Source organism: Panulirus ornatus, chromosome 14 (genome assembly GCF_036320965.1).
Source record: "Panulirus ornatus isolate Po-2019 chromosome 14, ASM3632096v1, whole genome shotgun sequence".
Classification (NCBI taxonomy): Eukaryota; Metazoa; Arthropoda; class Malacostraca; order Decapoda; family Palinuridae; genus Panulirus; species Panulirus ornatus.
The window spans coordinates 51952234-52013181 of record NC_092237.1 but is presented as its reverse complement, the minus strand read 5'-3'; the positions used below and the strand labels follow the sequence as shown (position 1 = coordinate 52013181).

General features: G+C 39.3%; 3 protein-coding genes across 7 annotated transcripts; 2 read left to right on the top strand and 1 right to left on the bottom strand.

Moving 5' to 3' along the window:
• Positions 1-6586: 6586 nt before the first annotated feature.
• LOC139753416 (transmembrane protein 248-like) lies at positions 6587-18994 on the bottom strand. 2 transcript variants are annotated; one of them, XM_071669891.1, is made up of 7 exons: positions 18869-18994; positions 15843-16014; positions 13520-13778; positions 11634-11773; positions 9371-9502; positions 8653-8790; positions 6587-6826 (listed from the first exon to the last, which is right to left on the bottom strand). In XM_071669891.1, the coding sequence occupies exons 2-7, from the start codon at positions 15993-15995 to the stop codon at positions 6809-6811; spliced, it is 840 nt and encodes a 279-aa protein (XP_071525992.1). In that variant the 5' UTR covers positions 15996-16014; positions 18869-18994; the 3' UTR covers positions 6587-6808. The 2 variants fall into 2 exon arrangements, with proteins under 2 accessions (XP_071525992.1, XP_071525993.1); XM_071669892.1 differs by lacking the exon at positions 18869-18994 and adding an exon at positions 18632-18656.
• A 1835-nt stretch (positions 18995-20829) lies between these two features.
• Positions 20830-34021, top strand: LOC139753414 (AP-4 complex subunit beta-1-like). Of its 3 annotated transcripts, none has more exons than XM_071669887.1 (5): positions 20830-20947; positions 25549-25649; positions 30066-30240; positions 31132-31397; positions 32475-34021. In XM_071669887.1, the coding sequence occupies exons 1-5, from the start codon at positions 20936-20938 to the stop codon at positions 33607-33609; spliced, it is 1689 nt and encodes a 562-aa protein (XP_071525988.1). In that variant the 5' UTR covers positions 20830-20935; the 3' UTR covers positions 33610-34021. The 3 variants fall into 3 exon arrangements, with proteins under 3 accessions (XP_071525988.1, XP_071525989.1, XP_071525987.1); XM_071669888.1 differs by lacking the exon at positions 20830-20947 and adding an exon at positions 21502-21649; XM_071669886.1 differs by lacking the exon at positions 20830-20947 and adding an exon at positions 22373-22599.
• A 1312-nt stretch (positions 34022-35333) lies between these two features.
• On the top strand, positions 35334-41604 carry LOC139753412 (uncharacterized). Of its 2 annotated transcripts, XM_071669884.1 has the most exons (3): positions 35334-35492; positions 38495-38714; positions 39878-41604. In XM_071669884.1, exons 2-3 carry the CDS (start codon positions 38496-38498, stop codon positions 41330-41332), a joined length of 1674 nt encoding a protein of 557 aa, XP_071525985.1. In that variant the 5' UTR covers positions 35334-35492; position 38495; the 3' UTR covers positions 41333-41604. The 2 variants fall into 2 exon arrangements, with proteins under 2 accessions (XP_071525985.1, XP_071525986.1); XM_071669885.1 differs by lacking the exon at positions 38495-38714 and having other exon boundaries at positions 35362-35492.
• The last annotated feature ends 19344 nt before the right edge of the window (positions 41605-60948 follow it).

The following is a 60948-nucleotide window of genomic DNA, read 5'->3' as shown; positions in this document are numbered from 1 at the left end:
ATAAGACACAAATGATTAGGAATGTTGCAGTTGCCACCTGGGCAAGTACGTAAACAGAATATTAAAGACTCTAAGTCAGAGTACAACATTACTTGTTCTAGTTTCATCAACTCAATGACTATTAGAGAAAGGATATCATGCTGCAGATATTTTAAACTTAAGACGTTTTAAGTCATCTTTTGAATCACAGTTTTATACATATACATAGTTTGAACCATCATACTATGCTAAAATGAGTCTTAGGCATGAAGAGTACATGTTTTTTGTTGGTAACTTACAAGATCTAAAAAATAAATCTGACCGTTGACAGAACAAATATTTCTGCACTGAACATGATGCTCATAACAGCTGTTTCCACATAATGTTATTAGCTAAAACATAAAACTGCTTAAATAAAATCATGGAAAATGCATTGTCTTGTAACTTTTGCCTCTTTAATGGTCTGGTTTCTGATGTAAGCAAAGAAGGCCATTTTTTGTTTGCTCCTGATGCCACCTCACTATGCTGGAAAAGGCATTTAGGTATACACGCACACCACAGTAAAAGGATTAATACTACATTTAAAAGATATAGAAATACATGTAACAAAAGAAGTAATTTTATAGTTGTATGAATATATGAACACAATGTACATATCAATATTTCCTTCTGGGCACCAAAATACAAAAGACCCATGTTTATACCCAACTAGAATTTCATACTCATATACAGTATGCAATTAACAATTCAATCATATCTTATACAGAACATGAATTGTGAATGACAGAAATCAAGTATCATGGTGGATTTATCCTATATCCAACATGCCATCTCCAATCATCCAGTAGTAGTGCTTGCAGTCTCCTCCATGCACCTCTATCAGTTTAAAATACCAGACATTCATGATGGTACTGACCTCAGCCATACCCGCTATGCTGTCTCCTACTCAGTATCAGAGTGGTGTACTCAGTTCCCACAATGCATTTCCATGTGCACAATACCAAATATTCATGTCAACCACATTTTAATATGATGTCTCTTTCATCCATCACCTTAACCATATCCTTCTGCTTTATCATCTCATTTTTGTTCTCCCCCATCTTCAGCTTTCTCAAAGTCACTGTAACTCATTGTACCTAATCCATTTTCACTTGCTCAAACCTTTCAGCACATAATTCCTCATTTCAACAACTATTCCATTTCATATTCCAAACCTTATATTAACGTCATAGTCTCTCACTTTATTCAATCTTATTCCACTTCCCTATCCATGGAAATCCATATCCACAGATTTCTTAACATGTCTTTCTATTTTAGCTAACTTAGATTTCATACATACAGAAGTTGAACTATTTCTTTTGATCAGTTCCACTATGCTTACAAACATCTCCATTCCTAAACTTTCCTTAGGCTAATAGTGGCTTACCTGCCTTCCAATACTCTCATATATCTTTGTATCTATTCCCTTATTTTTGCTAAAACATTCCTTTGACCAAAAACTATATTCTCTACATTGTAAAAAAAAAAAGTTATAAATCCCATTTACTCATTATGCCGCCATTACTATTACTCCTTCCAGCCAAAGAACTACTTTTACTATATCAACCTTTGCAATTATGCCATAGACTACAACAGAACCCTTTCTGCACCTACTACAACAGAACCTTTTCTCATCAAGTCATACACTTTTGCCAAATTACCACCACAATTTGTCTTAGTTCCTGTTATCTGCTCCCTATGCACACCTCATTATTTGCTAACCCCTAACTGCTTCTATCATCAGTTTATTATACAATAATAAAAATATTCTTATGCTTACCTTTCACACAAAAAGTACATAATCCTTTTCTCTATCCAAACTCATCTCACCATTACTCTTCATTCTTCCTCTCATCCTTTCTCTTACATTTAAATAATTCATGTCCCACGAATTCAAATTCAACTTAATCACAAATACATGTTTCTCTCTGTGTATAGTAATGGTAGAAGGATAACAGTAGGTTTAAGCTATGTTACATTGCAACTGTAAGGGGATTACGACTGTCAATATTGATACCCTAATCTAGGCTATTCACATCAAAATGTAATGAAGGGGAAGAAACCCTTCATTATTAAAATCCTAAAAAAAGTGGCTTTCATGCCCACAGCAACTGTGTCCTTGATATGCCCAAATTCCTACAGAGAAGTTAAGCTTCTATAGAAGTAAATGTGCAAGAACCTTATTCATGCATGTGATGAATTTACAAGTGGAGTTGTTGAACTAATGAAGAATTGCAGAGGGAAATGGCCTTTAAATGTCATAAACAGATTACAGTGAAAAATACTCCTTTTAGAACTGTAACATACATAAAGTATTTCCATGAAAAAGTCATATCAATTGATAGTACAGAACTATTGTAATTCTTCACCTAAATGTCAAAAAGCAATAATAAACATTAGTTTTTCTGTATTGTGTTTTTCTTCTAAGGGAATGTATCCTGTTATTGGTTGCTTCTTTTATCATCTACACAATTGTCATTGGGAAATTTAAAGTGTCAACATTAGTGAAAAATAATAGAGGGTATTCTGCTTCAGGCATTAATGTCATCTCAGTTAAAGATGATGCATGTTATAGCCATCCTGTATTACATGACATTCTCTTAAAATTTTCAGAATGCACTGATTGGAGTTAAGAATGATGGTAATGGTTAAGGCAGAGAGAGATAACTTATCTAGAGAAATTGTGAATATTATGTCTGTATCCCACTATGAGCACGAAACATTTGATCAAAAATTAATAAAGAATCTCTCAAACACAGTGCAGATATGTTAGGTATGGTGATGAAGCAAATACTGAAAGGGTTAGAAAGTATGTATTAATTAGTCAACCTTCCCTTAAGATTTACAAATGTATTAGAGAAAATAGCTGAGGCATGTGGTTGATAAGTAAATGGAGAGTTAAATTTAATTATGCTCATGCATTTTACAAATATAATTCTAGCATACTACTGATGATGTATTCAGTACAAACAGTCAATCAATATTTGCAATACACCAGATGGTCACTTGCACAAAAATCTCTTCAACTGTATAGGCCCCATAAAGACAAAGAGCAACCGGACATTATGACAACACTGCTTAAAACTGTCAATTACTGAGCAGCTAGGTATGATGAAAAATGAGAGGGTAAAAAGCAATGTGTAAACTGCTCCCAATCCCATAAAATTTAAAAGTGAATATACTTGAGGTGTGAGGTTAAGTGGAGAGTAAAGATTGTACCATGCTTAGATGTTTTAGTTTCTATTCTAATACTTTATGGATGGCATTTTAATGAAATTTATATCTCCTATCTTTTACTACGTAGCAGTCTAGCCCAAATAGAATCTCCTCCAACCAGACTATTCCCTTAACATCCAATATGAAATACTGTATGACATGAAACTGCACTAAAGTGAAAAGTGAACATGTTTGATGATGAATAGAGTTGAATACTGTGAACTAGCTGAACAGTCATGGGAAAAATTAAATATACAAGAAGTAAGACAACCTGAAATTTCTGTGCCTTAATCAGGATACTGCTTCCATGACTAACTGTTTCATAGCCATAAATTGTATTCATAAGTAAGAAGAAGCTATGCTGTGACTGGCAAAATTTAGGAGACTGGCTGGCCTCAGTTAGCCAAGGAAGCAGAGAAAACACTAAAGTTTGCAACCAAATATACTTTCATAGTAAACCACCACACATTCATATTTTCTCCAACATGACTTGCTACCCTGAATGTATTTTCTCATTCTGCATTTTGATGATAGTATTAGGGAAGTAGGGTTATCAAATGTACTTAAAAGGTTGCAATTCCTTTTTTTTTTCTTTTTTTTTCTTTTTTTTTAATTTTCCAAAAGAAGTAACAGAGAAGAGGTCCAGGTGAGGATATTCCCTCAAAGGCCCAGTCCTCTGTTCTTAACGCTACCTCGCTATCGCGGGAAATAGCGAATAGTATGAAAAAAAAAATATATATATATATATATATATATATATATATATATATATTTTTTTTTTTTTTTTTCAAACTTTTCGCCATTTCCCGCGTTAGCGAGGTAGCGTTAAGAACAGAGGACTGGGCCTTTTTTGGAATATCCTCACCTGGCCCCCTCTGTTCCTTCTTTTGGAAAATTAAAAAAAAAAAAACGAGAGGGGAGGATTTCCAGCCCCCCGCTCCCTCCCCTTTTAGTCGCCTTCTACGACACGCAGGGAATACGTGGGAAGTATTCTTAATCCCCTATCCCCAGGGATAATATATATATATATATATATATATATATATATATATATATATATATATATATATATATTTTTCTTTTTTTTTCCTAAAGAAGGAACAGAGAAGGGGGTCAGGCGAGGATATTCCATCTAAGGCCCAGTTCTCTGTTCTTAACGCTACCTCGCTAATGCGGGAAATGGCAAATAGTATAAGAAAAAAAAAAAAAAACTTTACCAATGAAGAACAAGAGGGCCAAGTGATCAGCCAATCCCATGAAAACAGATCAAGGAATTTCTAACCTACAGAAACTTCAAGGTAGTTGCAATTGGAAACATATGAAGATGTATTTTCCACTGTTCCAAAAGGAACAATATTAGCTTCAGTACTCTTTATCATATTTGTCATAGATAAAAGAATAAATTATAGTCAAGAGCTTTGCTGATGATACAAGAGTAAGTAAAGCAATGAAGAATGAGAAAGATAAAGAAAAAACACAATGTGATATGGACAATATAAACAAATGGGCATGAAAAACTTGAGGAACAAATCATACATGGGCCCTACACTATTTTATAGTTTTTTAGGTATGTTTCATATTTCTGGGAGTGTATATGAGTAAGGAAGGCTACCATGGGACCTTAGTCTTGCTGGTTTGTTTGTCTGTAGATGGAACATAAACAACTGCACTATTGCCACCCCCTTACCATCATCTGAGTCGAGTCTATAACTGTTTCTTTTACATACAGATTAATTATATTGTTCAATTTGTTTCTTTACAGATAAGGGGTATCCTATATATTTTTAGTAAAATTTGGACTCGGATAGGGGTGGTGGTACCCAATACTGTATGGAATAGGTTAACCAACAAGAAATAACATATATAAACTCTGCTTGCCCTATCCTACAAAAAAGCTCAGGTACCTTCCACATTTTACTGACAAACCAATCCACCTGCAGTACAAATTCTGAAACAATTTCTTTCAAACTAATACAAAGCACATTTTCACCATATAGAGTACAGAGAAGAAAATGCTCAGTCTGTTGATACAATGTCAATCTGTTAAAACAACAGCAAAAAGAGAATACAAATGCAAATATCCCTTTAAACTGAAACTTTGGTTCTTTAATACTGTAATATCTCATCTCCAATATTCTGTTTCCCACACACACACATACACACACACACACACTAGTAATCATGATTTTACAAGGTCAAATTTCCTGTGTAGAAGGGAATTATCAAGTTTCTGAGATGATAAAGCAATCAGCTTTGTGCATTCCATGAACACTATCAAATTTCCAAAGTGCTCACAATCATAATGAAAGATTCCTGGTTAAATTAGTCCTGGGATCAAGAAATTGCAATAATAGTGGAGAAAATATGATAACTTCAAAAAGCTTACTGAGGTACTTTGAAATCTGACCAATGGGTGTTAGCCTGTAAACCAGAAATTATATTTGTAATTTGAATAAAAAAAAAAATCCTAAAAAATCTGTTTTCTTCAAGAACTACTTAAAGCTATTAAATGAATATACAAGAAAAACTTCTGAATACATTCTGTTCAATAACAAAGATAACTAATGTATGACTCCCCCTTTCAATTGAAAAAAATAAATGGAAAGTGGAATTAGCTAATTTAGGCTTCAACTACTAGTGAATGCAAGATCACTTAACTATTTGCACAAGTACAGTGAAGGTTGATCCAAGAGGTGCTATTCCCTGTCCTAAAGACATACAGAGATTAAAATTAGCAACTGGGGGGAAAGAAAGTACTTCATGGTGAGGAGTACACAAAAGAGAACTCCTGAACATAAGCCACTCGATAACAAAAGATATCTCACATCTGACAATTCCTTTTCATCATGAGCAATGCAAGTCAAAGCTTGCTAAACCAGACTTTAATGTGACAACAACCAGCACAGAAAAACAGACAGCACCCCTAAATTTTGCTCAGCTTTGGGTTTACATCTAGAACTTTTATATGTAAGACTGATTCCACTATAGTATGATGTATCATAACAAAACTATGGATATAATCTACACACAATGGCAGCAAGCAGAAGTCTACTTCCTTCAGTGAATACTCAACCGGTGCTTTCTTGCTGTAAACTGATCAATATGAACAGAACAGTCACAAATTATTTCAAAACTTTTCCCCTTTTCTGTCAATATATTATCTGCTGCCTGAAGATCCAGTCATGATCTAGCCCAGTCCAGTCATTGTAATAAATTAAGAATATGATGCATTTAATACACAGAAAGCAAAAAGTAATTAATTTGACAATTTTCTTGCCATTCACGAATTTTTTCACATTCTTACATTTATTGCATTTACGGTATCAAATCATTTGCATGCTTTTCATTCTGCTTTTAATAAATTTGTCTTTTCCTATAGTTATGTAGCACTTCTCTCAACTTTCAACTCACCTGTATTCTTGACTACGTCATCTTAAATTTCCTATTCCTCAGCTACAATTGTATTAACATCAAATAATAAAGATGCATAGGATTCTTTTACTAACATTTCAATTAAACTCACATTTGATGATACCAAACATCCACTACAGTCCTCTGAGAACTGATGATGCAGCTAAGGATGAAGAGGTACCTATATGAAAAAGATAATATCTATTAAGACATCTCCTTTAAGATTATGAAACAAAAAAAACCATTGGTTTCACTGCATCTGTAACCTACTGAGCTAACTCTGGCAGCCCATTTCTTTTATAAACACAAAATGGCTTTTCTCACCTTATCAAGGCAGCCTCAGTAAAAATGAATAAAGGCCTTAATTGCACATGTTAACTTTCTTACCATCTTATAAAACTATTTTGTATGAGCATTCTACCCATTTTCATCTACGCATCAATCTATTACAGAAAACATCTAATGTATATATAAAAGCATGCAACATTGTTGTAAAGCTCAGCTCCTGAAACTTTTATGAAAGCAAATAATATGAGTTTGTTGTTGGCCAGATTAATATAAAGAGGTATTGTTATGGTGAGAAAATGAATGTGTTATGAAATTAACTATAGATAATGAAGTATTATCCATTACTAAGAAGGGAAATACCATCAGCAGTGAAATCAACTTGAAAGGTTATAGAGAATAAGTCACATTCACAAAATGAAAATGTTATGAAATGTTGGAGTAAATTCATTAGCATTACCTACCACATAAATTTCTCTGTACATGCACTAGTATTTATCTTCAATCAATCTAAATGTACAGGCAAGTTACATTTTTGCCAGAATACTAAAGGTTCTTGATGCATACAAGTCTCATGGTCCTGATGAAATTTCACCATATGTGCTGAAGATATTTGCATATACAGTAGACAGACCTCTTGAAGTACTGTTCAAGATATCACTGCAAAAAGGCAAAGAGCCAAGGGACTGGAAAAGGGCAAACATCATAACCTTATTGTACAGAAAAAAGAAGCCAGGAAGTCACTGAACTGCAGATCTGTCTCCCTGACAAGTGTGGTCTGTGGTTGCTTTCTGAATAACATCTCCCTGACAAGTGTGGTCTGGAAACGTTATTCAGAAAGCAAATCAATGTATTCAAAATTAAATGTTTAAGGGCAATATGTGGTAAAAGGAGAGCTGATTGAATAAGAAATGATAGGGTAAGAGAGATATGTGGTACGAAGGGGGATATGTATGTATGTATGTGAGAGCTGAAGAAGACGTGCTGAAATTGTTTGGAAAGAGGGGAGTGTGAGTGGAGAAAGGAAGACTACTTGGGTATACATGTTAGAAGTGGAGGGAATAAGGAAAAGGGGGGATACTAATGAGGAGGTAGAAGTATAAAGTGAAAGGCGCTTTGAAGATTTAGGGCCTGAACATGCAGGAAGGTGCAAAGTGAGCAAGGGATAGAGCAAACTGGAGCAATGTGGTTTACAGAGGACGACATGCTGCTAAAAGGCTGAATCAGAGAACGTAGTGGTCAGGGAAAACCACAGAAAAGTCAGTGGGGCCTGATTAAGGATAGATGGCTCTGGGGTTCTGGTGCTTTATATATGACAGCTAGAGATTGGATGTGAGAAAATGAGGCCAGTTCTTCATCTATTCCTGGTGCTACCTCAGTGACACAGGAAATGGCAATTTTTTTCATACATATTTGCCATTTCCCACTTAAGTGAGGTAGTCTCAAGAACAGGGATCTGAGCCTTTGAGGGAAAAATCCTCACTTAGCCCCTTCTCTGTTTCTTATTTTGGAAAAGTAGAAACTGAAGGGGAGGATTTCCAGGCTCTTACTCCCTACCCTTTTAGTCGCTTTCTACATCACAGAAGGCAACTAAAAGGGTTGGGAGCAGTGGGGCTAAAAATCCTCCCCTTCAGTTCTTACTTTTCCAAAAGCTGGAACAGAGAAGGGGGCCACATATATATTACGTTGACTCAATACAAGAGAATTCACCTGATAACTTACTTTGTCTGAAGTTTGCACAATCTTTCCTCTTGAAGTAGAACGTTTTCCACAAACAAAATAAAAAAGAAGGACGATCATCATAACACACAAGAGGCATGTGGTGTACAAAATATGCACTTGGATGAGAGTCACATCTCCCTGAAAAATAAACAAGGTGCATTTGTGATATGATGCTCACAATTATAAAGTAAATTTGGTGGATTTCATTAAATGCTGACCTACTATCAAATTACAGTACATGAATATGCAGTTGAGATATCAATCTATTCCTTAAACAATTGAGTTCAGCAAGACCCAGACTGGCTGATCATAGCCATCTCTAAAGGCAATAATATAAGCGAGATTAAAATGACAGAAAGAAAATTAATTCTAAGACCAAGAAAGAGATGGCACTAGTAATTAATTCAAGCACATATGGAAAAAGAAGTATCCTGATGTCCCTATTACAGCTAAATTTAGCACACAAGATTCTCTGACATATATTCTACTAGTGACTACATAAAAAAATATTTAGCCAGGATACTGATACAGATAAAGTACATCAAAATCCAGGGAACTACAAAATATGGAAAAACTTTATACACAGAAACACAAGAATACATGACTTCAATCTCTCACTCTCTGCATACCACAGATAAGGTCATCTTTAAAAACCTAAATAAAGAACATTTTCTATACACTGCCTTTGGTTATATTAGAAATAAAACAAAATCCTTACCTCAGACAAATACACATTCAGCTCATGTTGAGCAGCCACCATTAGGCTGCCCAACCTACCAGCACTGCACCATTCTTTTAGTTCTTGTACCAACCATGGTTGAGCCATCATTACTTCCACTGGTTTAGTGTCCTGCAAAATAATACCAGCACATACAGAAGGTTACTAAGCTGAATTGAAATAATAAAGTACAAACTTGGCTGAATGCAACTCTTTCATGGAGACCTGCAAAGTGAGACACAGAAAAGTTGAATAAAGGTATCATTAGTTGTGGGTTCTCCAAGATATGTAAGGCTATGTTATTTGCACGTAACATGGATCCACAGTCCCACAGTTCCAAATTCAGTTACATGGACTTTCATGTAGGAAAAGGCTGAACTAACTGTGCATGGTTCCCACAACCCAGTGATTCACTATCCATGAAAAAAATAAATTGAAAACAAATACACAAGAAAAACTGAAAAAGTTTCAAAAACTACAAACAGCAATTATGGGTGGTTGCTCAAGCAAGTGATCACTCACCAGTCAGTATAGGAATAAGCAGAGCTACTTGCACCTGGTCCCCATTACCCAGTGACCTACTATCCATGAAAAAAATAATCAAACAACATACACTAAAAAAAGTTGAAAAAAATTCAAAAGCCATACACAGCAATAGTAGGTGGTCAATCTACCAAGTGATTACTTGCCAATCATTTACCAGCATGTGGCGATGCCACCAACCCTAATACTGCAGATTACTATGTATGTTAACAACGTTACCAACAAAGAAACAAATGAAACATGAGTAAAACACACTAAAAAGTTAAATTTTCAAAAAGAAAATTAGTTTGACAAGTGACTGCTCATTACCAAGCAGTAGCCAGTCTAATATCTGTGAGTTATGGTGGACATACAACCGGCATTTTTTGCATTACAGTATAATGTTAGAACCTTATGTACCTACAACATTCAACAGGTGGAAAGTACCTAATGAGTCTTATGCTTCTCTCATGCATGTAAACACTGCTTCCCTATATACCTTCCATTCCTCAACCACTCCTTAACTTTAGTGACTCCTGTTATTTATCTCTTCACAAAAGCCTTTTTTCTAAGATCATTCACTTTCCCCACCATCTTCCCACCCATATCATTTCCTTTTCTTTAAATTTCTATGAATCTTCATCATTAACTCTACCAAGTTATGATCATATATCCCTCTCAGCCTATTCATATCCAAGAGTCTCCCTTTTGCACACCTATCAATTAGTACACAATCCAATAATGCCCACTTTCTGTCACCCCTACTCCCCCATGTCTCTTTAAGTATGTCCGTCTTTTTTATCACCAGTCCATTTCCAGCATACAACTCCACAAGTTGTTCACCATTTTCATTCATAACACTCGGTATCCCATTCTCCCAAATTAAACCATCAATTTCCACACGGCCTATTTCCATACTCAAATCAACCCATCAGTCCCTTACAGCAAAACTGCTAAAAAATTCACTCAGCTCATTCTAAAACACTTATCTTCCTACTTAGCTCTTTCATTTCAAGGTGGATAAGCACTTACAATCATTCACCTCTCATGATCCACTATCATTCTGTGTGTGTGTACTTATATTTGTTTTTGAATACCCAAGGACCAATTTCTATCAAAGAACCCTGATGTTACACAGAACCTCTTTCTAAAATAGATGATAACATTTCACCTATGAGTGTGGATGATTTGAGACCAGTCGACTGTGTGGCAGGCCAATACACTACCCATTGGACCAAAAGGCAGCAAAAGCTTTCCATCTCAAATCCACCAATGGTCCAAGTGATCCCCATCACATCTTGTGACATGAGAGACTATGGAAAGCCTGTGTCTGCATGGTTTGTAGGTAGCATTAAATCAATCCTCCAATATCACAGTCAGTTTATATATCTTTAACATGTACTGAATACATGTAATAAATGATGATACTTCACCTGTGGGAGAGAAAGATATGAACCCAGTCCAACCTTGCAACAGGCCAGTACACTATCCCATGGACCATGAGGTGACAAAAGCTTTCCATTTCAGACCAACCAATGGTCCATGAGATCCCCAATCATATCTTGTGACCTGAAAGCCTATGGGAAGCCCACACCCACATGGGATTGTAGGATTAGCACATTGCAAGTAAGTAAAATAAATAAGCGTAAGTGAATACAGCAGAAGAAGGATGGGGGAAAGTGATGGGAGAGGGAAAATGGGAAAAGAATTGCTGATCTTTGAAGACTGGCCAGGGTAATACCTTAGATATGGTGCAGTTGGCAGGTGTCAATGGAGAGTCAGGGAGCAGGTGTGCTGGTCCTGAGAACATCATACAAGCCGTCCAGTTTTTTGCTATCCTAGGGGCTAATTCAATTGTCACTTCTAAAGAACTGAGATCCCCTGTCAAATAATATAGAAAATATAGTGCTCTTTTTATTTCATATGAATAAAAAGTTGTAGTGTTCATCAAAACTATCAACTAAAGGTTAAGGACCAAATGAAATCTAAATGTTCACCAAAAAAATTTCATGTTTTCCTAAATCTATTATACAGTTAGGTATATGACTTCAATGGAACAAATGTATATATAAAATCAAATGATCTAATCAATTCTTTTCTATAACAATCACCTACTCTCATTAACTTCATTCCCACTTACAAAGGATGGATCCAGTCCAGAGGGGCATTCATCCTTTGTGGGAAGACCAGGGTTAATATGGGTAAATCTTGATACTATAACTATCACTACAATTATAGCTGTTTTCATTTACCTTTTTGAAAATAAAAATGTAGACTTATGTGATTTACAAATCTTACATGCTAGGGCATGGTAAAAACAACAGACTTGATCAATTTCCAAGGAAAAATATGTAAAAATCACTGTAAAATAAGATCTCTTTTAATTATGGTAATTTCTGCCTGTGCATCAATATATTCATATAGCAAGCCCACTCTCACTGCTTGGGTGTACAGAATCATCTTCAAACACCATCATCAACTACCAAAGGATTCCCTACCCTAAAAAATACATTGCTAATCACTGATAATCATCTCTATATCCAAAAAACTCATCACTCTCGTATTCATCCTCATGATGACTGTTTTGAATGGATGAATTGTCACTCCATATACACTATATCAGTAATAATTCCACTGCATTAAATACATATATTAAGAATATATCAAATATTGATATGAGAACTTGAATGTTATATGAGGTTGCCTGCAATTCAGACTAATACAAACACTATAATCACTCTAGAACTGATCTTTAGTGTATCAAAAGTAGAGTGGCTTTTGGAAGTCATTTTTAGAGGAGAAAAAATCCCAAAATATGATGACTGATATCTGACTCTGAGATTCATATATTTTTTTACATTCTGTTAATATACATTCCACAGTAATATTGTAATTACAGGTGTCAAATACTGGGGCAGGTCCCTTTACCATTAAGTGACCCTGAGTCAATGTAGTACTGTATGAACAATCATCTGTTGGAAAAAAAAACTCAAAATGGTAATACTAGTTTAAGGATGAATGCCATACTTCAACATCTTCAACATCCGTACTTCATACTTATTTTGGGCATCTAAGTACCATTTACCTTCCCATTTACATTCAAAATATTTTTTCATTCTCCTCATAAAAGCCTTGTGAGGTATAACTATTGCACACAGACTTCTAGACATGACAGCTTTAGCTTCAGCATCTGCTATTTCATTTCTGCTGATTCTGGCAAGTCCAGGACACAAGCAAAATTCTACACCTTTATGCTCTGAACAGATTTTTACAATCCAGTCTCAAGACATTTCAAACCATGGAATGGGACTGGAGCAGACTACAAATTTCTTTTTAAGAGATTGCTCAATAACTTAAGTACTGCCTGAATATCATGTAGTTCTGCAGCAAATATGGAAGATTCTCCTGGTACCTTTCCTATATGAGAAAACCTACTAGAATTGAATTATCTCTTTACACTTAGAAACAAAAAATCTATCCAGCATCAAAGTATGGCTTCTCAATATGTGGTTCACTTCAAACAGGACCCATGTGTAGCAGCAAGATGAAAAGGGAAGAGAAAAATCATTCCCTTAATTCCCAAATATGCTCACATATACATGTGTTGTGTGCTATTCTGTCACTTACGTTTAAAACCAAGATGTCTGGCTAAAATATAGGAGTGGAGTGTCATTCCTTCCATAGCACGGCCACCTTTCTCAACATTAACATCTGCTAATATACTCATTGTAATATTTGCTTCAGTTTCATTAACAGGAATCTCAGGAACCAATGTTGCTGTGGCAGGTAATTCACGTCTAGATCTTATCTTAGTAATTTCTGAAGTCCAACTCTCAGGAAAGCAAACCTCCACATCAGACAGAGTTCTGTAGAAACTGTTCCAGTCCTGCCAAACAAAGACACTTGATTTGTGTATACAATATTTCATATTTTTTGGCTAGTTTGTCAGAATATCTACAAATAATTATTCTAACTAATCAGGAATGTCTACATTGATCTGCAAACATTCTGAAAGCTGAGACAGTCAGTTTGCATGGTGAAGAAATAAATGTATGAGTTTAAGTATAAGCATGTATAGTTTAGTAAGGATGGTAGGGGTTGAGCTGAAGTTAAAAGGAGAGTCATACAAGGGAGAAAACTGGGGATGTTCTGGAGGTCTGATGAACTGAAAAAATTTAAGTGTAGAGTGAGCAAAACATTTGCGTGAAGGAGCAATTCTACCAGTGCTCATGTATGGTTGCAAATCCCAAGTGTGTATAGGTTACGATTGGTCAAGATTAAAAATACAAGAGGATAATCAACATAATATAGTTGGAATCAGGAGGGTAGACAGAATGAAGAACAATGAGAAAAGGCAATGTGAATGTGAGTCAACGTCACCAGAAAGGAACACGGATGTCTTTTCAGATGGTGTATGTACACCACAGATGAGACTGACAGCTTTAATAGTGAGAAAAATAATTAGGGATAAGGATGTTTCAGGTGAAGATGTTATAAGGGTGACTGAGGATTAGAGGCAATGGAAGAATTCTAAAAGTGGAAGTGGCATGAAGCAAAGACTCTAAGTTCACAAGATGAATCAACTTATTATACATGAAACATGATGCTCTCTTGGTGAAGTCTTTCAAGGATGGATAACAAGGTATTCCAAAATATCAGTTTCATTCTTAGCCAAAAATATAGGGTTCAGATTTATCTTAGATTACAACAGATTGTCTTCAAAGGTAAGAAGTATCATGTGTAAGAACAGAGTGTAATTCACTAACCCTCCTCCTTGAGTCCAAGGTTATATGGAAGAAGTCGCACAAAAATTTGTGTCACTAAAGTGACAGAAGAACTGTTAGACTGTAAACGGTCTAAACCTTTTGAAAGCTCCCACTTCCTCTCTTTGGCAGCCCCACCCTCCCTTTTTTTTGCATGATCTGACCTTGAAAAGGACTTGTGTCTATGAAAGGATCTTGACAAAAAATAATTGTGCATTCTCCTTCCTCACCTTGGGTAACTCAACAGCTCACAGAAGAACTACAAGAAAGGGAAGGTTACATTGCTGCACCAAACCTTTGGTATACGCACAAAGGGAAAGTTGCATATACCTGATCCCTTACTTACGACCTATGAGACTTACGACCATTAGTACGTACACCTCAGAAAAAATATGAATTAAAAAGTAAAAAGGAAGAAATGTGAAGAAAAGAATCTTAAACTAAACATAAAAAGAAACTAAAGAATCACATAATAAAGCTAGCTAATAAAAAATGTGACAATCATGATAGAAACTGAGTAGGATAAAAGAATGCTGTACAGTATATGAATTCTACATGCCAAGCTGACATGCGTCCGACTTACATCCATTTTGTGATCTGACCAGATGGTCAAAATGGAACTCAGATGTATATCGTGGAGGTGATGTAATCACTTGTGGGTCATACTAAAAGATCCATAATAATCCTGTTTTACATTTACCAATGCCATGATTTATTTTGTTAAAATGAAAGTATTTTACAAGATTGAACTATTTTCCTTTGACTACTAACTGCATGTGTTGCACAAAAAGTCCTTAAAGGCAAGAAGATCATTTCCTTTGTCTGGGCAGAAAAAGTATTCCTAATAATGCCCAGCTCTGGAAAGCATGCTGAATCACTTAATGTATCACAAAATGATCAGTAAAATGCTATAATCTACCAATAAATGATCATGAAGTTACAGTGCAGCGACACAATTCAGACACTGAAAACTCTTAAAACAGGTGTAAGACTATTATTGTGGACTGCAAAAATATGTTAAGAATAATCATAAGATAGTTTTATCATTCAGAGAAATTTCTGTGAAATGGATAGCTTTATTAGAAAGAAGACTTTGAACATTAAAGAGCACATAAAACTGCAATATACAACAAGGTTTCAAACCTCAGCACAAACAATACTCATGTAATCAATATTCAAAAACTCACCTTTATGTCTGGGTTTAGAATTTCAGTCTTGTGACCTTGTAGGTATAAAGAGACACCAACCAGAACAACAGCAAATGCCGCAATACTAGTAGCAAACACTGCCAGTGGTGGCTTGCTACCTACATACTCTCTCAGGCTGCTGCACACTGCCATTTGCACAGCTTGTTGGTACCTTAAATAGTAAATTTCATTAGTTTGAAATGATATCATCAAGAAAAATTTAACTTGTATATTTCACATAATTCTTCAACACAATTCTCTTCAATAGCGTCTTATCTAATGTGGGATTTATTAACCATTCACATATTCAAAAGACTTTTGGAAAGAGGGGCAAGTATGAAGTCTGTTGGGGATGAGAGAGCTTGGGAAGTGAGTCAGTTTTTGTTCGCTGATGATACAGCGTTGGTGGCTGATTCATGTGAGAAACTGCAGAAGCTGGTGACTGAGTTTGGTAAAGTGTGTGAAAGAAGAAAGTTAAGAGTAAATGTGAATAAGAGCAAGGTTATTAGGTACAGTAGGGTTGAGGGTCAAGTCAATTGGGAGGTAAGTTTGAATGGAGAAAAACTGGAGGAAGTAAAGTGTTTTAGATATCTGGGAGTGGATCTGGCAGCAGATGGAACCATGGAAGTGGAAGTGAATCATAGGGTGGGGGAGGGTGCAAAAATCCAAAGGAGCCTTGAAGAATGTGTGGAAGTCGAGAACATTATCTCCGAAAGCAAAAATGGCTATGTTTGAAGGAATAGTGGTTCCAACAATGTTGTATGGTTGCGAGGCGTGGGCTATGGATAGAGTAGTGCACAGAAGGGTGGATGTGCTGGAAATGAGATGTTTGAGGACAATGTGTGGTGTGAGGTGGTTTGATCGAGTAAGTAATGTAAGGGTAAGAGAGATGTGTGGAAATAAAAAGAGCGTTGTTGAGAGAGCAGAAGAGGGTGTTTTGAAATGGTTTGGGCACATGGAGAGAATGAGTGAGGAAAGATTGACCAAGAGGATATATGTGTCGGAGGTGGAGGGAACGAGGAGAAGTGGGAGACCAAATTCGAGGTGGAAAGATGGAGTGAAAAAGATTTTGAGTGACTGGGGCCTGAACATGCAGGAGGGTGAAAGGCGGGCAAGGAATAGAGTGAGTTGGATCGATGTGGTGTACCGGGGTTGATGTGCTGTCAATGGATTGAATCAGGGCACGTGAAGCGTCTGGGGTGAACCATGGAAAGTTCTGTGGGGCCTGGATGTGGAAAGGGAGCTGTGGTTTCGGGCATTATTGCATGACAGCTAGAGACTGAGTGTGAACGAATGGGGCCTTTGTAGTCTTTTCCTAGTGCTACCTCGCACACATGAGGGGTGAGGGGGATGTTATTCCATGTTTGGCGAGGCGGCGATGGGAACGAATAAAGGCAGACAGTGCGAATTGTGTGCATGTGTATATATGTATGTGTCTGTGTGTGTATATATATGTGTACATTGAGATGTATGGGTATGTATATTGCGTGTGTGGACGTGTATGTATATACATGTGTATGGGGGTGGGTTGGGCCATTTCTTTCGTCTGTTTCCTTGCGCTACCTCGCAAACGCGGGAGACAGCGGCAAAGCAAAATAAAAAAAATAAAAAATAATATTCAAAATGTGTATGCAAATGGTCACCTTCAGTTTAAAATATTCAATCTATTTCTCATATTATTCCCAAACCAAATCTCATCAGCAGGTTCTTAACTATTATAAGAATCAATACCTGTTTAAATCTTTAGGAAAATAAAGATGAAAATCATACCTGCAACTTGAGTCACCATGATCACATTAAGTTCAAAATATTCAGCTTGTTATCCATAAATAATACGGTAAATAGAATTTTTCTAAATACTTCCTCTACATGATTCTCTTCAGCAGATTCCGACCTAATGTATAAATAATGTTTACGTACATATTCATTGAAAATACAAGAGAAAATAGCTGAAAGAGATGGAACTCTTACCATGCACTTTCAACTGTACCCACCAGATTAAAGTGCACCTGTCCACCTAACCACACAAGTGTTACGTGCAATTTTTTCAATAATGGGGTTAATTCCTCGAGCTGTAATTTATGAAACCTGTAGAAAAAGCAAAAAAGAAAAAAAGAATATACAACTGCAACAATATTGTATAAGTATTTGTACAATTGTTTGTAAACAATTATGCTCTGAAACAATCCTGCAACTTTCATCGAGCTGAGGTATAAACTTTTAGGGGCAGATTCGGATTACTTTCTGCCAATAACATCTTAACGTCAACTGAATTTGTGAGAATAATGTAAGGTTTGATAATTTACTACTTCATATGCATTCTTCCATTCATTTGTAGTATGCATTAAAATTCATCACTTCAAAATTTGTACTTCTCATTAAAAAAAATCTAAATGATTTGTCTAAGTGTGAAAATGCTCAATTTCGCAAGGTGCCACCATCCCTTAAATAATATCCTTCATTATAATACATTGTTGCAAATCATACTGTGCATGAATTTCTGTCATCACAATAGACTAAACTGTATAGAGTACCTCAAACTTACGTAGACATTTTCCAAAGCAAATTCTGATGAGGACCTATGCTGCTTAATTACATTTCATAAACTTTATTACTTTTACAAACCCACATTTCCCCTAAGCTTCCTTACCCTCCTAACCATTATCTAAAATGGAGGGCAAATAAAAATTATCCCAACCACGCTCCGTCCCTGTCTAAATTTATCACCCACACTTTATACAACTAATCTACAAAAATATTTCTTAATATCTCGTTTAAGTATAACGTACCGTCACGCTTTGAACGTAAGTTTTATAGTGACCCTCGATTGGAGTTCTGTTGCTCTGTTCTAAGCAAATCAGGGTTAATCCTTAACTTCCTACAGTATATATCTCTCTCAACTAAGTGGTATTATTGGTATTATCAAATTCATCATAGCTTGTCAAAATTCACTGGAAATAATAGAAGCACCTTTTTATGATACACACATACGTTACTAGTCCTCTAACAACTACAGCAAAACTTACTTTAAAAACTCCTGTATGTGCTGTTCTTAGTTTCTTGTAAAAAAAAAAAAGTATCAACAGAAAATCTCTGAGCAGATATGATGACAACAAAGTAGCGACGTGTACAATGTTTATCTTAACTTTTTCCTCGGCCACAGCAAGAGACTATATGACGTCATAAGAGGACGTCATCAACATAGACTATGCATAAGTAATACAAAATCCATTCAAAAGAAACATAAAACATCATACGAATATCAAGACAAGGAATTATCATAACAACGTATATCGCAAATTAACTTTATAAAGATAGATTAATTTCAGGCGTTTACTGAAATTTTCCCACTACAGATTCGTCTGAACTCTAAGAACCACATTGGAAATGTGTTTTTTTATACATTGTATATGTTGTCTTCTGCCAAATATTCATCACTGCACAACCGTATACATATGAAATTTAACTCAGTCACTTAAATCAATCAACTGCCCATTACAACTAGTTTTATAACCATAGAAATAAGGAGAACTGACAGCCAAATATGACATGATACAGACGAATTTCATTATTGACAGATTACTGACGAATGTAGCTAGTGATAACCTTTTATTGATGATATTCTGATTTGAGAAACGTCTTGGCGACTAATGTGGCTCCCAGCCAATCTTTTTACCAACCCATTTTGTTCTAGGTAGATGTTACTCATCGTTAGTGCTCCGGTTCTCGCAAGAACTGTTGAATAAGTTAATCAAAATTTGATATTTCTGGCACCATATGATAACGGCCGATACGAAATGCAATTGTCAGATGTTATGAATACATCCACTAACACCTCGCACACGCTCGAAACAGTATCACACTTCGTTTGAGCCATATTTGTTGTAATGATGAAACTTACTTCATATCAATTACCATTAAATTGTGATTAAACTGGTAAAGCATTTCGATTATGCTCTTTCTAAACTGATGAAAGTTTTAGGATATGATATTTTCGTAATCATTGATATTCGAAGGGACTGGATGAAATTTACCATTCTGCTGCTCGAAACATATTTAGTGTGTTCGAACAAAAAAGACCTTATCAAAGGCCTTTGAAAAAACACCGTAGAACAGCACGGGCTGCTAAAGGTATAAACTAGTCCCTTTTGGTTTCCTCAAAGCTTCCGAGCTCTTAAGAGTCTCCAGCTCTCCATTGATGTAAATATTAAACATTGTTTGACTTTAGTGAATTTCCTTGCAAAAACTGAATGACACACACACACACACACACACACACACACACACACACATCAATTACAGAAAATCGCCTAAATGCTAAGAAAGGAAAAAGAAAGTCACACCTCAATCTTAATTTCCATTTCAGACTGTCCCTTCCCCTGTCCCACCTCGTCTTCCTATATCATAATAGAGAGAGAAAGAGTATAACCTCCAAGAGAAAAGGTTATGCGTTATATTACCCCATATATATGATGAAAGGAATGCAGTATTTCAATGAAACTGAGCTTATCGCTATATGCAACTCGATGACGCAAGTTATCATGACGTCATTCATATCTAGCTCTGGCAAAGGAAAAAAAATCAATCACAATGTTTACGCTACATATCCCGTGTACGAATCCATTTCACTGGCGCCGACTTTATAATAATTTCAACGCGTTTTATAGATCAATCATGCGTTTAATGGTATGATACTTAATCTAGACGTCTAGATACCAAGCACTGCATATGATAAATATAATACTTTCCGTACACAATATAAGTATTAAGTTTTTAACGGAGCAAAGTAAGTTGCACGGATTTAATAATCTGATACATTTGATATATAAGTAGTTTATCCAAATATGATGGAAAGAACCCAATATGCGAATATACTTGCCATTACCCACGTGACCGATACAGCGTCAAGAACAGATGACACAGCATTAGAGGGAAACTTCCTCACTAGGCTCCTTGCTCTGTTCCCACTTCTGAAAAGTAATGCAGGAAGGGAGGATTCCCAGCCACCGGCTCTCTCCCCTCTTAGTCGCCTTCTGCTACGACACGCAGGGAATACGTGGCCAGTATTCTTTCTCAACACATGACATCTAGGGATGAGTGTGAAAGTATGTGGACTTTTTTGTCTGTTTTCCCAGGCGCTACCTCGCCGAAGCGGGGAGTAGCGATGCTGTTGTTTGGGTGGAGAGGTGGACAGTGTGGACGGTGCTTGTTGAGGTGGTCCGAATAACCATTGAATTAAGTAGACGTGTCTATGTACCTTTTCTAAATCCTCATATTCCTTATGACATGACACTTACCTATACCATACAAAGCGCAACGAAAGCATATTTCATCGCCTGCGACCAAGATATACTTGCTTTTAGAAAATTTGCTTAGAGGTCCCGGAGGGTGTTCGCGTTTCCCAGCTGAACAGTTACAGCAACAATACTTTAGCGAGGGTCCTAAGACTAGATTAGTTTGGAAAGGTTTACCAGTTTCATTTGTAGGGATGCTGTCAAACACCCAGTCCTTCAAAACCCTCTGGTCACTGTATGGACTTCCCCTCCACAAGTTAGAGGAGGTGGTTGCCCGTTTTTCACACGTGGGTTTTTTTTTCTTTTTTTAGGTTTCACATCGATACAGGATAGATCTGCTAAAAAGTTTAGAGTCCGCCTCAGAACCATCCCTGAAATTAGAAGAAAGGAAATCGGGTTCGGCCTAGGATACTCCCTGTTTTCCCCTATTCTTCGATTTGCAAATTTCAGGATATTCGGCAATCGATAAGATTCCGACATCTTCACCGTAGAACAGAGTGACACCGGCTTACAGTAAGCAGTAAACCTTTGTTCATATAACAATTATTAGTTATCCATATTTCTGCACCCTACTCTCGCTCCTAATATTCCTAAAGAGATGGCACACCCGCAATTTCATCGTTGCATTATGTTAAGTGGTTTCAGAATGCTGTCTCAATAATGGCAGTCCCGTGAACCAGTTTAAGAAAGGAGGCTTACCATATGAAAATTTTTTGTTTACCTCCACATCGAAATGCATTATGAAAATCATATGAACTTAATGACACGTTCCATGTCGTCGAGTGTGGTAGATTACTTTAATTAATTATATCTACACAGATAGAAAAATAAGTTCATAAAGCTTTCCGTTATACCTCTACAGTAGAATGACATGCATGCTAGGAATTGTACCCTTTAGAAGGCAAAAAAAAAAAGGGGTCTTGGGTGCTTTTCCAACCACATTCCAGATTACGATGAGAGAGACACCCGAAGAACAATCTATGCTTTGATCATAAATATACCATTGTGTAGCTCTTGCCACTCTTTTTTTTCTAATCTAGTCTATTGTAAGGAAAATAACTGTCCCTGAAGGTTATCTCATTTGTGTGAATATCTGGTTTGCTGTATTAGAGTGGTATCCTGTAACTCCGAGTACCACGAAGTGGCAGTTCAGATACCCTCAATTTTTTTGTTCTTATCAATGGTATTTAAATGATAAGATGGAATGATGAATGATGACCTGATGATGTTGAAGGTCTTGCACACTATATAGTTATGCTAACCAGTCTGAACATAATCATTCCATCTGTGTTTAGGTTCTTGTTCGTATTGCGCCCGTGATGGACATGGTACAAGATTACTTATTACTCTTTACTTTGTGTCCCCACTAGAACCACCAAATGTAGAATTATAGTTAATGGAACACATGTATCATATTCATCATGGCATCTACCAGTCCTGAAAAGAAATCAATGTTAGAAAAGGTAGGTTATAACCCTGTAATCTGACGTAGTAGTTAGTACGTGAGGTTTCCTAGCCACTTCAAGTTGAACAACATTTAAGCACATAGCAAAGATTTATGATTTTATTGCTCAAATATATAGAGATTCTTATTTGTATTAGAAATACAAGGGTTATATGATCATCTATTGAAACTGCATAGTCTGAGCACTATATATATATGATCAGAATAAAGACCTTTTTATGTTTTCAGTCATCTATTCATTGGAATATGCTGAGAGGTGCAGTTATAATAGCATTTGAATTTAAAGTTTTCATGAATCTTTAGATTTTGTCTAATTTCATTATGCATCACCAATACCACTTGTCAAGGCCTTAGCTTGGTTAACATTCTCATGAAAGTACAGCTTGGTTCAGATTCATTTTATTGTCTTCACTAAAGAAGCTTAATTCAGTAGTCATTGTTCTGTAAAAACATATGAAAATTCTTGTTTAGACTTTTCAAGTTTAGGTTAGGTTAGGGTAAAAGTTTACTTTAGGGTCATCACAGAAATAACATAAGGATATGGAAGAAATTTCGTACAGTTTATTTAGACTGGCATTGTACCATTCAGAGCACCCATCTTTTAATCATACAATGATATCCAAGTGAGGTTGGAGGGATGTGGAGATTTGTGATAGTGTGGGGTTAAATGACTTGAGTTTGTGTCACTTGCTAAGATCAACAGAATCCATGAAAGCCTAAAATGACTTACCTTACCAAACAGCTAGGATTTATCATGAATTTCAACATTTGAACCGAAATATATTACAAATATGTGATTGAGAATTATACATATTGCTTACAAACGTGAATGAGCTGTTGTTTGACCGGGCGACTTTTAGCTTTACCCAGGTTCCCCATCAGGTGCCAGTTCACATGGTAATGATGAATATGTCATGAATCTTGGATTCCAGGGTAGGCTTGCAGAGATTTTGTAAATTCTATAGATTTCTATGAATTGCACCTGTTTTTCCATTAATTAACCCCATATATTCACATATCTTCCTAGCCCTCCCCATCTTGTGCCGTAATTGTTGGTTGAGAAATAAGGTAATTGTCAAGTTTAGCTGCATCCTTATAAGTTTTTCGTAATTCTACAAAATCTAACAGAAATTACCTAATATAACCTAATATAGTAAATTCTGTATTACCTCTTAGCTTCCCTTTGACACTCCTGCAGGGTGCAAATGGAAATGGAATTTGCTCCATCAGTGCTTGCTGCAATAATGGAAGAACTGGAAAGGAACAGGGAAACCAAGGAGGGGAATTTAGAAAGCAAAGACTTATGCTACACCCTGTAACTTACTTTGGAAATTTAAGGGCCACAATAAAAGTTTCAGTAAAATTCTTAGGAGAGGGGGACCAAAATCTGATGCTCTGTTCATACCGCCTCCCTCTCTATCACCCCTTTTCGATATGCCTTACCATGTACACACAACAAACTTATGCATCTGTGATTTTGACATTCACTTTTTCCCCCTTGCCTCTCTACATTGACACGAAACAGGCATTTTGCCAATCCGTAGGCATATCACCTTGACCCACACATACAATGAAAATCCTAAGAAGCCAAGCACCAACACAACATAACTGCAGTCCCATCCAGTCTAGTCATTTTGATGCAGTCTTCTTATATGTCTTTCACCAACTCTTCTCTTTCCACCAAGCCACTAATTATGCTATATCCAGACTTCAGAATCTCTGTGATGGCAGCCTGTTATGGGTTAAGATAGACCCAGATTTTTTGCTAAGAATGGAACTTTCATTTAGAAATAATTCTGTTATCATCAACTCTTTGGAAGACATTGTCAGAAGAGCTTCATGTCTTATACATAGTTGAATCTCATAGAAATGTTTTTGAAACTACTTTTGGCAAGTATAAAGTCTCTACTTGGATTAAGAATCTCATTTCATTGGTTCAGTTTGGGGTAGACCTCTCATTAGCTTTCATGAGAAACCTTTCTTTGGAGGTTCATGAGAAATCTTTCTTTGGAGAAATCAACAAATTGGATCTTTGGCACCTGTCCACCACCTTTGTCAGTTAATAGCTTGGAGGTTATTTATGTACCCTTTGTAGTTTTAGGATTACTCTCTCAGGATAGGTTCTATTGTACTTCTGAATCACTTTTGAAGGTAATTATTTCTACCTTTGGTTTTAGTTGTCTGTTGTAATTGTCCTTTTTGCTAAACCGCCCTTTTTCATGTGGGTAAGCTCTCATATTTGTAGGAGAGACCTTAGTGGAGAAAAATGTAAGTGCTCATGATGAAAAACCATTTTCTTTCTTAGGCAGTGTCCCTTGAGCATTTTCTCTTGGATTCCTTGTCATACTTCGCATTCCCCTCTCTTTTTTGAATAACCTTTCTTTACACCAACTGTGACTGCTTTTAGGGTCATGTCTGTGACCTGTGGATTCTGAGTTACCTGATGATCAGAAGTAAGTAGGTTGATGATGTCATCTCTGTAACAGTCTCTGATTGGCTGAAGGCATGTCTGAGACAAGCAAGCTGCCATTACCTAAGTGGGAGGGTAGGAAAGTCAGTTTCCCCAACAGAAAGATAGAGGGGTAGAAGATCCTTCCCTTAATATTCTCAGAGTATTTTCTATTTATGTACATACATGTGTATGTGGGTGGGTGGGGTCATTCTTTTGTATGTTTCCTTGCACTACCTCACTAATGCGGGAGACAGCAACCAAGTATATTAAAAAGAATAATAAATGTTCTATGGAATCTGCTATGCTTGAGCAACATTATCTTGGAGGGAAAGATATATCAGTTTTCAAAACCTGTATTTTTTCTTAAAGATACATATTATACCTTCACTTATATATTGAAATCATACCATATTGAATACAATAAGCCTTTGCCATATTTGTAAAGAACACCGTATAGTTTTCTGTGATTTTTTAATTGAGATTCTTAAATTTCAGATGGTTGGAGGGGAAAACTTGCCAACCAGTGATGTTGTGCAGCTTTTGGCATCACATGACACTTTGGCCAAAAAACTCACATGCTACCATATTGCTAATAAGTAGGTGCACATGATATCAAAGTTACATAATTCTCCTGTTTGTATTTTACAAATGCTTTTCGTATAATTCAAAAAGAGATTGTGAAAGCTGACTATACGGAAGTTTAAAAAGTTGTGTTGTAGTAGTAGATCCAGGTTAGCAATAGTAACTCAAAGGTGATATCTTGATAGGTATTGGAAGAATGATTGTATAAAAATGTTGATTGTATAACCTTTTCTAACTTGCTGAGCCTACCTCAGGTGATGAAAGTTGAATTATGGATGGCATGTATTATTTTAATATTTTATTTAGTCAAGGACATGAACATCTATATGTCTGTCTATCAATCTATGTTTCTGACACTTGTTCCCACCTGGAGCTCCTTCAAGGGGGTGGTCATGAAAATAGTCTCCATAACTAGTGAACTCCTGTGCAGCTTCTTACCCCTTTGTGCATTACCCTTAACAGGCCACTAGCATAGGGCAACTTTAGTGCAGTGTTTGCAAAGGCTGTTACTTAATGTTCCCACTGACTACTATCTAATGCTCCTGCCAGAAGTTCTTACCTACAACTGGACATAAAAATGAACATGAACAAGAACATGTTTGCCTCTGTAGATATATTTTCCTCAGAAATTGCAATATCAAATGGGATTAGGTGTTACTTATAGGTATTACATACTTGTTGCAGTTTTCATACTGATGACAGATTTGACAGAAATCACTGATATGTTTGAGTGATCCTATAAGTGACTCTACTCAAAAGGTTTCAAGATTCTTAAACTGTAAATACTTATTTCTCTTGTTGCTTACTATGTATGTGATCCTAAACCTGGAATGCTTGGGACCTGAATGATACCAGATTTTGGAGTTTTCTGGTTTTAGGTTAATATTCAGCTTGGCATGTGCAGAGGATGCAAGTAAAGTATGAATTATGTATAAAAAGATTTCATATGTGTCAGGTTATTATTGGTGTTTCCATTATAATGCTGGGGTTATAAGATAAATATTTTGTAGGTACTTTACAACTGAGGACAAGGAAGCATCTGACAGGATCTCTTTTGCATGGGTGGATGAAGCAGTGCCTGTAAAACATTGAAGTTTAGACTCAACAGGATTTTCACTGGGTTTAGTAATTATCTTGAATATGTCTTGCAGTTCCATTTGTTTCATACACTTTGGCTATATTGGAAGAATTTCTTGAAAATTGAATTAATTTATAGTGTCATTCGCTAATAGAGCTCTTTTGCTTCGGTCCTTTCATTACTTCCTAAGTAAGCCTGGTGCACATATCATTAGAAAATTTTTCAGGTTTTTCAAATCATCAATGTCAATGTTATCACTGCTTATTCCAGTTTTTCGATCATCTGAGCTGGGATTTTTCACCAGTATAACCAGACTTATCAGGATAACTGAAAATGTTTCAACCTTTCTTTGACCATATTTTGACTGATACTGTATCACAGTTGGCAAAAATTGGACATAATAACTGACAGAATGACAGACCACTATCCTGTCCTGTGTATTGTGAATCTTTCTGAAGCACCATTTAACATAATGCTGCTAAAATTAGGCTTCATATTGTAACTGCAGGTAAAAATCTCACTTTCATGATAGGTAATAGTGAACAGGGCACTAAAATATTTCTAGATGTAGAGGTGCTTTCACATATTGCACAGTCATAATGAAGTAAATAACAACTAAATGATTGAATAGCTTATGGCTGTCAGATGGAATTTTACATTACAGATAGGATAAGAATAAGAAATACTGTCCTTTATAACGACCATGAATATATATCGGAAAATACACTTCCGTTCTCACATAATTTGTTTAAGAGAAGGTATTGTATTGGTGTGCGAGGCAAGTTGTTAGAAGCAGTGAAAAGTTTTTATCGAGGATGTAAGGCATGTGTACGTGTAGGAAGAGAGGAAAGTGATTGGTTCTCAGTGAATGTAGGTTTGCGGCAGGGGTGTGTGATGTCTCCATGGTTGTTTAATTTGTTTATGGATGGGGTTGTTAGGGAGGTGAATGCAAGAGTTTTGGAAAGAGGGGCAAGTATGAAGTCTGTTGGGGATGAGAGAGCTTGGGAAGTGAGTCAGTTGTTGTTCGCTGATGATACAGCGCTGGTGGCTGATTCATGTGAGAAACTGCAGAAGCTGGTGACTGAGTTTGGTAAAGTGTGTGAAAGAAGAAAGTTAAGAGTAAATGTGAATAAGAGCAAGGTTATTAGGTACAGTAGGGTTGAGGGTCAAGTCAATTGGGAGGTGAGTTTGAATGGAGAAAACTGGAGGAAGTAAAGTGTTTTAGATATCTGGGAGTGGATCTGGCAGCGGATGGAACCATGGAAGCGGAAGTGGATCATAGGATGGGGGAGGGGGCGAAAATTCTGGGAGCCTTGAAGAATGTGTGGAAGTCGAGAACATTATCTCGGAAAGCAAAAATGGGTATGTTTGAAGGAATAGTGGTTCCAACAATGTTGTATGGTTGCGAGGCGTGGGCTATGGATAGAGTGGTGCGCAGGAGGATGGATGTGCTGGAAATGAGATGTTTGAGGACAATGTGTGGTGTGAGGTGGTTTGATCGAGTAAGTAACGTAAGGGTAAGAGAGATATGTGGAAATAAAAAGAGCGTGGTTGAGAGAGCAGAAGAGGGTGTTTTGAAATGGTTTGGGCACATGGAGAGAATGAGTGAGGAGAGATTGACCAAGAGGATATATGTGTCGGAGGTGGAGGGAACGAGGAGAAGAGGGAGACCAAATTGGAGGTGGAAAGATGGAGTGAAAAAGATTTTGTGTGATCAGGGGCCTGAACATGCAGGAGGGTGAAAGGAGGGCAAGGAATAGAGTGAATTGGATCGATGTGGTATACCGGGGTTGACGTGCTGTCAGTGGATTGAATCAGGGCATGTGAAGCGTCTGGGGTAAACCATGGAAAGCTGTGTAGGTATGTATATTTGCGTGTGTGGACGTATGTATATACATGTGTATGGGGGTGGGTTGGGCCATTTTTTTCGTCTGTTTCCTTGCGCTACCTCGCAAACGCGGGAGACAGCGACAAAGCAAAAAAAAAAAAAAAAATTGTTTTTATAAATTCAGCCACACCAAAAGAAAAAAGGAGAACTTGGCTGATCATCTCAAAGATCAGTTGCTCAGAATGAATAAAAAATCAGTCAGATAAAAGAAATGAAATTTCTATATGGGTGACTATGATGTAATATCCACATTTACATCACCACAAACAAAGATTTATCAGAAAATCCAAGATATGGCGAGTGATTTTAATGATGACCCTTTTGGAAATGTTTGTACTTCATATGATTATTATCCATAGCTTATACTGAAGGAGTTGCAGTTATGTAATTGGAAAACATATCAAGAAGCTGGTTTGATATGGCTCTTTTAATGTTAAAACAGGCCCTTTCATAAATGTGGTTTATTGTTGCTTCACTTTCTGAGATAGAGCCCTTGAACCCCAGCTGTTTTCAAACATTCCAGAAGTAGCTTTGGTCATCCCAACGGAAACAGAAGAAATCTGGCAGATTGGTCTGTTGGGCTTCCAAAAGCGTTATAATTACCACTTAATAAGGGTAATGAGAAGTAGTGGAGTCAAAAGAGGAGACAGTTACAAGAGTATGCTGAGAAAATTCCAGTCAGGTGGTAGAGATTGGGAACATGAAAAGGATTCTGAAATTCTTTTCTGTGTTCCTTGTAAAGAAAGAACACTCTCAGATGCATAATCAGATACACACAAAGAGATTTTATCTTTACTAGGTAGAGAGAGCTAGATTTGAGTGCTACCATTAGTGGATGGGCATTGATTGGATTTGGCAACATGGCATAATTCTAAAGTGATATTGAGTTGTTTGCAGTGCAAAAGCAATAAGTAGAGAAACTGTTATTAATAATCCAGTTTAATAAAATTTCATAAAGCCTCTCAAACCCTATATATCAGTTCATAACCTTCCTTAGCATAACCTGGTTTAAAACCTCTTATATCGCATATATCAGTTTATAACCGTCCTTAGCATAACCTAGTGGGAAAAAATGAAAGATGAATAAAGTAAACTAGTTTTATGAAGTATACATGTAGAAACAGAAGCTTTAAATTACTGAATCTTCAAGAATGATTTTTATACCCTTTCTTATCTCAGACATATTGGTAAAGATTTCTTGTGTATTGTGAACCACTTAAACTGAATGCAGTAATAGGCAATTTAGTTTTTAAATGTAAGACTCTGATGTGTATGTGATATATTACTCAGATGTGTCTGCAATATATTCGTTAGACATTTGCAGTCAGAATTTTTTGTGGGAGATTGATTTTCAAAACAGGGGAATGATAGCAAGTACATAACAGTAATTAGACTTATTGGATATTACTTCTTTTACTTTACCTGCCATTTAGATGTTGGATAACATCATGGTATTTCATACAGATGTAGTACCAATGCTGACCTGGCCCTCCTGACTGCTAATTTACTTTTGAGAGATGCTAGTGATGCCAACCCAAGTATTCGAAGTGCTAGCATTTCTGCTCTTGCTGCTCTGCCAGGAATAGAGGAGAGTTCTGTGCGGGCTGTCATATGTGCTCTCTCTGACCAAGCAGCAATGGTAAGTTATTATTTTTCTAAAGCTTAATGTGTAGTCACCATAACAGACATAATCTAACTCTGGCATAGTGTCGAGGGCAAATGAATGTCTTCGAATGTTACATGAAAGAAGATAGAATGATAGAAAGTTAGAACTGTCACTCATTCCATTTGCACATATATAATGTAAGTAGCATTTGTGTACTTCCATTAATGTGATGCGATAATGTAGGACTTCCATTCAGAATCTACCTTAGTATATAGGCCACCAAGTTAGCTTACAGCAACAATACAGTTATCTTTTCTATAAGTTCTGTCCCATCACACCCATGAGAATGAGAGACTCTTAAGGATTAGAAAAATTATGGTTAAGACCTTACAACATCAGTATTTACAGAGGAAATGCTGATCTTCCCCACCCTTTGTATCTACTCAACTATAGTTGTGACAGTTGCTTATTTCAGGTCTGACTTAGGCCGAGGAGTGACCACCACAAAGATAATGTCATTGAGATTCTTGTTATGCTTATGTATGTTGTAATGTTAAAACATATAAACTTATATACTCGGAAGAATGATATCCACAGGTTGGTTTAAATTATTCAGTCTGCGATTAGGTCCCCATGGCAGTGTCATCATCCATACTTTTGGTAAATTCCTGATTTGATGACTACATGGCCTTAGTGATAATGGACCAGAGATGTTAGAGTGATGCAATGTCAGATCCTATGCTTGGCATGTTGATATTTAGAGTTCACTACTTTATGATCACAGATAATGTAATATTCATTATGTGACAGTGTACTGCATCTAGGTGATTTTTTATAAATTACTAGAAAATGTTTATATCAATTTAGTGTTGATGATTTGAGAATGTCAGTTTTGTTATTTGATTTCTTTTTATCATCCCAAAGGTTCGACGAGCTGGAGCAGTAGCATGTGTAAGACTCTACTCCCATGCTCCTCAGTCTGTACTTAACTGTGGCTTGGTTAATGCACTGTATGAAGGTCTGCGAGACTCAGACCCAATTGTTATTACCAACTGTATACTTGCTCTTGACTGGATCCTGCAAGATGAGGGGGGAATGGTGATCAATAAGAACATTGCGCATTACTTCTTAGGGAGAATAATGCAGTTTTCTGAATGTAATGCTGTTTATGTGCTCACACTTCTTCTCAGGTAAGTCTGAGTGCAATGTGATTATGTTTTGTTTTTGATGCATCTCTTTCATGTAGAGAATATGCATATATTTGAATAAAGACATGCCAATGCTGATTATTAGGTTTGCAAGTGTGAGTTTTAGACTCATGTATGATTGTTTATAGGTAATTCCTCTTCTTTAATGTATTTGTAGGATGATGGCTCCAATGAAGTGTTCAGTCATAATATAAATCTTAAACAAGGTTATGGTGGTCTACATATTAACAGCTTTCACTAGAGATTTTTTATTTCAATAGTAGCAGTGCTGTTTCCTGTGGGGCTGGGTAGCACCAGGAATGGCTGAAGGTAAGCAAATATGAATATGTACAAGTGCATATATGTATAAGTCTGTGTATGTGTATGTATGTGTGTATATCTTGATACGTTTATGTATATGTATGTATATGTGAGAGTATGGGCGTTTATGTATATATGTGTATATGAGTGGATGGGCAGTTCTTCATGCTACCTGGCACTACCTTGCTTATGCTGGAAATGGCAATCAAGTATAATAAATAAACAAAAGCAATATATATTTTTTCTTTTTTGTTATACTTTATCACTGTTTCCCACATAAGGTAGCGTTAAGAACAGAGGACTGAGCCATAGAGGAAGTATCCTTACTTGGCCCCTTATGATTCCATGAGACATGAAGATCTAAGTGCTTTCATGATAATTCACGATAGGCATGTATTTGGGGCCCATGACACATCCATATATCATTATTAGTACTAATATACCATCAGACATACCTATTTTTACAGACGGTGAACACATCTTTCCACGTTCCTTTGTGCATCCAGGATCTTTGCCCCTTCCCCCACCCCATGGTTCACAAGGCACTCATATGTCCATCTGCTGCCATCATTTTTCTAAAACATATTACACCTCAGCCTTACATTGATTCACATAATTCTCAATTTCCTCTTCTCACCTACTCTGCCAAACTCAGACACCACTTGAGTTGCTGTCAGAACCAAATCATCTGCAAACATCAGTATATGATATAAATATAGATGTAACTTTGATAATATTTTCTTTTTTTCCTTTTTGCAGATACACACCTAAAACTGAGGAAGAACTAATTCTTCTCTTAAATGCCTTAGATGAACTTCTGTCATCAAGAGCCCCAGCAGTCCTTGTGGCTACAGCAAAATTGTTTCTTCATTGGACCAAAGATCATCCACATCTAAAGAAAGATATGCTTGAGATGATACAACCTTCAATTTGTAAGATCCTTGGTCGGAATATTCCCGAGATATCGTACTTGGTGCTGGACTTCCTCTCTTCAGTGGGAGATATTCGGAAGATCTTTGGGCCTCATTATAAATATTTCTTAGTTCGTGCTAAGGATCCAGGCTATCTTAAAACTCAAAAGCTCAAGGTTCTTCCTCTGGTTAGCACAGAAAGTAATGTTTGTTGCCTTATTGAGGAAGTAAAGCCATTTTGCAGTGATTATCAAAGTTTTCGTGGTGCAGTTAGCTGCATGGGAGTTTTAGCTCACGTGAGTCCTGCAGCTCATAAACTGTGTCTTTCAATACTTGTAATATTGCTAGATGCACCAACTGAAAGAGTTGTTATAGCTGCCTTGGAATGCCTTCATAATGTTGTTCCTACATTACCTGTAGAAAGTAATCATGTATGTCAGTCCCAGGAATCTGCACCCTCATGTATGGGTGTTGATACAGATCACTCTGAATTGGATGAATCTGCTTCCCATCCATCCACTTCTGCAGATGATACGAAACCTGAGCCAACATTGACCCTACCAGAATTACCACAAGACCTCTTGAAAGCAGTAACAAGAGCTTTGTGTCGAGGCACTGTTCAAGAAACAGCCCCTTTACTTGTCCTTCATGTTCTTGGCACTTTAGCTCCATATTTGGAATCTGCCCCAGATATCCTTCAGCGCATGTCATCATTATCATCCTCATCAGAATCCACCCATGCAAGCTTAGTAACTGCAGCTGCACGAATATTTTTGGCTAGGCCAGCACAATCTCAGCTCTTATTAGCTGCTATACTTGCCAAAGCTCTTAAGACTCCAAGTGCACAAGTAGCCGCACATGCTGCTTTGGTTTATTCAGGTCTTGTAGAGGATCCCACTCATGCAGCCTGCCTTCTTAGAGTTGATACTAGGCCTTTAGCATCAACTGACCGGGAGAATGAAAGACAGATGGAGAAAGAATGAAATATGAATTATAATGTAGCAAACTGCTGTTTTATGCAGGTTTTGCCTTGTCATAACAAAATAAATTTCTGTACTGTACAGATGATGCCAAAGTAATAATGTGAAGAAAGTTTTTAATACCATTTCTAAGAGTCCTATATGTATTTTTCTATTTGCAGTATCTTTTTAGATTTCTTTGCAGATGTAATTTCTTAGTGTGGAATGTAAAATGAAAAATTTACGAGAGGAATGTTAAACTATTATATTTAAACTGATACACTGATTTCCCTACACAGTAATATAGTCAGTATGGATACAGGACAGCAACATTGAAATGCTGTATGTCCATTTATTTATATTATGTCTGTGAGTCTGTGTGGCATGTAAATCTTCAGTAAAGAAACGAGTTAATTTTATAAAAAGTTGAATCATTGACTTTCTTTTTTTACAAACCTTTCCATCACTTCAGGCAGTGTTGTGTTGATCAGACATGAAAAAAAAATCCAGATTAATTTTTCACCCAAGGAGGGTGTTTGGTGACTATTGAGATGATAGATCAGAGGTGTGTTTGAGGAAAGTTGACTGAAACAGAGTGATGTTGATCAACTCTGGTAGATGGGGCATCATTAAGTTCCAATGAGTTAGCAAGAGTACCAGTATTGAAAAGGGGTGTTAGAGGATGAGTTTCTGTATTAAAGGTGGAAGCAACACTTAGGATTGGGGAGACCTTGAAAAATTGTTAAGGCTGATTGCCTTCCCTTTGCTGCTTTTCTCTATAATTCCCTGAAACAGTATCACTAGATAATATCCTTCTAACCTGTAAGCCGTACCCCCGGTTAAGGTTTTTTCTTTTTTTTTTTTACCAGTAGGTCAGTTAGTGGGAGACATTCAGATGGCATATTCACAAAGAGCTGACAGTTCTAGGGTAATTTGCTTTGTTTCCTACCCAACTTTTCCTCCTCTTCCTCTTGATGTATCGTTTGCATCGAGTCATCAGTCATTACTTCCCCATGAGAACTGAGCATCTTTACCACATCAGTTTCATGTAAATCCTTAAATCCCTGATGTTCTACAAACCAAAGCGAGCATGGTTGCGAAGATAAAATGTGACACGCGTTAAACAAGCATAATATTCATGTCTAACTATTTGAAAATCGTAAGAGACATTCACTGTGAAAAAATTGATACAAATCACCAGTGCATAATTATTTACATTTAATTCCAGATGTAATAAATGTGAATTACATCAGTGAATACATGAGGGTAACACGAGAGTCTTGATCAACATGAGAGAAACTTGGCTTAAACATGGCAAGGGGTACTTGTATTTCCAGTAACTGATAGGAGGCGGTTGATATATTTTAAGGAGGAGCGGTGACTTTATATGACGATCAACTGAAAAGGCTGTTTTTACCTTCAAAGGACAATTTACAGACCATGTTCTTCAAACGTTATCCCATGCATTGTTTAGATTAATACTTATTGTGGCATCCCATACACTATTTCCAGGCTGGCATGATTCTTTTTTAACGCGGTTGAACCCCCAGCCAGTCAATATATCTCATCTATTCATTATACGCAACAAATAACAGATTGGAAAAAAAAAATATGTATTGTGTATTAGGAGCCCACTCACACGATGGCACCAATGCTTAAAAATCAGACAGGGTATCTGATACCTCTTATGTGCGTCTCCGTATTTTTAGTACCTAAGTATCCTTTCTGATAACACCTTTGATCCTAGTTCGATTGGCTCACTTGTTCGTTCCGTTAGCCTCGGTCAACCTTTCTTCGTTCGGTTTCGGCAGTTCTTTCCCCATTTACGGTTGTAATTTCGTGACGTTAACAGTGTAGTGATTTCGTTTATCAGTTTGCAGAGGTCTGCGTCCTTGCAGCGTTTCTAGGTAAGTTTGATTTTCCTCACGAGATTCATCACTGTAATTATAATACTATGAGTTGTCCTTGAGTGGTGTGTAGTTCAAGTAGTTGAGCAAGTAAGTAGTTGAGTGTTTATGCCTCATTTGCGGAAGCCATAGACCACATTGTTAACTGTCCACTGTGGGAAAGAGGAGTTTTTCAGTCTAAGTAGCTATGCTGCTGAGATACCTTCTCATGTTGTCAAGAATCAAGTGGAGGGTCCAGACGACTCTTATTATAAACAGTAAGGTAAGCCCGTTTCGAACGGATGGTGATCCATTGTTATTGTCTATCTAGTTTTGTTTAGAATCACCTTGGGTATCAACACAGTTGTTTAGGAAATGCTAAACTCGTTTAAGTGGGAAAATGTGCATAACCGAGGTTAAGGGTTGTGTTAAAATTAAAAGAGGCGATCCCGGGTGAGGCTACGTTCCTTTATCCACGTGGGACGACTAGGGGATTTTGAAAGGGTTTGCAAGGATTTTGTGGGAAATATCTGTAATATTTCTGGACATTGTTGATTGGAAAAGTCCATGTTGAATTGGTATTTCTAAAGTCCAACTATGCAAAGATAAGTGCGGTAAGTGTAAATAATGGTTAGGTTGAAGGAGAGAGAGGCATTTTTTCGGTACTATTTACAATCGGTGGTTTTATAGCCTGTTGGTGTTTAATCACCCTAGTTTTCCTTGTCTACTTTACAGTGATATGAAACGTATCTTGAGTAAGTTAATTGAATTTATGAACAAAAACTAAAGTGACAATGAATTGATCTTAAGACTATCAGGATTAGCAAGAGGCGTTTTGCTACTTCCTGTTATTGAGTTCAGTTCCGTGTTCCACACTGAGGGTATCGCTTTGGCAATTTCACGGAAGTGAACCAGCGCCGTATTGTTGAAATCATTGGTAAGAAACGTTTTTCTTGGATATTTTTTAAAGTGATATGATAACCATACCAACGGAAACAACGACAGGAGGGATGAGATATCCATCTCGTGCTTCTCTGGACTGAGGCATAAAGTCGTGCAGATGTGAAAATTGTTCCCTGCTTTGGGGCAGATTGGTTGGTATTTTAGTGTTTAAATAATAGAATAAGAATTGCGTAGATCATTATTTTTTCGATGATAAATGCCAATGTAGGGGAAGGACCATGAAGCTCAAGGAAAATGTTAAGGAAAACTTTAACATGTCGTATCAAAGAACCTATGAAAATATCTCCTAACTTTAACAACCCACTCGTTTGGTCTGGCTTTTTAGTTGATAGTATCCACTTCTATACAGGTGCAAAAGGCTATGAAGATCGGATTAAATGAGGGATTATTTAACATATTTAGCGGAAACGATCATAATCGCTAACACCCTTGAAGGTATTATGTGAATGTTTTTTTTTTTCTGTACACAATGCCGTGCACTGTGGGTAGCACATACAACGGCCTATTTTCCAAGTTACAACCAACATAGGGTGAAATATCGGCAGCCGAGGAAAATTATGACATTCAATAGGTTCTGCTAATTCCTTGAAAACTTCTTTTAACCCTACATTTTTCCCTGTATTTTTTAAACCCCACAATTTCCCAGAGTTTTTGTCCCTCCAACTGTCTTGATGTTTATTATCGTAGTGTCCCTCCCATCTGTCATGATGTTTATTATCGTAGTGTCCCTCCCATCTGTCATGACGTTTATTATCGTAGTGTCCCTCCCATCTGTCATGATGTTTATTATCGTAGTTAAAAAATCAAGCTCCCCATATTTTATTCTGTCTTCCATACAGTACACTACAACGGCAAAGCAAAGGCAACAGAGTGGCGGAGTTAGACTGGTTCTCTACTCTGCTTATATCTTCATTTAATGCCGATTTGTTCGAAAAGCATGTGTAATTTTTTTTGTAAGCTGTATGAAATAACTTTTTCTCATATGATGAATTATGCCTACCATACAGAGACCAGAGATATGCATTAAAGAACAATTTATGATCGATGAACCTTGGCATCGACCATTCTTAGTACTTCATAAAAACTTTTTGTAGCGAACACTCCGTTCACAAATTAACGTCCTTAACGAGGTCAATCCTTAGATATAATATTAAAAAAGTCTAAAGAGGTGAAGGAGTCGGGTGATCATAATCGTTCAAAGAAAGTCAAACTTGCATTTTGAAAAAGGGAAGGTCATTGGCTAGGAAAACATGAAAACGTAAAGAATTTCAAAGCTCATTGGTGTAAGGAAAGGAAGACGTAAAGATACCCTATTCTTGAGTTGACAAAGGCCACTCGATATTTATGGGTTGTCGAATGTAACTTGGTCTATCTAACGGCAGAAGCACACAAGGAGGCAGTTCTGGGAACAACATTTGCATGCAAATATAAATGAAAGAGAAAAAAAAAAAAAATCGCGTTTTACGGCAAGTGGGTCGTCATAAGTGACAAATTGGGAGTGTGGCTGCTTGATTTTATATGACTATTAAGCATGTACAGTTAAGACTTTCACATATATCAGTGAATGTGAGTCGTCTGTCATTTGTATAATCGGAGTAGCTATTCTTAAGTGCAGAATCTTCGGCATCCGAAAATTCTGACGTAATTTGTTTTGGAGGTAACTATGTATACTTGAGTTTTGTGGCGTTTCCATAGTAGATTAGAAATAATGGTGATAAGTATGTATAGTTGGGTTGTAGAACCGTCAAGTGATATGAGAAATATGAAGTGTAGGAAGAAAACTGGATGACAGTTTATAACCATACAGCGTTTGGAGTATCAGTCAGACATGCACAGAACATTTAAGAAACCATGGCAATTGATTGTTGAAGCAAGGTTGCAACTTCCCAGTTTTCTCCGTCCTTGTGATTTGTATTGAGGCATGTGAAGTTTTGAGCCAGATCTAGCTTTACATTTTTCTTCCCCGGCAAAATGAAACTTTCAAGTCTTTATTTACGTTATCTTCTCCCATTGTCTGTTCTCGCCTGCTTAGTGATATTTGTGATGACATCCATCTTTAGGATGAGCGGAGAGTGGCACGAGGGTCGGTGGTCGTCTTGGTTCTCGCTGGCTCGCGAGGACGGCGGCCCCACCTACTACCCCGACCAGTACCTCACCTGCCCTGATTTCGTATGGAACCTCCACACCGTCATCTGCATTGTGGTCTTCATCTTCCCCATCTTATTGTTCCTCGTACTCCTGCCTTCCTTCAGGGCGAAACACCGGTCGTCCCTTATGGTGGTGAGTTCTCCCGTGGATATTTACGTGGGGTGATTTTGCCATTTCAGACAAATTCGGTATTTTTTTTTTTTGTTTGTTTCTCGTCACGCTGCAGGCTTTGTTGCACTTCTCATGAGATGCATATGCAGTGTTTCATATACATACATTGTGGGTATTGGTCTTCTTCACACACTTTAGACATTAGCCTCTTCTTTTTTACTAAGGGCATTTTAGTTTTCTCTCCTGTTAGGGGCACTAATCCTTTTTCCCATAATTGGTGCATTGCCCCATTTCTCTATAAATGTTTGCCCTCTTCTCTCATATTAGTAGTACTGGCCCTTCCCTCAAGGATCACTGACACCCTTGTCTCGCATTGGGAGCAATGGGTTTAACGCAAGGATGCCTAGTAAACTTTTTTTTTTTCCCACTATACACATAGAGAGGCCCCATTGATCTCTTACCCCGAAGTGGTGGACATTGGCGACCACCATGCACAGGTGGGAGGAGACCCTATCGTCCTTCACCTTATATAACAGACAGGAGGTCCCATTAACTTTCCTTTTTACACCATTTCCTTCATATGAGAGCAAAATTACGTGGGTCCTTCGGCCATATGTCTGATTCTTTTTCTTATTGTACGTGTCCACTTTTCTGAAACTTAACATGTAATTTACGACTCGTAACAAAGTTTGACACTTCATGGAACCGGTGGTCTTCTGTGTATCATTGTGAATCTCTTTGGATATCTCGACGTTAGATTCTCTCTCTCTCTCTCTCTCTCTCTCTCTCTCTCTCTCTCTCTCTCTCTCTCTATATATATATATATATATATATATATATATATATATATATGTATATATACATTCGTTGGTTACATAAGTCAAGTTTAGAGTTCGTAAAACAAATGCAGTGTGGTTAAACGGCTATGCCGTTTTTGAAGATTGATTTAAAATTTGTTTTTCACTAAGGAAAGGATGTAGGTGTTTGAAATTTAATTTTTCTGCTTACATCACGGTGTGATACGGCTGCAGAGTTCTTTTCACTGTTAATAGAAAAAGGAATATATTTTTTGAAGAACCTTTACTTGCCTGTTTACTCTTGTTCTGTGTTAAGTCCTTTACTTTCTCTTGGTCCCATCGAAATGAGCTGTGTTCTGGCATAAGACAATGTTGTGGGTGTTGCAGGTGCTGCTGTGCTTCGTGACTGGGTTCATCCTGACTGTGGTGATGGGGTCGTCAACCTGGCTGGTGGGGGAGACGAAGGTGACCGTGAGTGTGGGTCCCCTGCGGCCGCCCGTCACTGGCACTGTGGGTGTGTGGGTGGGACTTTGGCACGTCAACCTCACCTACGTCACCGCCAACTTGTCCCTTAACGAGAGAGTAACGTGGGATTCTCGAATGGATCTTGTCAGGGCTCACAGGACGGCCCTGGAGGATGGTTGGCCGTGGGCACTGCTGGGCATTACGGCCGAGCTGGGTGGCGAAGGATCAGGGTGGCGTGGATGCCTGAGTGACGGCATCAGGCAGGCGGGCCTGGTCTCATCGTGTTTCCTGGTGGCCAGCTCGTACGTCTGGGCGGTATGGGTTGTACTATTCACCGTCGCCCCGGAATTGACGGCTCGCCCGCTCATGGTAACGGGGTTGCTCATGGCCCTCAGCGCACTGGCCTATGTTATCTTACTCGGCATACACGTCCCGCCACAGTTTGTATTGTGTGGGTCTCCTATGCACTTACATCTTGGGATTGCATGGTGGCTGACGACTGTCACGGGCGTAGTGCTTACAGTTGCAGGAGCCGGACTGTTGCTGTATAACACAATGCGCCCTGGCCATCTCTCCACGTTCTTCGAGATTGACTTCGGCCTTGTCAGCCACAGATCCTTTCATCCGACCTGGAATCGTGAGCCTTTGTTTGCCTACAAGCACGGGGAGACCTACAGCCAGTATTCCCCGTTTGTCTTGTGCGCTGGAAGCGTTATGAGAGACAGTGAACCTGGCGAGGATGGTAAGAATGATGAGAATAGCAAAGGCACGCGTGGAGAGAACTGCGAAAAAAATCGTGGCAGAGAGGAAAACGATAATAGGGAAGAAAACGACGCCCAGAGCTGCACAGGTTCCCCGCCGAAGATACAATACTTTTTAGAAAGTGAAACGAGTCGCGTAACTGACACCTCGTTAACCTCGCAATTGCCTCGCTTCAAATCTACCCTTACGTTGAGCTGCGGTACCCTCGCTCACGACCAGGAACACACAGTCCTGAAGACAGAGACCAGCACAGTTCGTCGACGTTCTCCTGAACAAATTGAACAACAGAACAAACAGCAGACTTCCGTACCTGAAACTTCAGAACCAGAAATATCCCTTTCTTCCTCGTCAACAAACTCGAGCAGGGAAGTAGTTCCAGAACAAGGTCTGGGAACGGCGTCTTCCCCCTCGAAACCTATTGTTTTCATTCGGTCGTGTCGAAAATCGCTCAAGTGGTCGATTTCAAGGGCTCATTCGAAGCTTTATCACAGTGTCCCGGCTAGGTTAACTTTAACCTCTCAAAAATCTCGATCTCTTACAAATCTCATGTCCGAGGAAGACTGGCACCAGGATACGGAAGAAGTTCCTAAAAAAGAGTCGCGCACCGAATTTTGAAACTTCTGTACTCCTCTACATTTTGTGCATCCCGAGATTTGCCACCTCTTTTAATGTTTTAGTGTTTACTGAGCGAGTTGTTCATTGCGTTATTTTTTTTTTTTTGTTGGAACTAACCTCTTTTTAGGTAGATTTCATCAGAAAATCTTGTGTATATGTTTTATGTAGGTGAGGGCGGTCTGATTTGTATGCTCACAAAACTCCATTTTCTATGTTGGTTCAGTCTTTTAAAGATATTAGCCATGTCAAGGAAATAAATTATGTGAAATTCGGTCTACGATTTGATTAACCTTTATTAACAGTAACTGAAAGACAGAAGTGCAGAGAAGTCCACTTTATCCCGTCATGTTCCCCTCAGGCTGGACCAGTGGTTGCCGTGGGTACTGCTGGGTCCAGCCAGCCAGAGCTGGCCTGATTATTCGCTTCCTTACCCTTGGCCACCTACCTCCTCCAGCGTGTGGATAGGATCGTCTCTTTATGTTTTAAGAGGATATAGTTCATTTATGAATTCATGTTATGCAGCTCACATTACACTAGTTACGTTACTAATCACAGTAACCTTAAGATCTTATTTGTGTTGAGATTCGAACCCAAATGCAGATTAGTGATGGTGGTTCTCGAGGACCGGCTTCCTGTTTAAGGCCCATGTAGCAAGTTGTAGATTGACTGTTCTGAACTCTCGTGAACCTTCTCTTGTGAAGGAAAGCATCTGTGACATGTTCATCAAACGCCCTGTCAGGAAAAGGAATGGTATTTAATACCATATGATTTTTTTTTAATGCTGTAAAGTGAAGGTGGATGAGAGCAGTCAAATATATAGGCGTTTATACTTTCTTTTTTCTAAAGTTAGGGAACTATATATGGATAAGATATAGATGTCTACTGAAATAAAGAATAGTATTTTTTTTTTTTTTTTTTTAGCATCGGAAGCACGAGATGGGCAGGGGAAACTTAATTGAATATTTCCATTTAGAATAAAACTCTGGCTTTATATAAAGTAAGTCCGACACGTATTAAGGATACGATAGCTCTTACCCTCGAGGACCAGGTGGAAGGTCAATTGTACGTACGCAAGGGTCACACAATTGTATACGAAGGTGAACTTGATACAAGACTTAGAAAATCTGGTATCATCTGTGGAAAAAGATAGTTTGTGAACGTTAAATCCGCATCGTTAAAGTACGAAAAGAAAATTGAATATTATTAGTAACGAAGTGATAAACTCTTTTGACGATACGTACAGATACGGAGCAAAGTTCAAGCGACTTTTAAACGCTTCATCATCACAGATCATGCTTGCTCGGTGATCTAATCGTAAAAAACGTTGTAGATATTGGGTTCTGATTAGTTTATAGCAGACGCTTAAACATTAACGAAATGTTACCATTATGTTCACGGTGTGAGCTGGGTGGAGCGAGGGGTGTTCTGTCTTACAATATACCGGAGGAAGCCTGTTCCAAGCTGAGGTTTCGCGCAACCCCCTGCACAGCATGACGACATGGAAAATGTTGCGAGTTTGTTGCTCTAATATGACAAACAGCTGCAAGGGACGAAAGGATTACGGGGCGAAAAATATTTTTTTTTTCTTTTTTTGAACATGAGAGTGTGAGCAGTGCGACTATTTTTTTTTTTTTTCAGAGCGCGATAGTGGTATTCATAACCTGTATTGTATATTTTTTGAGTTAGTGCTTTACATGCTTTCGTTTAGGTAAATTAATCTGTTTATTGGGAGAGTACACTATCTGTAGGGTTTAGAAAAAAAAGATGCAAAAGAAAAAAAATGTGCTGCCTTCAAATAGGTATTTAACCCACCGTTGCGAAAGAAATTATCTCTATTAGAATACTTGGACTTGGTCATCAAAAACGTATCAAACACACGCACATCCAAGGTGCAGTGATTAGTGTAGCTGATTAACGTATACTGGTCCGTCAGGGTTCGAATTCTGGGCGCGGTAATCTGCCCACAGCCAACAAGACTTCATCCTTCCGTCGGAACGGGTCACATGGCTTAACCTGAGGTGTGTGTGCGTGTACACGCAAAAGAATAATGACGTTATACATGTATACAAGGTTACGAAACGGGGCACCACTAGTGTAAAATCCTCTCCACGAAACTCGCAAATAGTGATCACGCTCGCGCATCTGGAATATGATCGAGCGAGCATCAGCCTGTATAAATAAAAAGGCTGGGTGGCTGGACTATGCTTTTGGAGCTCATGAAGGCATTTGCCTCCTCCCCACAGGAGTCCTGTGATGGCAGTAGTAGATTTCTTAAGCGGAGAGAATACTGTACGTGGCAGAGATGCCTGTTCACACAGGTTTATGTAAAGAGGCGTATCGAAGTGCGCGATTTTTTTGGTTACTGGTAATCTATATTTACTTTAATTTTCCTTTAACCATCGATGTTATTACGTGTAAGGACGCCAGTCACTGTATTTGATGTAATCACCATCATATATATATATATATATATATATATATATATATATATATATATATATATATATATATATATATATATATATATTGCTCCATATATCTGTTAATGGTGCACTGCATGAAGGACAGCCTAGCCGGAAAGCTAAAAGAATTTGTCTCTGTGTTATCACCTCGTTTATCTTAAAAGCAGCTCTCGACACGGGCTTGCAGGGTGGCTGTCCAACAATTTTAGCGATGTGAGGCTCGGTGCAGAGATAAACACAGGTAACGTAGTAAAGCTATATCGATATATGGAGTGTAGTGGCGCTTGTAGGAGGGGCTGGTCGGACGATAGTGTTACTGTTGGTGCAGGAGCAGATAGAGAGGCGAGTCGTTTTGCCTGGTCTCGTGGTGTTGCTGCAGGAAGGAAGCAGCGATGCCGAACCCCCGCAGTCGTGATGCAGGAGGGAGGAAGCGACGTTGAGATTCCGCGGTTTTGGTGCGGGAAGGAGAAGGGGTTACCGAGGTGTTATGGTTATGGTGCAGAGGACCTAAGGTTTGTGGTGCAGGAGAGAGGAGGCGTTGCCGAAATCCCATGGTTGTGGTGCCGAGGACCTATGGTTGTGGTGCAGGAGGGAGGAGGAGTTGCTGAGATCCCATGGTTGTGGTGCAGGAGTGAGGCGGCATTGCCAAGGTCGTATTGCTCAAGACGTTTTAAGGCGTTGAGAGCAGCTTGATGTTCTTCGCTGTCTGACTTAACTTCATGGCGGCGGTGATAGGTTTTATATGGCTCGCCGAACACTGCATCAGAGTGGTTGTAAAATGCACACTGGGATATGAATTATGACTGCGGGTGAGAACGAGTTTTTGTAGCGACGCGAGGAGTGTGGCTGCGCAAGACATACAGGTCCATCATACGAGGCTGGAAGCACCAGCATTACCGTAATCACGTGCGGGAAGAGCTTAGACAGGCTTATAACTTTTAAGCATTTTTCATAGAAACTAGGCATTTTTAGATGTTGATCTCGTTTACATGAAAGGATTTTTCACTTTTGCTCCTCCATTCTTAAAGTTTAAAATCCAGAGCACCAGCACAACTTTTTGTATGCCAAGAAATAGCCAACAAACTAAAACGTTCCGCGTAACTATAACATGCGTGTAAGATCGTCGCAAAGCTTTTACCATTATATGACTTAAGTTTTGAATACAGGTACGTATAGTATCGGTGGCTGCTGTCTCTGTGGTGTATGAGCGTCATCATCGGCGAGGAAAAATAAATCGTAGTGTGTCTGCGTGATGGTTCCCGTTGTGTCAACAAGTAGTGAAATGGAGACAGAATTGTACCGTGGTATTTCCGGAATGATTGCAGTCCTAACAGGAACAATTACTGAACCATCTGCCAATTAAAACAAAGCAAATAAAGTCCTAACGATGTTTAACATATAAAAAGAAAATAAATTGAATTGTTAGGCTCGCATAGCATCATTAGTATACAACAAAGCCAGGAAACAGTGATGGGATTTGCCCAACAGTAGTCAAACGTTCCATAGTCAGCGCTGTCTTTGTCTAGGGATTTTTATTACATCCCCAATGAGTATTCTCTCCTGTAATGAGTAGAAAACAGCAGTGGGCCAGTGATCAGTCCAGGTGGTAGGAGAAATCTGTGTTGACCTATTGGTAATGTCCAGCTACAGCATATTGAATCTTTACGCATGTTTATCGTTAACTATAAACTTAGTAAAAAAGAATTTAATTTTTTTTATTGTGGTGGCTACCGAGATTTTTTTTCTTTTTTACTGCAAAAAAGTCATTGCCTTCGAGATTCCTTCTAATATTTCTTGAGAAATTAAGCTTACACACAGCCAGCTTAGGAGGATAATATGTAACAGGTCTTAAAATGAGCGCAAGACACCGCATTATGCTAAAGAAGGGCGAGCGTCGTTCATACATTCCCAGGTGGCAAACACACAGCCTCTCCTCCCGCTACTTCCTCGGAAATCTAGCCTCATTATGCAGGACTCCGGGAGAAGCACAGCGAAGTCCTGCAGGCCCTAGATAAAACTGGAGAACAGGGACGGACAGGGAGGGTGGGGGCAAGAGAGGGAGGGCTTGAGTGTCAGACGACGGCGAGTTATGATAATTGCAATGAGGAGGATATGATGACTACTAATAATGACTATGGTAATTAATCATTAATGATGAGAATATTAATCTTTTGTTAAAACAATATTGAAAAAAAATGTAGGTGTGGACATTGGCATACAACATTCCGGCCCTTGAAGTTGGGAAACCTGTAAAAACTTGAATTTCTTTATAATTTGATTTGATCGGAGCCACGCGTTACAGTTTTAGATCACAGATCAGTTTGGAGTTGCATGAATAAGGTGATGGTTGATTATTTGGGAAATTTAGGTCAACTACAGGGTCAAATCCGTCAACGTCAGGTTATAAGCACCACTCGAGAACGCTTTTTTTTTTTTTTTTCAGGTATTCAGGACGATTTAAGACCATACACTTTCTATTATGTGGGCCTTCATATGTTCGGATTTTAAGCAAGACATATATGATTGGTGTTCCAATAACGCGATTATGGTTCGATTTGTAAGGTGAAAGTCTTGTGAAAGTAGATAAACAACAGTCGGTCCAGTGGCTTTTTTATTTTAGGAGACAGGCATCGTGGAGATGTATATGTAAGTCATCAGAAAATGACAAAAGAAGTGTCATGAGTTAGGCGTGCGTGACAGGAACACGAGAGACGTATGCCAGAGAGACATGCGTGCCAGCCTCACACCACAAGCAGTCGAATCAGGTTTAGACAAAGCAGTACAAAAAAACGGTTAACAAAGGACAGTGAAATGATTATCAGCCAATAATGACTAAGTATCAGAGATTCATTCTGCACTTTGGTTCCGCATCAATATACATGTAAATCTAGGCTGATTGTCGAGCAACATACAGGTACGTATATCTGTGTTGGCTCAGAGAGGAGCCGGTTACAAGAAGTTTCCTCCCCCGGATTTAGGAACCATAAACAAAGATTTTGTAATTCTTATCTCTTTGTGGGATCATCGGCTCGAGAGACGTTATCATTTTTGGTTATATGTCTCACTTTTTTCAGTGTGTGGTGTTTATTTTTTTCTCTCCTGTCATTAATTTTTTGTTCGTCGACATCTGAAGTGTATCTCCGACGAAGATGGAGGTTTGCCATCTTGGTCAGGCATGACAGGATGCCAGGTGCGTCCCGAGCCGTTGTGGTTCACTCTTGGGGCAGTTGTTGTTATGTGTTGTGTTGGCTCAGCTGTTGTTCGACGTTGTCTTGGATAAAATGTTTTTCGACATGTTGTTGGCTAAGCTGTTATTCGACGTGGTATTGGCTAAGATGTTATTCGACGTGATGTTGGCTAAGCTGTTGTTCGACGTGGTGTTGGCTAAGATGTTGTTCGACGTGGTGTTGGCTAAGCTGTTATTCGACGTGGTATTGGCTAAGATGTTATTCGACGTGATGTTGGCTAAGCTGTTGTTCGACGTGGTGTTGGCTAAGATGTTGTTCGACGTGGTGTTGGCTAAGATGTTGTTCGACGTGGTGTTGGCTAAGATGTTGTTCGACGTGGTGTTGGCTAAGATGTTGTTCGACGTGGTGTTGGCTAAGATGTTGTTCGACTTGGTGTTGGCTAAGATTTTGTTCGACTTGGTGTTGGCTAAGATTTTGTTCGACGTGGTGTTGGCTAAGATTTTGTTCGACGTGGTGTTGGCTAAGATGTTATTCGACGTGGTGTTGGCTAAGATGTTATTCGACGTGGTTTTGGCTAAGATGTTCGACGTGATGTTGGCTAAGCTGTTGTTCGACGTGGTGTTGGCTAAGATGTTGTTCGACGTGGTGTTGGCTAAGCTGTTGTTCGACGTGGTGTTGGCTAAGATGTTCGACGTGGTGTTGGCTAAGATGTTGTTCGACGTGGTGTTGGCTAAGCTGTTGTTCGACGTGGTGTTGGCTAAGCTGTTGTTCGACGTGGTGTTGGCTAAGCTGTTGTTCGACGTGGTGTTGGCTAAGATGTTCGACGTGGTGTTGGCTAAGATGTTGTTCGACGAGGTGTTGGCTAAGCTGTTGTTCGACGTGGTGTTGGCTAAGATATTGTTTGACGTGGTGTTGGCTAAGATGTTGTTCGACGTGGTGTTGGCTAAGATGTTGTTTGACGTGGTGTTGGCTAAGATGTTGTTCGACGTGGTGTTGGCTAAGATGTTCGACGTGGTGTTGGCTAAGATGTTGTTCGACGTGGTGTTGGCTAAGATGTTGTTCGACGAGGTGTTGGCTCAGTGGTTGCTCCTCATGATGTTGGCTCCTGTGACTGGCTCGGTGGACTCCATTGCCCTCAGTCTGCATCGTACATCAGGCAGGTGTGTCCCAGAGCGGATACAGAGTACAGGGAAGAAGCAACTGATGTGCTGAAGAGATGGTGTAATGTGAGAGTCTGTTCGTGTAAGTCCCTGAGAGCTAAGTTCGACAACATGTTTTTCTGGGGTTGGTGGACCCAGGCTGTCGGTCTACCCCTTGGCTAGTATCGGTGGCGGGTCGAGGTCCTGGCTATCAACCCACCCTTGGTGGGCCGGTGGTTTGGCAGGGTGTTGGCCATTGCATCAGTCCCTTGGTCCGTCTTCAGTCCACTGAACCAACCTTCTCCTTCCTCCCTTCTCTCTAACTTTTCAAACTTTTATCAGAAGCCGAGAGGACTATGTTCCACTAATTGAAAACTACGTCTTCAGAAACTTGTCTGCTTTAGTTATCAGGTCAGGACATAAGTCATTAACTTGTTGAGCACTGCGGTACGACCCTTGAGCACGACGGTACGACCCCGTGAGCACGACAGTACGACCCATGAGCACAACAGTACTTCCCTTGAGCACGACAGTGCGATCCTTTAGCACTTGAGTACGACCCTTGAGCATGGCGGTGCGACCCTTGAGCACGGCGGTACGACCCTTGAGCACGAACGGTACGACCCTTGAGCACGACGGTATTATTTTCCATTACATAGCCCACTGAACCATAAAATTTACCTTCACCAATCATATAAAGCGTAATTATATATAATTACTATGATGATAGTAATCATCATGCACAAGGCGAACAGTTGCCGGCAGCCACGATATCACAATATGAAGTTAAGATGAAAATAATGTATCCAGTTAAAAGCACTTGGAAGCATTCTCTTTGCGCTATTCCCGCCACGCACCTCGACATTCATTTAAAACAGTGACATTCTCTTGAGATCGTCTAATTAAGTTTCGTTGGCGACTCTAATCAATGTCCTGAGTGAGTCTTTTGCTGCCCTTGTCTTTTCCTGGGATTAGAGATAACTCTCTCTCTCTCTCTCTCTCTCTCTCTCTCTCTCTCTCTCTCTCTCTCTCTCTCTCTCTCTCTCTCTCTCTCTCTCTAATATTCGTAAAATAACATCGGGACACTTTTTTTTTACGAGACTCCCACAACTTCGAGGGGCTGAACTCCACGCAGGAGTAGGGGACTGGTGGACTCGTATTTACCTCCACGGACGCTTTTACAATTTAACCGATTGTTCATTATATATATATATATATATATATATATATATATATATATATATATATATATATATATATATATATATATATAAGTGTTTTAGATTTCTGGGAGTGGATCTGGCAGCGGATGGAACCATGGAAGCGGAAGTGGATCATAGGGTGGGGGAGGGGGCGAAAATTCTGGGAGCCTTGAAGAATGTGTGGAAGTCGAGAACATTATCTCGGAAAGCAAAAATGGGTATGTTTGAAGGAATAGTGGTTCCAACAATGTTGTATGGTTGCGAGGCGTGGGCTATGGATAGAGTTGTGCGCAGGAGGATGGATGTGCTGGAAATGAGATGTTTGAGGACAATGTGTGGTGTGAGGTGGTTTGATCGAGTAAGTAACGTAAGGGTAAGAGAGATGTGTGGAAATAAAAAGAGCGTGGTTGAGAGAGCAGAAGAGGGTGTTTTGAAATGGTTTGGGCACATGGAGAGAATGAGTGAGGAAAGATTGACCAAGAGGATATATGTGTCGGAGGTGGAGGGACCGAGGAGAAGTGGGAGACCAAATTGGAGGTGGAAAGATGGAGTGAAAAAGATTTTGTGTGATCGGGGCCTGAACATGCAGGAGGGTGAAAGGAGGGCAAGGAATAGAGTGAATTGGATCGATGTGGTATACCGGGGTTGACATGCTGTCAGTGGATTGAATCAGGGCATGTGAAGCGTCTGGGGTAAACCATGGAAAGCTGTGTAGGTATGTATACTTGCGTGTGTGGACGTATGTATATACATGTGTATGGGGGTGGGTTGGGCCATTTCTTTCGTCTGTTTCCTTGCGCTACCTCGCAAACGCGGGAGACAGCGGCAAAAAAAAAAAAAAAAAAAAAAAAAATATATATATATATATATATATATATATATATATATATATATAATATAATGTTCTGCGGGTGCTATAATTTCTGGAGGCTTGTGTGTGGAGCACATCTTTATGAGTGGGCATTCAGGCCGTCCGCTGCGCCCTCTGTGTAAGGAGCGCACAGGGCTTCCTTCTCCTTCTCCGCCGTCATACGCCCATTGACCACATCCCATTAAGAGTCTCGATGAATTCCTGGATGTTATTTTTCTCCCCCTCAATGATGAAAGCCAGCTGGGTCGGGAAATTAACGCTGGGTGGAAGAAAAAAAAGAATGCAATAAGGGGAAAAATGTGATAAGGAAAGTTAATGAGAATTCAGCGGGAGGTTTAACTATATCACGATCCCTTATGAACCCGGTAACATGTGGTGGGAGACTCCACTAACTGCTCTGGTTTAGAGAGACAGTCCAACATGATTGGCGCAGTTCAGCAACCCAAGCAAATATAATGAAAGTAGCTCACAATTTAGTTAAGGACTTGATATGATTATTATGAGCTGCAGGGGCTTGTTTGTCTGTGAGTGTGTGTGTGTGTGTGTGTGTGTGTGTGTGAGAGAGAGAGAGAGAGAGAGAGAGAGAGAGAGAGAGAGAGAGAGAGAGACATGGTAGTCTCGTAAGTCCCCACTTCAGGAGCATCGTTGAGGCGACCAGCTGTCTCGCTCGTAATTGCAAGACCTGCGTCTACGTTCGTGGGTAAGGGAATATTCGTCTAGCTGTTCACGCCGTACGTTGAGCCAAAGGTAGAATATGCTGCTCCGGTTTGGTTACCAAAGGTATAGAAGCAGAGGTGGGTGGAACAACGATGATACCCGAGTTAGGGAGACCTTAGTTACGGGGAGAGAGGTTAGAGGACTTGGATTTGTCCGCCACGGAAGAATCATGAGTGAAGGCCGAGTTGATCACAGCATTTTTTTTCTTAAGTTTTTGAAAACGGAGTCGTGACATGGACAGTGAACAGTTCGTCGAAGGATGTAGTAAGAGAGCAACCAGAGGACATACCATGAGATTAAGCAAAAAAAAAAAAAAAAAAAAAAACGAAAAAGAAATGTGAAAAATTGATAGTATGTGAGCGGTGGATGGATGGTATGAATGAAGACTTGGTGAATGCAGACAGGATCGAGAAATGTAAAAGGTTGTGTGATAGGAGACAGTGGTCAAGAGACGGTGCCCTGCGAGTATAATGATTCCTTCCCCCGTGCTGGACGTGTGTAATTTCTCTCTCTCTCTCTCTCTCTCTCTCTCTCTCTCTCCCTTTGAGGGCTGCTGGAGGCGTCGCTGTCATCCCGTTGTTGCCCTAACTTCCAGCGTCCAGCTCACCCTCCTCGTCCCTCATCTTCAACACAGCGGCCCGCAGTCCCTCCCTTCCCTCGCCCTCGCTGGGCAGCTCATCATCCTCGACGAGGAAATCATCTTTAACGATACGTTAATGTCCGACTTACTCGGAGGGAGGGAAGGAAACAAGACCATGTTTTTGTTAGCTGCTGGCCGTAGTTGGGTCGTTAGTGCCCGGCTGATTGGCTGTTGCCTCGTGATTAACTGCTGGTTATAGTGACCACCTGCGTTGCTTACCCTTGCTAATGATCTCCTACTCCCCCCTGGTAACAAGTCTTTCTCTCATTAACTAATGAGTGTCTCGCTAATTTCAGGATATTGATATTTATCACACTACATTATATGGGATTCTAGAATCTGTGACTTAAATATAAGACTATTATTTTTCTTTCAACTCTCTGGCACAATTACTCCTTTAACGGGGCTCGCGCATCTTCGAGGCTGCGCTACAAACAGCAGCAGGGAAGTGATGGACGTCTCAGGAGTGATACGTTTCTGGACGAAGAGTTGTACTCCTTTTCGTCCATTGATGATGATAAATCCCGCTGACGATGAGTTCATTCACAGCTTTAACACGTGTAAAAGCCTTTTGATGACACACACACACACACACACTCATTGCGTGATGAATTTATAGAACAGTCATTGAATTGATCTTTTTTTTTTATTTTTTTTTTTTTTTTAGCCATTGTGAGAATTAACTGAAGATAATGCAGGTATACAAAAAGATGAAACATTGTACCGTTTGGTTCAAGTACTGCTGGGCAGACAGACACGGACTTAGAAAGCCAGTCCAAATGTCTAGATCATAGATTCACTACATCAGTTCTGTGGTGAAGATCTCGTCCAAGTTACAGTGGACATCTGAAACAAATGTTCATTAGTAATGACAGGAAACGTGAATGAAAATTGTTTAAGGAGATTACTGTAAATCGGATTTTGATTGGGTTAGAGGGGTGATAGTGATTGATTATAACTTGGGCAAAGAGATTACTTTTTTAATCTGATTATGAGTTGGTTAGAGTAGTGATCCAATGATTCGTCATGATATTTGGGTAAAGAGATTACCGTGAATCTGATTCTGATTGGGTTAGAGTAATGATTCAGTGATTGATAACTTGGGCTGGATGGAGACTGACCCAACTGAATCCAGAGATGTTTTGGAAAGTGCGCGTGAGATGAGGAAACCGGAGACGGAGCCGTGGGACATAAGATCACTGAAGAGGAGGGGCGAGTTGGGTATTGTACGAGTCAAATGATGGATTGTCGGGCAGATGTTACGTTCAAGACGGAGCACAGTATCCTGGCATCACCGGAGTAGACGACGCTGAGACATACAGACTATGAAGAATGATTGGCTGGGTGTTTATCAAAATAGGAGAGATCACGGAAGGAAATAGAGACAATGAAGGACATAATTCATACTGGAAAATCATATCAAAACGCGTCTATTAGGATGAATATAATTATGGATATGACGACTAATGGAATGATGAAGAACAGGTAATTATGTGCCTCAGTAGGTCAAAGAAAGTGAGTATCGCTTTATTCCACCAGTCTGTCTGCAACAGGAGCGTAAAAGAACGCACAAGAACTTGCAAATCAGATGTTTTAACACAGTAAAACTAGATGAAGTATTGAGAGTTTTACAAAACTGATTCGACAGAATCAGGCAGTGTTCATATTGCAGAATAGAAATGTATCAAACACAGAGGTTTACGTGTAACAAAAGTGCGGGGGAAAATTCTGTGAGCGTACACAACAGCCAAATAAAAGTAAATTTAAAATGCTTGTGGCAAAACTGAGCTAATTTTCCACAACCAAAACTAATAAACTCAATTATCTTGACAAAACGGTTTTCTTTTTTCACGAAATATGGAAACGAGTAACAATTAAATGCCTTGTGCTGGAGATTGTTTGTATGGTAAGGTTTACCTTCTGGTAGCGATATAAGAGAGCTAGGCTGGGGAGTTACGCCCTGGTAAGGTTCGTCCAACCCGACGGCTAGAGTGCTGTGTTGGGTAAGAATAACTGAGACAAATGAGATACTTCCAGTGCTGGAGAATAATGCATAACACGCCTGGAAATTGCTGGCAGCGGCCGCTGAAAGGCTAGAGCATCTTGTCTTGTTAATGTCAGTCTTCACTACCGCATTCGGACTGCCATCTTTCTCCGTCGCCACAGCCCAGCAGCCAGCCTCGTCTACGAACGCCGCCAGAACCAGCAGCCAACCTTATCTACGACGACGACCACCACTACAGCCAGCCTCCTCTGTATCAAAGTTCAGCCACTAATCTTCCCATCTGTCTGTCATCGACAGTACGAAGCAAAGACGAAGTGAAATTTTTCCCACAGTTAGACACCGCAGGACGTCGGGTTTCCGACCGACGAAATGGATGTAGGTGGTGACCCGTGGGAATGATATTTATGACCAACACGAGGAGTAGGGACTGGCCCAGGGAGACCCTCTGTACGTGGGCAAAATTGTCGGGCAAATTGTCCGTAAACTTTTGGGCCAGGAGAGACAGATGGGAGCCTGGATGTGGTGCTCACCGTCGCACCATTTTGGTTTAGTTCTGGAGAATGATTGTGTGTTTGTGTCACTATTTTGTACACATTTCCACTTTGTTGATTTGCTATGTCTTATTGAATGTTTTCATTGCTGTCATCCCAGGTTATCCTGTCAAGAACTTTGCCATGTTCTTTGAATCTTTTTTTCTCACGTTTGAAAATCAGTTATTTACATCACGAATGTTATCTTGATCAACATTACCAGGATTAATGAAAGCTACGTCAAGAGTAATATGTTAATGATCACTTACACCAGCCGTTCCTCCTCCTACGGCATTAGTGATGCTTGTTGCTAGAACTATACCCACTCTGATCACCTCACCGGTAGGTTTCTTAAGGAATTGTATTCGGTTAATGAAACGTAAGTTTTTGGTAGATTCTGTATATGGTGCTGCTGGGAAAAAACATTCTTAGTTCGATACTAGTCTGTTAAAAATCTCCCCATTTTGATCTGATCGTTGGATTATAAACATCTGCCAAATGGTTTTTACGTACAACCATCCGTCTACGTCTGGTACTTTGCGCGGGGGGAGTCTGTAAACTAATCGTACTTTTATTTTCTAGTGAAGTTTGTCTTTGATATCCGAAAAAAACAAATGGAGTTTATCAGCAGCGGCTGTAATTCTTCAGCACAGGGTTAAGGTTAACTTTAATGAACTACAGAAGACAGTAGCCACTAATAGTATTCATGCTATGTCACTGCTAAGCAGAAGAGACACAGGAATAGCGTATCGGAGAATTTGACGTAATTCTTTGTTTCTCTGATTTCTTTGGCATTTTGAAATGAAGTGATTAGGATATTTCGGTACGGAAGTCTATAATCGTAATCCCTTCATCACGCAGCATCGTAAGACTTAGAAATATGTGCAAGCTATATAATTGGATGTTGACACAATACATATCACCAATACCATAGTCTTCGTGTTTACTAAACCCACGTTTCGCAAACACGACAAAGTCTACGGTGTGTCGACCCAGTTTTTCATCACAAAACCTGTTTAAAGCTATACCAAACCACATTTCCGAACACAAAATAGAAATGAACTAACTAGCCCAAATTATACTGACAAAATCTCGGAACGTTTTCACCAACGAACCGCTCTTCACTAACGAAACATTTAGCAGCAAAAACTCTAGATACATAGCGATCCTCACCTCACTGATATGAGCAGCGTAAATGCTTGATGATTTACGGCCCCATATTTTACTGACAAATATTTATGACCTTGACAATCCACATTTTACCTGGGGGGAGGGAGGGGGGATTTGTCAAATTACTCTTCGTAAAGGAAATCTGTACCAATTTGCAATTCTATTGCCACACAAAGGTCTACGGATGCACCAACCTAAGAAACAAAAAAAGTAAAAATCCATTGACTTAGAAACCCTTGTCCTACTTAGAAGAAGAAGAAGGAGAGAGAGAGAGAGAGAGAGAGAGAGAGAGAGAGAGAGAGAGAGAGAGAGAGAGAGAGAGAGAGAGAGAGAGAGAGAGAATAATTCTATTGACACAAAGTCTACGAATTTCGTAACGGCCCCTTAACATTAGTAACTCTCTTAACATCAGTAACCCTGTAAATCGAATAACGCTGCAGTATCAGTAACTAGGTAATCTCAGTAACCATGTAATACCATTAATCCTGTTACCTTAGTAACCCTGTAACCCCAGTAGTCCTGTGACGTAAGTAACTGTAACCCCAGTTGCCCTGTAACGTAAGTAACTGTAACCCCAGTAGCCCTGTAACGTAAGTAACTCTGTAACCACAGTAGCACTTTAACGTCAGTAACTTTGTGACCACATTAGCCCTGTAGCATATGTAACTCTGTAACCCCAGTAGCTCTGTAGCATCAGTAACTCTGTAACCCCAGTAGCCCTGTAACGTCAGTAACTCTGTAACCCCAGTAGCCCTGTAACATCAATAAGCTTGTTAGGGAACGTCAGGAGGATGGGTCGGCTTGTCACAGCGAACCGATGCATTCGAAGAGGACAATAACTTTCCTGTCAACTTTGCCTACCGAGATTTGTGAGGGAATCTTTCAATTCTTAACTTGGGATCTGGGGGTCTCTGTGAAGCATGGGATTTTAAGTGAGGTTTGGGATTTCAGTGGGGTTTGGGATTCTCGTAGAACATGGGGTCCCAGTGAGTCCTGGGACACTGTGGAATCTGGGGTTCCAGTGGGGCCTGGGACAATGTGGGATCTGGGGTTCCAGTGGGGCCTGGATTACTGTGGGATCTGGGGTCCCAGTGGGGCTTGGAACACTGTGGGATCTGGGGTTCCAGTGGGGCCTGGATTACCGTGAGATCTGGGGTCCCAGTGGGGCCTGGAACACTGTGGGATCTGGTGTTCCAGTGGAGCCTGGATTACCGTGGGATCTGGGGTCCCAGTGGGGCCTGGAATACTGTGGGATCTGGGGTTCCAGTGGGGCCTGGATCACTGTGGGATATGGGGTTCCAGTGGGGCCTGGATCACTGTGGGATCTGGGATCCCAATGGGGCTTGGATCACTGTGGGATCTGGGGTTCCAGTGGGGCCTGGATCACTGTGGGATCTGGGATCCCAGTAGGGCCTGGATCACTGTGGGATCTGGGGTCCCAGCGGGGCTTGGATCACTATGGGATCTGGGGTCGCAGTGGGGCCCGGGTCACTGTGGGATCTGGGATCCCAGTAGGGCCTGGATCACTGTGGGATCTAGGGTCCCAGTGGGGCTTGGGTCACTCTAGGATCTGAGCTCTCGTTCGTTTACGTCTGATATGAACGTTTGACATTTGGATGTTGGGTAAACCAGGTCCGGCTCCCAATCATGGACCTGCCTTCTCAAATACCTAAGTTTCTGTGAGGATCGAACCTGTATGTAACAGCCTTGAGACCGCGAGATGGACATCAGACCCATGGAGATAATAGGACGTCCTTGAGAGTAGACATGACTGACATCTTTCCGTCAGCAGGTTACACATTTTTGGTGGATATATGTAGGTATAGATCAGTGTAGGAGGATGCGGGGGAACTGGCCAACACTGTCCTTAGCTGGTGGGTGGCTGCGGTGCGTGTGGACCAGACTCGTTTTCTATATAAAGAAGTTCTGTTTGGCATTTCAGTGGACCGGCGTACCATGCGAGGGAGTAATTATATCAGATGATGCAATATATCCAAGATTGAATACATTTCATTAATCTTTCGTCTGACTGAACGTGAATCGGATGCAAGGTTATGTTTGGTGCCACCAGGTGGAGCCCTGACTGGGTCATGGCAAGGAAAACACTTTCTGGTAAAAATTCGCTCACACTCATGACCAGGTCTTCTCTTTTGGCGGGGGACAGAGAGAGAGAGAGAAAAAAAAAATATGGCTTCAATTTCGTCTGGACACAAGAGAAGGTTGCAAGAATTTCAGGAAAGCTGTTTGGGACCTCATGGAACATAAGAAGGATGTTCCTGATTATCCTGAAGGAAGAAGATATCTTATTACACTTGAAACATTTGCAGCAAGTTAAGAGGAGAAAAGGGCCTCTATTTCAGATAAAATGCTGAGAATTGCAAGAGGAAGCTAACAGACAACAAGGTTACAGCTGCAAAGGGAGCAGAACGTAATTGGAATGCATTTACGTGAAATTCTAGTCGACGTATAAACAGAGATATACTTAAATAAAAGAACGCTTGAACCTAACTAACCTCTCTGCAAAAACACATAAGCCTGCTTAGTCCTCTCGAGTGTACAACAGCGATTCCTTGGTGAGGTACCCCGCCAACGAGCCGTGTATGCATATATGTATTTCACTGGGTTTAATGGATATTGCTAGCCAGTTGCCATGAAGCCAGAATCTCCCTTAAGAATAGGAAAATAGAATGCAGAAGAAAGATGGTAGCGATATTGATAGACTTTAGCGTGGTCACTGATTAACGAGGTTGCTGGTTCACCATCGGCCTGTCTGGTGTGGGTGAGGGACCTTATGTTCTGAGGTCCGTATCTTTAGGTTTCTCTTGCTTTTTTTTTGTAAGTGTGTGGCATGTGGCAGCATTCCCACGTATATCTGTAAAATGTATGCTGACGGTAAAGTAGGTACATAGTATGATTAGGAATATTTTGATGAAACTTTCCTGTATTACGAGATATGGTATGGAGAGAATGATTTAATAAGATTAAGATTTGTCCATATTCAGCCACTGGAGGATCTCTAGTACTGTATGCTGAAGAGAGACGCATACGTTTCTGTAGATTTTTTTTTTTTTCTAGCTTTTTAAGAGAGCTTTATCTGATTTCCGAATCTCTCTAGAGTTTTGACGGTATTACTAAAAGAAACCTCTGAGAATCCATTATTATACATAAATTTCCTAATACACTCCAATTCCGTGTGCAATTTGGAATGATCTGCAGAGATCTGGAACGCTGAGAACTAGAGCATTAATGGGATGATCGTTTGAAATTTATCGGAGTAAATGAAGCGAGTCGAGCGGAGAGGCCGGTGAGTGGGTGTTGCCTTTGTATACATTGGCGCTATAATGGCTTCACTCAAGTGCTTTGTTTACGCCGTCCCATGTTTGGAATACCGAAGCTCTTGGATTCATTAACGATATATATATATATATATATATATATATATATATATATATATATATATATATATATATATATATATATATCGGATCTTACTAGACTCCTGCATGCGGTTACTCCACGAGTGAAAAGCCACCTTTGGTGAGGCTTATCGCGAGCGAACTCTCGGTTTCATCTGTAAGGTCAGGTAGTGCGCAAGTTGGATCACATCAAGAACAAACAAAGAGAACAATGAAGGGAAGCAGTGATTGCTTGGAGAATTGTTAGGTACAGAGGTCCAAACATTTAGTGCAAGTTTTTTTTTTTCCTTTTTTTTTCAATTACGAGTGAAGTATTGTACCCGGGAAATTAATTTCTTCGGTAAACTTTATAGCTATATCGTACGATTAGTTGTATTTTTGTCGTCTGCTAAAAGATTAAGGTCGGATTCCGCGTTTTATTCTTACACGGCTCTGTATATATCATCTTCGTATCGATGTAGACTTAGTACTTGTCAGTACCTTCTTGTCAAGTTTTCTTGCTTCATATCCTCCAGCCCTGGTCTCCTACAATGGCTATCATTCCCTGACATCTTTTTCATCTGCTCCCTAACCCCATACTTCTTACCCAGCCTCCCCCCATCCCGACCACTTATCTTTTACCTTCCCCATGATTTCCTCCTCGTCTCCTCCATTAATCCCAGCGACTAACATCAATCCTGTGAGCTCTTTAACTCTTGACATCTCCCTTACCTTCTACTGTTAAGCCACCTTCGCAGTCTTTTGTCCTCCTCTCGTGTCTTTTCCCACTGCTTCAAACATTTTCCGCTCTCCCTCGATTCTCTGATTTCTGTTGCCCCCGTGACCTCCTGTTTTCGTACCTTCCGTCCCCCAGCTTCTTTCAGTTGTCGTCATATCAGCCACAAACTTTGCCAACGTATCCCTCATTACATCTCCAGGACAGGATCTGTCGTCAACCTCAACTTTTTAATTTGAAGCGCCACATTACTACTTTCAGGTCTCGTATATTTTTTTTTTCTTTCGTTGAAAAGATACCCCTTTCTGTATTTTCCACAACAAAAGGATGAATTTCTTTTTTTATATTCGTTCGTATAGTCTAAAATGTTTTAAGTATTTTGTCATTAGACCCCATAAGCGATTCTTGTCCACACGTATTACTGCAATGATTGTACAATAAAACTCCTTGGCATTGTTCGTTTCTAACATTGTCAGTTTCTCTGTAGGAAAAGTCAAATGTGTACCATTAAGATAGTTTGATTATTGATTCACTTGGGTAGCGTTTCAATTCCACAATGTTTGAAAAGAAAATCAACAGAAACATTTCTACTAACAAACTCACGAGACAAACTCTCACAATTAAAGCGTTTTTTTTTTTCATAATTTTCATAATAATGACTTAAAAGTTTCATTAGACCGTAAGATGTTCAGCACTTATTGTAAGACGCTAAATGGGTGGAATGGAACCTTGAAATTGGTTTGGAAAAATGTATCTCATCAGATTCACTAAGGGAATATATCTATACGTAGAAATATGAAATATAGAATTAAGATTTGTTCATATAAACAAATACAGCAACAGAATTCAGAAAAAATTTCTTGCCAACATAAACGAAAGCAATGTAAATGTGATTCTCACTTCGTATAAAGTTTCATTGGAAATATAAGCCAAAAAGACTAAACTAGGCTACTATACACGTTTGTTGTAAATACGCCAAGATAGCTGGGCTATTACACACGTCAGTTTAGTGTTTTTTCTTTTTCCACATTCTTAACGAGATGATATCTTATGATACTTAAGACAGTAAGCTTTTTTATGGTTCCCTAGGGGGGAAAAAATGTATTTCATACCCCCACAAAGGCCAATAAACTTGAAGATATTGCGTAAAGAAAAAAGAGCAAGGCCAGTGGAGGATTATGGCCAGGAAAGGAGGATGGACGGTCGGGATTTGCATTAAAGACCAACAACAGGAGGCGACCACACCACACACTCTGCCTCCAACAACTGGAGGCGACCACACCACACACTCTGCCTCCAACAACTGGAGGCGACCACACCACACACTCTGCCTCCAACAACTGGAGGCGACCACACCACACACTCTTGCCTCCAACAACTGGAGGCGACCACACCACACACTATGCCTCTAACAACAGGAGGCGACCACACTGCACACTCTGCCTCTAACAACTGGAGGTGACCACACCACACACTATCTTCAACAACTGGAGGCGACCGCACCACACTGCCTCCAGCAACTGGAGGCCACCACACCACACACCCTACCTTCAACAACTGG

Coding starts and splice junctions, on each gene's coding strand:
- LOC139753416 (XM_071669891.1), bottom strand. CDS start 15,995: ATGGCAGTGTGCAGCAGCCTGAGAGAGTATGTAGGTAGCAAGCCACCA. Junction 11,774..13,519: donor CAGACATCTTGGTTTTAAAC/GTAAGTGACAGA, acceptor ATTATTTGACAG/GGGATCTCAGTTCTTTAGAA. Junction 9,503..11,633: donor CCAACTGCACCATATCTAAG/GTATTACCCTGG, acceptor ATTATTTTGCAG/GACACTAAACCAGTGGAAGT.
- LOC139753414 (XM_071669886.1), top strand. CDS start 22,558: ATGGCATCTACCAGTCCTGAAAAGAAATCAATGTTAGAAAAG. Junction 25,650..30,065: donor TGCTACCATATTGCTAATAA/GTAGGTGCACAT, acceptor TATTTCATACAG/ATGTAGTACCAATGCTGACC. Junction 31,398..32,474: donor GTGCTCACACTTCTTCTCAG/GTAAGTCTGAGT, acceptor TCCTTTTTGCAG/ATACACACCTAAAACTGAGG.
- LOC139753412 (XM_071669884.1), top strand. CDS start 38,496: ATGAGCGGAGAGTGGCACGAGGGTCGGTGGTCGTCTTGGTTCTCGCTG. Junction 38,715..39,877: donor ACCGGTCGTCCCTTATGGTG/GTGAGTTCTCCC, acceptor TGGGTGTTGCAG/GTGCTGCTGTGCTTCGTGAC.